Source organism: Triturus cristatus, chromosome 3_2 (assembly GCF_964204655.1).
Source record: "Triturus cristatus chromosome 3_2, aTriCri1.1, whole genome shotgun sequence".
NCBI classification, from domain to species: Eukaryota; Metazoa; Chordata; class Amphibia; order Caudata; family Salamandridae; genus Triturus; species Triturus cristatus.
Window position 1 is genome coordinate 583,299,655 of NC_140584.1, and position 72,089 is coordinate 583,371,743.

The 72,089-nt window shown below is 45.9% G+C and overlaps 1 protein-coding gene across 1 annotated transcript; it reads right to left on the minus strand.

Annotated features, from left to right (window-relative positions):
- Nucleotides 1–22,334: 22,334 nt before the first annotated feature.
- Nucleotides 22,335–32,642, minus strand: LOC146857750 (antizyme inhibitor 2-like). The gene is made up of 11 exons (XM_085648365.1): nt 32,511–32,642; nt 31,703–31,813; nt 30,891–31,066; nt 29,876–30,049; nt 27,756–27,928; nt 27,439–27,573; nt 26,197–26,362; nt 25,801–25,963; nt 25,117–25,229; nt 23,809–24,023; nt 22,335–22,757 (listed from the first exon to the last, which is right to left on the minus strand). Exons 3-11 carry the CDS (start codon nt 30,987–30,989, stop codon nt 22,613–22,615), a joined length of 1,383 nt encoding a protein of 460 aa, XP_085504491.1. The 5' UTR covers nt 30,990–31,066; nt 31,703–31,813; nt 32,511–32,642; the 3' UTR covers nt 22,335–22,612.
- Between the last annotated feature and the right edge of the window lie 39,447 nt (nt 32,643–72,089).

The following is a 72,089-nucleotide window of genomic DNA, read 5'->3' on the forward strand; positions in this document are numbered from 1 at the left end:
CCTTGTGCAATGAGCTCGTCAATGATTTGCAGTAAAGCCACAACAGCATCGGGTGGTAACTTGTATTGCCGTATTCGTGGTAGTGTTACTCCTGTTTTTAGTGTGACTCGATATGGTGTAATATTCATGCAACCAACATCGGTGGGGCCTTGTGCCCATAAATGTGTAGGTAAATTCTGCAGTCGGTGATCCATGTCTCTGGACACGTAGTGACCTTTGAAGTCACGTAGAAATAGTCGTACTCCTTCCGGAGAACAACATATTATAGCTCCTAGAGCTTTCAATGTTTTTATACCTAACAAGTTTTCTGGACATGATTTAGTAAGCAATAAATCTGTAGTACGTGTCAATGGACCAATCGTAAGTGGAAGAGGTTGTGTTACGTCATTTATTATAGGTTTTCCTGAGAATCCAAGGGAAATATTCTGTGAGCCTGAGAGGGGTGCCCCTGGAACTTCACTGCGTCGTATAGTTGTTCTGCTTGCCCCTGTATCAAGTAAAAACTTTCTGTCTTCCCCTAATAGTTCACTATGTACATAAGGTCCCTCTTGGTCTACAGGAACCTCAATAAGAGGTAAGCCAACTTCCCTCTCTAGACTATGTCATGTATATTGCTGATAATCGGGATAATCTGCTTGTGCATACTGATACATCTGTTGTGTTGTTGCTTGTGTTGCAGCAATAGGCTGCGTTTGTGGTGGTGCTATGGTCTGTTGTGGAGCTCCCTGTTGCGGAGCTAGTTGTTGCGGAGCTAACCTAGGTTGTGCATGCTGAGGAATTTGTTGTTGATTCTGATCCTGTCTAGGTGGACGTGGTCTCTCCTGGGTTCTACCTGTAGCAATATTATGTTTCAGGACTGGACAATCGTGTATATAATGACCTTGTTGTTTACAATAGTTGCATGTCCCTTTCGTAGGACCTGCGGAATTACCCTTTTGGTGACCATCAGCTGGAACTGACTGTGCAACAAGCATTTTCATTTTTGTATCTTTCATACGTCTTTGTTCGTGTTCTTGTTCTTCTCTAATTCTATTGTGATGATATTGTAACATCTGTAACATCTGTGATGGGGTATTACCTTGCCAGGTACTTTCGAATTTCAATACTCTATTTTTGACTTGTAGCAGAGAATTTTCAACTAATTTTGTCACAAACAGATGTGGATATGACTCACTACTGGCTTTTATACCACTATTTATACCAAAACATTTTTCAAATCGGGAATAGAAATCACTAGTGTCTTCATCTGGCTTTTGTTTACAGGCTGAGATTGCACCCCAGTCTTCCTTTTTCGTAGTTAATAAACGTGGCAGTACCTGCACTAGTAGTCCTGCTAGTGCTGTAGTCTTTTCCCCAAGTCCTGCTCCTGCAGCTCGGGCCCTTTCTTCGTTTTCTAATGCTGTCCAATCTATCTTTTGGTCTCCCACCTCCCATTCCTTTTCTCTGAGTTTCTCGTAAACACCGGCGGGTAATAGGACTTTTAATATTTTCATAATGTCGGGGTAGGTATACTCTCCCATGAGTAACATGTCTTTTATCTCGCGGTGGAAACCTGCTGGGTCCTTGTCATGGCTGGGTACTACTTTCTTCATTTCTAATAATTCCAGTTTAGTTATAGGCGTGTACACAAACACGCGTGTAAAGTTATTACCGTCACCTCTGATTGGGTGTACTTCGCGTAACGGGTTCTGTCTATCTATGTGATACATTTTTCTTCCTATGATGGGAACTGGAACGTGTTCTGGGCATACGAAATTTAAATATTGGTTTCGGAATTCTAGAATTTCTTTGATCAAATCAGTACCTGACCCTCTCCATATATTCGTGAGCAGTTCTGTCAATATGTCAGGTAAGGGTCCTGGATCGGAGTGTTGGCTTTTATATAATATAAGGAGGTGTTGAATCATGTATATACTAGCTAAACGCTGTTCGTATGGGTCAAGATTCAGAAACGTGTGTGCAAGTACATCATCATTGTAGTCGCTGGGACTGTCAGCCCATTGTACTGCTGACCTGGCTAATTCTTGTTCGTCCATGGAATCGAGCATATGGTACCCCCTTCGATCTCGGAGTAATTTATCAGCGGCTTGGAATAGATGTTCGGGGGACTTTGTATTTAACATAGGGTTTGGAAAATATCTATTATATTCTGGACGTAGTGGACGTATCTGATCATTAAAGCCTCTAGTATTATTATGGGGTCTTCCTCTACCTACATAAGCTATCGTTTCTATTTGTTCTGATTCTTGCTCCTCCTCCTCTTCTGATTCTACTCTGTCTGTTTCTCGTCTTTCTTTATGTATTCGTTCTACTTCCTTGCGGATCTTTCGACACATGGCGATTATACACGCCTGTCTATCATGTTTCTCTTCTGATATGTTCTGACCCCATTTGACAAGTCTTTGCATGGTATCGTGATCTGCCCCGGGCCTGTCTTGATTCCTAATTACACAATTTATGAAAAAACGTAGTAGTTGTCTTTGGACATCCACTTTCTGGTATTCCATAGCTTCGTTAATACTTTCTGGACCTCGCCCTGTTTGGACAAAGCGATATATTTCGTCTAGGTGTTCACCCATTCCTGGTATTGTCATTAAATATAATGTAGCTCGTCTTATACGTAGTGATGATATGAGCAATTTATCCTGTCTACCTGGTACTGGGTCGTATCTACAATCCACAAGCTGTTCTTTAAACATGTCGGATGTCGCTAGTTGGGGTGTACGTTGGAGTGCTAAATCTCTAAGGGTCTGTTTATTTCGCGGCGGGGTGGCAAACATGTCTGTCGTACCTCCTGTAGCACCATTTGAGGTGCTAGGCACGAAAGGATTCGTTGGACGTAGGATAGAGATTGTGGATGCGGGAAAAACTGTAGAAACGGACGGACCTGTGGGAACTTGTGTAGGAGTTTGTAGTTGCGGTGATACAGACGGATGCTCTTGGTGTTGAACACCATCGGCAAGCGGTATGTGTGGTATGGCATTAGCATACTCGGGAGCTACGTCATCTAAATAGGAGGAAAGGAAAACGTCCTTTGCTGTTTTGGGATGTGTTTTTATCGGGAGCAATGGAGGAGTTAAGTCTTTTGGTATTTCCGGGGTAGCCTTAGGTAACCCTTCGGCCAGAAGAGGATACATACCATTCATAAGAGTGTTTCTTTGTCTATCTATTTGTTCTGAGTTTACTCGGGTACCTTCCTCGAGTAATAGATTTTCTCGGGTTTTATTTGAATTCTCTCTACTTTTCTCTTCCTGTCTGAGCGCTTTTTCTGTACGTCTGTATGATTCTTTACGCCATAATTCAATGGCATCTTTCTGTGACTGTCTGGCTTTCTTTTTCCATAATTCTTCTTCTACTCTCATGATGCAATCTGCATCCCAGGTCCCCGCTGCGGGCCATCTCTGACTCTCTGGTAATTCTTTAGTGTAGTCCACCCATAAATCAAGAAATAATACGGCATCTAGGCCATGCTTATGATACATAAAGTATCCTGGAGTGTCCCTAGGTGGAATGGGAACAGCTTCTTCGAGTACCCCTTTTCTAGTTTTGATCTGTCTTAATTTCGAAAAGAGCGGCGTTTTTAGACCTTATTACTAGAACACACTTTATAAAACACAATAATGAACAGTCATTCACACCACAATGTATAGAACATATTAAAACATTTAACATTTAACAGTTTTAACGAACAATGATAACTAATAGAAAACTAGTTACTGACATAATACTGATACTAGATAATACTTATTTATATGCAAGACATACTATATATACTGCTAAACAGTACAGATACACTGCTGAAACAGTGCAGACCGGATTTGTGTACCCAAACCCGTCTTGACCGGCACAGACTATGTGCACGTAAAATGCCTCCCCGGTAATGGTACTCACCGGGTAGCTCGGAACGGAAGGCCTCGGAATGGAACTGAAACTGGACCGGACTGGACTCGACTCGACTGGACTCGGAACTTCGGAACCTGGTGGGCCTCTGTATACCTCGGATCTTGCTCTCTCAGCTAGGCTCTGGTCGGGATACTTCGCACTTCTCACCGCCTCGTCTGGGTGTTGATCGCAGCCTCAGTCGCCCCCGCTTGGCCGGAGGGAGATACAGGAAATCCTGCAGGTACGCGTTATTGTCCGTTCAGCTGTGGCAGGAGACCGGGCCTGCAACGCACCTCCGGCGCGTGAGATGAGAAAGTGTCCCTGTTCGGGCGCCAATTTATGTGGTAAATATTTAATTACCGGTACTATTTTTATGCGGTAAAGTCTATTAAGAATAACTCAGTAAATATAAGAGGCAGAATCCGTGGTATTAGAGGTTTTAAAAGGCTTTATTCCTGTACAAAGGAATACAATTCGAATTGTGGGCCTTCTATTCCATCACCACGAAAGTTCAGGAAGGAAGGGCATACATTATTGACAGATAAGCAGTTTTATAGAAAATACATTACAGTGAGACAGATGCAAGAGGCGTAACAGCTGATAGTACAGATAAAAGGTGCATACGTGACTAACAAAGGCGTATACATGGGTGTAACTAAAATACGTCATTAAACATGATGTCACAAGTGGGTGGATCCATAAAAGAATCCTGCAATGTCAGCAGAAATATCTGGCAGAGATGCGCGCGCAGCCGCATGACGTGTGATTGACGTGCAACGAGAGGGTGAAGGGGACTTGGCATTTAGCTCTACATGTGGAGACAGAAGTCTGGGGGTTATGTCAACCTAATCCCAAATCATATCTAATATCCTATGTTTAAAGAACTGGGTTATCCAAAAGGAAAGGTCTCTAGGATAGAATCTATTCTATACTGACTGTTAGTGCGTGTACAAGCGTCTAAGTGTCTACATGAAATGCGAGGGGGTAGGAATATTCCATGGTAACGGGGCTATGAATTACTTGCATGAGGACAGCGAGGCCTGGCCCCTTTGCACGGTAGCTGAAGGAATGTTTACCTAAACTGCTAGACAGGAATGCATCGGATGAGGAGCGGAGTAGATAATCTTGAAGGTGAAATACAGTTTTTGGCAGGCAGTATGCTGGATCAGGCACCGTTAGCCGCGCAGGGAGTAGGACAAAGTTCATGGATACAGATGCAGGCTCAGACTGGAGCTTTCAGAGGCAGAAGGCAGGAAAAGGCTTGATGACAGAATTCTGGGCCTACTCGCCTGAATCTGTAAAATGTGGAAAGTGAACCACATAAAGTCGGTGGCCTTTCATACTTAGGAATGGAATATCTGACCCATTCATGGCGGATCTGAAAGAGGACATGTTGACGGTGGACGCACATATATTTGCGTCTTCAAAACTGGAACTGGAGGGAACATACATGTACTTATAGCATGCACATGGAGCCGTTGGGGTCTACGATAGGGGACATAACTGATCACAAAATTCATATTTCCTCAGTCCAGGGGTTGAAGCTATCATGGATGTCGGTGATCTTGCGGTGGAAGAAGGTGGCGAGGGAGTCGCACAGGGCTTGCGACAGCGGGATGTCGTTGGCGTTGGAGCTGGGGTTGGAGAGTTCCTTCACGATGTTGAAGAGCTCCTTGCTGTTGTGTGCATTGTTGTCGAGGCGGTCTTTGAAGGAGGTCCTCTTGGCGGTCCTGATGAGGTGGTGGTGGTTGCGGATGGCGTCTTTGTGGGCTGCGTGGCTGTCCGGCAATTTCTCGCTGTGCTATATGTTCTCCAATTTTCAGCAGGTGCGCTTTGACGCTAGGAGTTCCGGGGTGAACCAGTTGGCTCTCTTGCTGGTGTCTTTGAGGGTTTGTTTTTTCAGTGGGGCTAAGGTGTTGGCGCAGTTGTCCATCCATCGTCTGAGGGTGCGCGCACCAATGTCGGGGTTGGAGGGGTTGGTCGGTGGGTTGAGTGCGAGGTTAGTCTGTAGTTGTACTTCGGTGATTTTGCCCCAACAGCGACGGGGGATCTGTAGGGTGCGGTGATGTGCGACGGGTTTCCGGAAGGTGAAGTGGATGCAGTGGTGGTCGGTCCAGGTGGGTGCGGACACGTGGCTGAAGGAGACGTGGGGGCTTGAGGAGAAGATGGCGTCAAGCGTGTGACTGGCGATGTAGGTCTGCGTTGTGACGAGCTGTTCCAGTCCGAGTTTGGCGAGGTTGTCTATTAGGGTGGAGGAGTTGCTGTCGTTGTTGTTCTCCACTTCACTTTCTGAATTCAAATCGCGTGACACATCCCCACCCCCAAAAACACAGTTCCATTACAGGCAGTGGCGATGTCCCATGTATTACGCAGAGTGGATCACCTACATCATGTCAAACATACAACTGAGAAAACACGCACAAAAACAAAAGCTTTAGGGAGGAGTTTGCTCATCACTAGATGATGATAAAGGGCGCTCCCTTAGAGAAGGCTCGCTCCGTCTTTGACCCAAGTGTGCACTGAAAGTAGATTCTAAACCAGTGACCTGCTCAGCCCATTCCACTCTCAGCAGTGACGGCTTCCCTCTCGCTCCACTGCTTTCATACCTCTTTGTGTAACATGTACCCCTTAAATCCTTGCTTATTCGTCAAAGTTTGGAAATGAACCATGTGCATAGCGTTTAGAAATGCATCCCATTGTCGCTAGCATGCCACATGAATGCCACCCCAGCTCAGCTCTGGAGGGAGATGCAGGGGTCCACCCTGTGAGTGAAGGGCCAGTGGTAGGCCTGGCACTATGAGGAGGGTAAATGTGAGCTAGGTGCCCTCTCCTGATGGTCACCTTGGGTGGGCCCCAACTTCCTGGGAATCATATGTGAGGTAGCTGCGAGGGTGTGCAGTCACCTCCAGTGAGGCAGGTGCCCTGGGGCCTACAGGTTGCGCTCCTGTTGAATGCCCTGGCCTGGGAATGGGCCACCAAGACAGGCCATGAGAAGTGTCCCAAGATTACTACTAGTGGGCACTAAACCTACCCTCCTCCTCTTGCACATAATTCCTCGGGACGGTCTGCTACACCAGCCCATGCAGCAGGACAGAATGACACCAGCCCTGACCATGGACACCGCGCCAAGGAGCCAGGCAAATAGAACTGTGAATGGGCCAATGGGCCCCCAAACCCACTGTAAGCGGGACTGGCACTGGGTCGGCCCGATTTGTCCTGGGTAGTGGCATCTCTTTTCGGGTGTCCGGCTGGGTGTGAGCTGCAAGCCTGGATCACCTCTGGTCAGACATCTAGGGTAGGAGTGTGAGAAAGTGGCTCTGTATATACTGTTCCCAAATAGGTACAGGGTGTACAGAGTCCACAGTCCCCAGAGGTTTGGCAGAGGCTAAAGTTAGATATAACCTTACTCTCTAAAGTGGTAGCTTGGTCGAGCAGTAAGGCAGTATCAGAGGACAGTGTAAAGCATTTGTTGCACACACTCAGCCAGCAAATGGTCACATACACTCAATAACTGAACTCTAGGCCAATGGTTTATATATAAAAAATATATGCTTGTTTTATTTTAGAACCAACAATAGGTATAAAGATATACTTTCTCAGAATGAGATGCTTTATATGAATGCTTTTGCAATATGCAATTGACTTTTGTAGAAAGTTACAAGTGGTTGCAATAGGCAACACAATTGTAAACACAATAATGCATTGAGTTCAATGGAAGTTTCAAGTTATTTGCCACAGATTACTTTTAGGATTACTTTTGGAATTCCAAGACTGGATCCTAGATTCAGTCCTGGGTCAGTACTTGGAATCAAGTGACAAAAGTCGACTAATTACTGTGATGATTTTTAGACAATATTTTGCTATTTTAAAAGTTGACACTTAGAAAATATTTCATAGAAAACAGACTGGGGCCGATTCACAGAACTAACTTAAGACAAAATCCTAAACTTACTACTTTTGGTATTCACAGAAGTTAGGATTTTGTCTTAAGTTTGTCTTAAGACAAACTTAAGACAGACTTAAGACAGTCTTAAGACAGACTTAAGACAGTCTTAAGACAGACTTAAGACAGACTTAAGACAGACTTAAGACAGACTTAAGACAGACTTAAGTTAGGATTTTGTCTTAAGTTTGTCTTAAGTCTGTCTTAAGTCTGTCTTAAGTTTGTCTTAAGTCTGTCTTAAGACTGTCTTAAGTCTGTCTTAAGACTGTCTTAAGTCTGTCTTAAGTTTGTCTTAAGACAAACTTAAGACAAAATCCTAACTTCTGTGAATACCAAAAGTAGTATGTTTAGGATCTTGTCTTAAGTTAGTTCTGTGAATCGGGCCCTCAATGATTCCCTATGGCAGAAAATTCAAGTTGCAGGTATAGTATGTTCTCGTTATTTTTGTAATCCAGTACTGGGTGCCTTGACTCAGTACTGGGACCATTATCCAAAACAGGTAAGTAATTACGTTTTCAGAAATTATACGATTTTTAAAGAATATTTAAAGATTGCAGAAATTGACAGAAAAAATTTCACAGACAAACAGTCAATGATTTCCTATGGGAGAAAATTGCGTTACTGGTAAGTACAGTTGTAAGTATTTTTCAGAGTCAGTGCTGGGCACCAAGATCCAGCACTGGGAGCTCACATAAGAGCAGGTGAGTATTTTCGTTTTAGTTACTCGGCTGATTTTTGGTGAATATTTTAAGTTTTGAAAAGTCCACACTAAGAAGAAATTTCAGGAAAAGCCAGTCAATGTTACCCTATGGAGAAAATTGAGTTATCAGTTTAAAGGTAAGTCCTCGACTGGCAGAGTTAAGGTTCTCGGCATAGACTCAGGGGTCTCCCAGGGTCAGGTAGGTAGAGTTGGTTCACCCTCAGCAGCACAAGGGCGGCCAGGTGCAGAGAGAGTTAGGCCCAATGTTATCCTATGAGAGGTAGGGGGGCCTTGGTTGGTGGCTGCTGACTAGCAGGCCACGCGGCTGTGGGAGCTGGGCTCCTGGTCACTTACTCAGGGCAAGTGGGGAAGTAGAAAGGTGTAGAGGTTGCACTGCCAGGGCCACTCGGGCAGCTGGGTGCAGGGTGCTTTTGAGCCTTTGGGCGCTCAATTAATTTCAATGGGAAATCTCCGGTTTAGAAAAAGACTGCAAACTCGGGGACGAAGATTCTTCAGGTGCCACCACCACTTCGAGAGGTAAGTTGGGTAGTTGGAGGACAGGTAGGTACCCCGGGATTGGGCACAGGGGACCGCGGGGCGCCGGGTGCAGGGGTGCCTTTTGGTGTCGGGAAATCTTACCCTCTCTTGATCGTGGTTGGGGGGGGCACCTTGTTCTGAGGCTACAGGCTTCTTCAGGAGTGTCGAGGGAGGTCCTTGGGTGTCGGACTCGGGGTCACAGTCGCCGTGGGGTCGTCCTCGTGGTCTTTGTTCACTCCGGCACAGGCCAGGCTTGGCGGGTGCAGAGTGTGCTGGGTTTGCGGTTCCGGGCTGCTGCCAGGGATTAGAAATGGATTTTGAGTAGAGCCTCTACTCATAGGAGTCCCAGGGGTTGAGAGTCAAAATGTAGCCAGGTCCTCCGGGGTTTGTGAGGTTGCTGGCCACAAGAGATGCCGGGTTGGAGCAGGAGCAGGTTCGAGGGTCGACAGGCCGGTAGGGCTGGGGCCAAAGCAGTTGGTGTCTTCCTCTTCTTAGCAGCTGCAGGGCAGGTCTTCTTTCTTCTAGCTCTTCTTCGGATTTTGGAATTTGGAATCTGGGGAAGGAAGGTTCAGGGTGCCCCTAAATACTAGATTTAGGGGCGTTACAGGTAGGTGAAGGGCAGGGACCAATGGGTCCCTGTCCTGGGGTGGGTACACCCCTATTCTGCCTCTCTCCTGTAGGAAGGGGGCAGTAGCCTAGTCCTGATTGGGCAGGGCTTCCCATCTTCAAGATGGCGAGAGCCCGGAGATGTGCTTCACCGCGCCTCCCCCACCTGAGGGGTGGGGTGGCAGGCTGGCACATCCCCTGTCCTTATTTGGGGTTTCCGGACAAACTTCCCGCCAGAGTGGGGGGTTGCAGTGGGCTGGGGAAGCTCACAGAGGCGGCATGCCTTTGAAGCTTCCCCCTGCCCATCCTGGGGGAGGAGATTTAGCACCTCGCACAGGATGTGCATTGGTGCAGACCCTGGAGAGCAGGGGCTCTCCTACCCAGGGGTCCAGCAACATGTCTGCTGTGTGGCAGCCTAGACAGCCTCAGAACAGACGTGGACTGTAGGTTAGGTTTCAGGGGGCATCTCTAAGATGCCCTCTGGGGTGCTTGGTACATTAAATCCCACACTGGCATCAGTGTGGGTTTAATGTGCTGAGAAGTTTGATACCAAACTTCTCAGTCTTCAGTGTTACCATTGTGGTGCTGTGGAGTTCGTGTTTGATGAGCTCCCAGCACCATATACTCTTAAATGGCAGCACTGCACTTACAGTGCCCAGGAATGGACCTGGGTACTGTAGGGGCACAGGGCTCCTGCTCCTGTGCCCATACCTTTGGCATAGGGCACCCAGCTAGAGGGGTGGCTGATGTATGCCATGGCAGTGTAGGTGGTGGGCATGGCACACAGGGATGTGTGCCATGTCGACTCTTTGTTTTGTCTTGCACCCAGACACTTAGCCTGCAAGGGCAGTGTGAGTGGGTAAGGGTACAGGGCATCTAAGGGTGGCATAATGAGTGCTGCAGCCCTTAGAGGCCTTCCCTGGTCACAGGGCCCTGGGTACCTAGGTACCATTTACCAGGGGCTGACATGTGGCCAGGGTTTGCCAATTTGGGTTTTGTGTTTTAGGGAAGGAGCATAGGCCCTGGGCACCTGATTGGCAGGAGTCCAGGGCACACTCAGTCAAAGTACATTCAGCAAATCAGCAACAAGTGGGGGCATTCCACGCAAGAAAGATGGCACTTTCTCACAAGGCGCACATAAGGAGAGCTCCCTCACTGCCTGACTGCAGGCTGTTAACACCCCCCTAGCTAGTGTTTGAGCCCCCAGACTATGGATGCCACATGGGGTAGGTGTGGATAGCCCTGGAAGTCCAGCGAGAAAAGACCCTCGGGAGTTAGATGTCATCTTGATCCCACAAACCGAATATCTCATGCATGTGAAAGTCAATAGGACTGAAAGGGTGGGTCTGGGATTGTCCCACAGGGCCCCTTGCATGCCACTAGTCACATGCTGAAACGTCTGGGAGGACCTACCCCTGATAAGACACCCTTTGCTGGGCTCACCTTTGTCACCACAGACCATGCCAACAGAAGTAAGCCCTGACAGAGGAGATACTTGCGCAGTTACTGGGCGAGTGGTTTTGGGAGCGGGAAGATAATCCATAACCAAACAGGAAGCAGTGTCTGCCAGGGTAAAGCAAAAAGAGCACAAGGGGGAAAACGTGAGCCAAGGAGAAAAGCATCACATCCCTGAGAAACCTCAAACTGCCCCATCGCAGCAGCGGAATGCAAAAGTATACTTCTGTGCTTCCAGAGTGTGGTAAAGGGCCCTTGAGATACCCATATTTCACTGGTCCTATAGTGCCGCCCTGGGCTACGCATTACCCAGGAGTTCACATGGGCCCCTGTCTGCCATGCGTTGCTCAGCCAGTCTTGTTTTGCTTTCTGTGCATTTTGGCAGTGGTGTTTATACAGTCCTGAATTTAAAATTGGAAAAGCAAAACTACAAGCACCAGAATGCAACAAAACTGGCAATAGGAGGGCACAACAGCCAAACACCAGCCTGCGAGCTCTGCCAGTGTTGGGTGCCAGCAGCTCGCTCACTCCCGGTTCATGCATCGCATCAATGGCAAGTCTCTGAATTGCAGGACTACAAATACCAGCATGCAGCGGAAACCGTCCACTGGAGGAGAACTTGACGAGTGAAACCTGTAGATTTTCAGATCCACAAATCTTGAAGTGCTCTCCTCTTACACACTGCACCACTTTGTGTGGCTGCCCGCCACTAGAAAACGCAGCCTTGCCCGCTTCTGCCCAATACACGACATTTCTCTGAGGAACAGCAGTCCAGTAATAATAATGCCATCCTGTGCCCTGCAGAAACCCACGGCTGAGTTCTCAACCGCTGCAAACTCGGAGCCCTGCACGGCGCTCCCGCTGCCAGCCCAGGGCACCAACGCGCTGAGGGCCAGGGAGGGAACTGTTTGCTTTACATCCACCGCAGAGCAGCAGGCGCTGCCGCCCTACTTCCAGAAACTTACCTGCTGTATGCAGACAGCGGTTTCCCAATGGAGCAGAGACACTTTGTTACTGCTCTGTCAAAAATAAAAATACATGCAAACAAACGTTCGGCTGCTTGCCAATGGAAAGAGGAAAGTCTTTTTTTTACATCAGGAACTGGGATTTGAAAAAGAAAGCTATGGATATATACTAATGAGAAAAAGTTGGCCCCGGTATTTACACCCGCGACGGCACGACCCCGCTGTAGTTGCTTTACTACTTCATGCTTGGAGGTGGACGCCTATAAGAAAAGTTGATGCCATTCACCAGCCAGATAAAACGCAGTCCAAGTAGTTGCAGGCTTTGCTTTGCTGAAGAGTGAGAGTGCCCTGCACCCCAAAACCACAAGCTGAGAGGCTGCACGCAGCGCCGCTGGCCTCTTACCGTGACCATCCCTCTGCTGAAGGGCACTGAATCCTGGCAGTACACGCGGCGCCCGCTTCAGTCCCCTTCAACGCGCTGCTCCCATGCCACTGACAGCCGTTCAGCCCCAGTCTTTCCTCCAGCTCCGCCTACCTTCAGAGGAGCGCCGCCCACTGGGCTTAAACAGGTGACCGACAGGGGGGAGGGCAACGGCCGTGCATGGAACCGGAGCAGCGCCCGGCTTTCAGGACATCATCTCAGCGCCCAAAATTCCTTTAGGAAAACGTTTAGACGTTTAACTATTAACGTGTGCTCTTAAAGCCAGGATGCCCCCCCCCAAAAAAAAACAGGACGATTTTCATTTTACTCGCTAAGCAACAACCTTTCCGATGTTTCACTGCGCTGGGATTAAAGATAAATAACCCCGGGCCGTAACTGAAGGACGCGCACACAACACCTTCAACCCAGGAGGTAAAGCAGCGAGGAATGCTCGGAACACAGGGGCCATTTTCTTTCCAGAGGGACTCTAAACATCGTGGATCTCAGTCAGAGGCCGCTTGGGGAGAATCGAATTTTCGAAGAAACCCAACGACCGCAATAGCTTACCATTTCTCCTTAGAATCGATCGCAGGCATTCGAGCTATTGGGGGCGAGGGGTCCATGCACACGCCCCCAACCTGTCCGCATCTGATTCTCTTCGCCCGCCTCCCGAAGAGGCACAGGCAATAGAGACAAGCACGCTCTGCTTTCACTTTCGTCCGTCGTGAAAGCTTTCTTGTCTTTATGGGGCCATGTGTTTTGAACCACATGGCCCCATAAAGAGAAGAAAGCTTTCACAGCAGAAGGAAGGCAGACGAGCCCGTCCAAATGGGACGGCTCAGAAAGCCGAACTAAAACATCACCAACACATCTTTTTCAATGGCTGGCCACCGTTTAGCATAAACGGTGACGCCGGCCAATGGAAAAGAGGGGCGGGGCTTAATGCCCTTTACAGAAAATACCCCAAATCATTAAATCTCGCCAGCGAGACTGCGCATGTGCGCAGCCTACGCCAGACGAGACCTAAAAAGCGCCCAGCAATGTGGTGCTAGCGCTCACCTTCATGTTTAAAAACATGTTTTCTTATTTTACTTCTTTACACTAATGTATTAAAAAAACACTGCATGGAGCTTGCGATATATTGTATTTTGCAAACTTTGCACAACATGTAGGTTATGTTTAGTGGCTGGCTCGGACTCTGCACACACAAGTACATTATTTCCAGCTGCTTTTAATGTTAACGCACTGTACTTTTTGTTTAATGATTTTATCCCTAATATCTGCTTAGCTTCGTGGCCCTGCACCACATACCAATGTTGTTGTGTTGTGGCTAAGCCAAACCTCTTTACTTTTTCAAGTAAGGTAAATACTGTAATAGCCCGGGATAAATATTGGTTGTGTTAAAAAAAAATTATACCTTTGTTAGGCTACTCTTAATTTTTGTAGATCTAAACACGTATAGGGGGCCCAAAAGCCACTGCACTCCAATCCAAAACACATTTTTTAATTGTCATTTACAACTAACGCCAATAGCTCTAACTCTGGCAAATGTGAGACCCGTTGCACTGAAACAGCTTGTTATTTTTGTTCCTGCTCCTACAACATGCCTACAAGCAGCTCTCACAGCCGGGTGCCAACAGCAACGAGCATCATGCACACGGCAGGGGTGCTGCGCATAGAAAGACCAAGATCGTGTTTTTTGGGGGGTTTTTCTTAATTACCATGGCTGCACCGTCTGCCATGGTCATAACATTTATATGCCCGGGCGCCATGCTTTATGTTTCAGCACCGCGTTTCCTTTCATCTTTACTACACGTCCGGCTTTATATTTCGACACAGCGCACGGTTTTCTGTTAAAACCAAATGCGAGACCTACTGCATTGCAAACAGTGCACGAGTCGGGGGTACACGCGGGTGGACGGCATTCACCCACTTTTTTCACAGGGTGGACGACATCCACCCTGCCAAGAAGTTGGGCCCAACTGATAAGATGCTGAATTTGTCCCGGTGTAATTTCCAAACACCGGGACACTTTCAGCAGTGCCTGCACATTGTTGTCTGCTTTCGATCCGCAACAACGTGCAGGCGGGGAAGGGATGGGGCTGTCTTTTTTCTGACTCCTGCTGGGCCCATAAAAAAGGCCAAATTTAAGGGGTCATTAGACCTCCTAGTGTTTGAGTGTCCTGGCTGGTGGCAGTCAGGAGCCTCACACGTAGAAGCAAATGCAGCAGAGGGGAAACAAAGGCTCACACCTTGGTAGCACTTTACCCATACTTAGGAGAGGCAGCTTTTCACTTTGTTCGGGCTCTGTTTAGGAGATATGCATGCACTGTATGAAGTCACGTGTTGTTCTCTCCCAGTATTTGCACAAAATGAATATCATTTATATAGCGCATACTACCCCTGAGGAGGCCTTGTAATAATTTAAATATCACTATTTTTTCTTTTAAAGCACTATGGGTAGAGGAAGCTTTACGTTGACAAAAGGCAACATTGGTTTATGTGAAGCTTACAAAAGTGTGAATCTTCTGCCTAAATTAGGAGGGTTTGCAAGTATACTCGAAATGTGTTCAAATGTACTCATGATAGACCTGCTAAACATATATGTGAGGGCTTAAGATCTGATGTCACTTCCTGCGATGCCACTTCCTGTGATGGCACTTCCTGTGATGGCACGTGCTGTGATGTCACGCGCCACAATGTCACGCACCGTGATGCCTCTTGCATACTGGTTAGTCCCCCCACTTCTGTTTTTTAGGACTTGTGCCCTGATTGCAAATGCCTGTTCGTTTTTAGGTCTCGCGTGCGTTGCAGGGCAGAGCCCTGCTCCGCGTCCACAAGAGATTTTGTAGGAGAGGATTTTCAGAAGAGGGCTTTAAGCCATTGGCTGGCGTCACCGTTTATGTTATACAGTGGCCTGCCATTGGAAATTAGGTGTTTGGGTTGCCTCCCTTTGGCTTTTTGGTGGACTGTCTCACCTGCTTCACGGCTGTTGTGAAGACTTTTCTTATCTGCTTGTTTATTTAACAACTTATCCTCTAACCCGTCTGCCTGCCCTGCACCTCATTCTCTGCACTGCCAAACTGCCCGACCTTGTCATTCAGTGTTTGCCCTGGGCTCTGTACTGTATCTATTTCCCGCCGCTGCTCCTTTCCTCAGCATCACCAGCTTGCCCTGCACTTTTCCCTTCACTCCAAATCTGCCTGCATATTGGCATCTACTTTATTACCAGCCTGCCATGTCCCCATTACTTTGCGGTGCCTATCTGCACTGTATCTCTTATCACGAGTGTATGTGTTGCTACCTCAATAGCCCCGCAATTCAATATTTTTCAGACGAGCGCCTAAATGTATCTACTCACGTGCTGCGTATTTGGTTTCCAACTTCCAAACCGCAGCGCTTCCCGCCAACCCCAGCCCTAATCTATCACTGCTCCTTGTAAAATCCAATGTACTTCTCACTACGTGCCGCTATGTCCATCAGCGATTTCTGCCTACCCGAACCGCTTCCTAAAATCCCCCAGCCGCTTCGTGTTTTCCTCCAAACGCTGCTTTGGAAGCTCGTCTGTGAGGGGTGTGACCTCACTTAATGTGCCTGCACATGTACTTACGCACCCACATTCACACCACTCATCATAAATGCATCCAAGCTATGTCTGTCCCACGCACAAGACCACCTACAGTTCCACCTCCTTGTACCACCTGGCCCCAATACCAGAATGATTTGCAGAAGAACAAACATTAGAGGTCGAAGTGAGAGGGAACTAATGGCCACTGCTTTTTACAGCCATTTGCACAGCTCCCATACTTTGCATTTTTCCAGACTAAGCCTGTCCTTTTCTGTTACAATGGTGATCAATCCTTTAACGCTGCTCCATGTGTGCTCCTGGTGAGCTGAGAAGCACCTGAAATGTTATCTCCTGAGACCAACCGACCCCCTTCCCTGCGTGAACCCCTCCGCGCTGCATCACTGTACCGCCACCTTTTCTTTTATTGCACTTCGACCTCTGGGTAAACATCACAAATCATTTATCGCGGTGTGTCAAAACAAGCATCTCCTTGCCCAATTCAATGAAAAACAAACCAGTAATATGCGCATTTCAAAGGTCCCCGATAAGAAACAATTTGCTTGCGGTTTGTTCTCAGGATGGCAGCGTCTGATTGTAATAAAAAGGATCACAAAAAACAGATTCTTTTGAAATATGGCTTCAAACCTAAGGTGAGGCCGAGAGATAGGTTGCCATACTCCGGAAGGTCGAATCCCTCTGTCCGGTGCTGGCACACCCAGGGCACCTTTGGGGGCTGGATGGGGACGAACAACTCCTGTGTAGCTGTTTGCCATTTCTAGTGCCTGTTTTGCCACCCTGCTCACGTAATCAGTCTAAGTTAGGGGTTTGATGGTCATAATGTCTTTAATATTTGCTACTTTGCGTAACTTTTTGATTTTAAGGAGAGTTTGTGGCCTAACGGCTAGAGCGGTCGACTTCGAAGCTGGGGAACAGGGTTGAGTCTCGGCAGGGACGCTCAACGTCATGTGATTCTGTGCAAATCATTCAACCTTCCGTGGCTAACAAAATGAATGTGTCCGTCTAGAACACAACTGGTGCTCATGTAAAGCGCTTAGATACCTTCGGGTCGAGTTCCAACTATATAACCCCACCCCCCCCCCCAAAAAAATTGTGTGATCTTAAGTTAAAATGGCACATTCTCTGGCCCAGAGGTCATTGCTGTCACTTCCTGTGTATCCAACAGGGTTCGATCGGCACGTGGTGCTGCTTCCGTAGATTGTATGTAAAAACAAAAAGTATAGTTACAAAATTAAAAGACGATAGGAAAAAAAGTACATAAAAGTAGTGGGTTTTCAGAGTGGAATACAAAAATATAGTGATGATTAATAAAACAAATTCTACCACCTCTAGTGCTGAACCGTTGTTTAACCCTTAACCAGGGCCACTGGCATGATGCGCTTTTGCGGCCACTGTGTTTCCCACATAATTATGGGTTTTCCACATTTGCCACATAATCCATCATCTGCTGCATAATCTGCAGATTTCAACACAAAAAACCTAATTTTGGAACAGCCTCTTATGCACCTTCATGAGCCCCCAGTTTTCCATCGAGCTGAGTCACACCGTCCTGTTTGTACACTCTGCTTCTTTCATGAAAGGCTGGCCAGTTCAGTGTCTCAGGGAAAACAAAAACAGCAGGCTCACGAACCCCTCCCCATTCAAAGCAAACAAATACTTGCTAATTAAGTTTGAGAATAAGATGCCATTCATTCATGACTCCTGCTCTGAACTTCCAGAAATGTAATTTGTTAGTGTGTTTATGTATATTTTTTGTCCAACCGGAATTATTCAAAATTCAGTAGTTTCAAAAATATATGCCATTGTTATAAAGAATTCTTTCAAAAGTTCTTCTTTAAATAACTGCTCACCCATTTATTTAAGGCGATTTGGAGGCAATATATGGCTTTTTTTGATTACTTTGTCCCCAATCACCCAAATCCTGTTTCGTTTCTTCCCTGTGCCAGTTTGTTGTCCCCCTCCCACACGCACTCCTGCCACTTTATTCACACCCTCCCAACTGTGAAGCATTGGCCGCTTCATAGCACTTGTTTTTTAGGTCTCGCTGAGTCAGCGCGCATGCGCTGCTCTGAGAGACATTTCGTAGGAGAGTTTTCAAAATGCTGCTGGCTGGCCTAGCGCTTGCGTTCATGCGAGCGTGCACGCGCGCAGCCGGCCGCCATCTGTCTTTCACGGGTCATTAGCACCGTGATGACTTTCACTTTCACATTAGTAAAGAAATAGATGTTTTTTTTCTATTTCTTTACTTTTGCTATAATCGCGGCACCCGCGCTTTACTTTGAACATTAAAAGTAAAGCGCGGATGCTGCAATTATAGCAAAAGTAAAGAAATAGAAAAAAAATCTATTTCTTTACTTTTACTATAATCGCGGCACCCACGCTTTACTTTTAATGTTAAAAGTAAAGCGCCGGTGCCGCGATGCTTGTTCTCTTGAAGTCATATGCTTTCATGTCAATGATACCAAATAAGCTGCTGGTGTCCATATTGCTCAGTACTCGGGCATCGAACAAGGCCTCACTCCTCACACCAAACATTCCTTTCTTTCCTTCTTTAAATGATGCTTCTGTTGGTCCAGAGACAGCAGTAAGAAAGAGGCTACTGTAGATTTTAATTATCTTTCTGTTTTCTCCAAAAGCAGATTCTGAAGCAGTTTTTCACGGTTCCTTACCTCACAGTCCGATGTCTTCCTGCTCCTTGACTTTTTTGGGGCAAACGGTCAAATATTCAACAATGTGACTAAGAATGCACTGAGCATGAGGATGTTTTTCCCAGATTTTTTTTATGTTAAAGAAAAGCACTTCAAACACTAAAGACATTCTGAGGAATAAACTACAGTACAATGCTCAAAACCAAAAAAAAGGACCTACAACTTCAGCTCTTAAAAGTGTTCAGTAGAGAGTCGTTGCTGGTCTCACCGGTCTGGTCACAATTTAAAGACGTATTTGCCGACAGAATGGTGAAAGCGAGTTCATTTAAGTGTTCACTGAGAACGATCCGTTATCCTTTGTTTTTGAGGTTGTGCTCGGCTTTTTTAGAGCTAGCTTTATCCAAGACCATTTGATTTTACTAAAGTTTTTAGGTATTATACTTATAGGGACTTTCGGTTAGTCCTTTTCATCCATGTTTATGTTACATTTTCATTCACATATGTCTTCTGTCCACTATAGCATACAGCGTGGGGCAGCGAACCAGCCCACTTTAGTCATTGGCTAACTCTTCTATGAGTGGCCACATTCTGTCTGTTCACAAGAAACACATCCACGCCAAAGTAATTCCCTTAAGTGCCTGGGACTACTGTGGCACTGTGTTCTTCTTGAGATCAAAGAAAATGTTTTCTTTTAACCAATGTTTAACTTTACTGAGAATGATTTCTACTGATGAAAGCTAGCGGTATGTACATTGTGTACGTCTTTATCTGCTAATGAACAACATGTCAGAGTTATGTGTATTTGTTTTCTTTCATGTGAGACTTGAAACTGTACAGAGATTGTGCAAGTGTCTCTTCCCTCCCTCCCCCCGTTCCTTTGCCATAATTGTAAAAGATGCTTGTGAGGTAATTATTACCCTTTCTTCTGTAGTTGCTTCTCTCTGTAGTCTGACGGACGATCGTGACACACAAACTTTAATAAGTGCTATATACCGCACTAAGCAGGTCTATTGAAATAAGACTCATTAATCGTTGCAGGAAGCAAAAGAAATTAAAGGCTTAACTTGACTGCCGAAATACTTATTATTCACGTTCCTTTTTCTGCTGGAAATATATTTTAGGAAGAGTAGAGAGCTGAAAACCCCTTCTGTGTCCATCCTGGTGGCGCAGAAATGATTTGCTTCAAGTGTAAATGACACTGGAAGTGCTGGGATATTACAAGCAGCATTGTCCCACCGAGAACTCGATACTGTAATGAGGAGATGGCTTTCTAGCAGTAAAACAATAGAGGTGGAAGCAGTTCAGCCCTCGGGTTAAAGGTTTCCATGGGAAAGCTTTGTCGCAGGCTGGCTCAAGCTTCTTGTGTCCACAAAATGGATTGATTGTACTACACAATCATGAACCCATGGACGTTAATCAATCGGGCTGTCGTCCATTGTAGTCTGCCTATTGTAAGGCATGTGAGATGGCAGTAGTAGGGTAGTATATCTCCTATGGGGTCCTTGCTTTTACTGTCTTCAGTAGGTTTTACTATTGCTCCCCTAGACCAGCAGTGGTGTCCTCACTGCTTAATGTCAGAACTCCTCTATCACATAATTAACAAGCATTGGCATAGCCAATAGGTCTCGCCTTTGGGACCTTATAAGTGTTTAACCATGCAACACTTGATGTTGTTGCAGGAAGGATATTGTGCTTCATAACTAAATACTTATAAGGTCCCAAAGGCGAGACCTATTGGCTATGCCAATGCTTGTTTGTATTCACAGACGGGTTCTGCTGAGGCGACGATGGAAGACGGCAACAGCAACCTCTGCAGAGTGGCACAAGAGAAAACTCTACACACACTAGTCTTAGGTCCCAGCGTCGCATTACAGTTTATGACTTGTTTTTGTGAGCTGCCTTCTCGTGGTCACAAGACTCCACACCACAGTGGGCACCTCGGGTCTGGGTGCTCAAACACATCGGAACGCTCTTCCTCCCAGCACAGTTGTCTACCGTGCTCACGTGCCTTGCGCAGTACCCACAGCTTGACAGGCTGCCTCTTCCAAGGGGCCTGCGAGGAGGAATCCTCCTGAAACAAGCGTTTGCAATGCAATAGGTCTCACATTTACGGAAGTGTAAACTATTGGCATTGTAAATGACAATGCCTCTTATTTATGTTTTGGTTTGTACAACATAAATTAAAGGCATTGTCATTTACAATGTCATTTACAATACCAGTAGCTCCAAAACTCGCAGCTGCGAGACCTATTGCATTGCAAATTCTTGTTTCTTCTATTGACGCTATATTCCTGGCTTCATAGTATTATTTATGAGTTTTTGTCTGTGAGTTGGAGACAGAAGATGCCCATAAAGAGCCCCACGCTCACTGTAGCTGCCGAAGTTGGGGTTCACCACGCCCCTGGTCCGACCGGAAGTTCGCTGGTTTGTAAGCTTGGCCTGTTGCAAGAGGTAACCCATGGCAGCAGGGCGTCATCTGGTCCCGGTCAGAAGAGATGGATCGGGGGAGGCCATGGTCTATAGTGTCTGAGGCAGTGATCAGATGCAGTGGGGTAGAGGAAAAAGACTGAAGTACTCTTTTATTTGTCCGTTTCAAGCAGGGCTCGAGTCGGGGTACCACGCGGGTGGACGGCGTCCCCCCACTTATTTTACCAGGTTTTAACGGGTGGATGCCGTCCCCCCTGCCCAAAAGCTGGACTTCACTCTTTGGCCTCTCTGGAGCGAGATCAGAGCTTATTCAGAACGTCTGTCTACCTGCATTCACTGGGGGGGGGGGATTAAACGCAGCCTCCGCGAGGTAGGGTGCAGACCACCTTTCATCTAAAGGCATATGAATACCCATGAGATTCCTGTTGTGACGTCACTTCCGGTGACAGCGTCCCCCCACTTCTCGTCACTTCCGGTGACAGCGTCCCCCCCACTTCTTTTTTTAGGACTTGTGCCCTGGTTTCAAGTGACTCTTCCTACATTTTCTTTTTTTTTAATGCCGATTTATATAGCGCCAACTCGACCCGAAGGCATTGGAGCGCTTCACGTGCGCCCCGGTTATGTTACACATTCAGACACGGGGAGATTAGGTGATTTGCCCACAATCACAGGAAGTGGACGTGACCCCGAGGCTCGAACTCTGGTTTCCAGCACCAAAGTCGGCAATCTAGCGTCCGTGCCAGGCTGAAGGAAATAAACAAGTGGGGGGGTGGAGCTCCAATCGCTATTTCATGCGCACCCTCCAAAAAATATATACGGTATATATATACTTTTAAGTATGTCACACCTCCTCCCTTTCCAAAGGAGGAGGGGGCTTGGTGAGGAAGAGTGAGAGCAGGATGGTGTTAATTTTAATGTGCAAAGGCTGGTCGTAGAACATTTCCTAGCCTCATGTCCGTCTTGTTTAAACCAAAGCCCTTGCCAAGGGGGTCTCTAAACGACAAACACCTCCCACCAAGATTCTGAGCTGCAAAGGCGGCTGGCAAGCGAGGCCAGTGTACATACAACATGTCTACTGACGCAGCCATCTTGGGGAGTCTGCATCAGCACATGCAATATTTACTTAAAGCACTACAAGATAAACAACTGCTGAGACACAAGAGGTCAAACATAAAATATTTATTTTACAATAGAAAAATAACCCACTCCCCCCTAAAACATACATATATACATACATGATTCTGAGAGTGGAAGAAAGACAAGTCCTGAGTAAACAAGTGCACGTTTATGTTGCATACTTAAAACCATAAATTGAACATCAGCATTAATTGGTCACAGCTTAAGGTAGAAGGCCAGAGGCGTGGCTCTGGTCGTGGAGGGAGGATGCTGCTTACACCTCCTTCCCAAAAGGCTACAGTATTGTTCTACATTGGGCTAGGGCCCTAGATGATTCCGGTGGTCGGTAAGAAGGGGGCTACGTGCAGGCACCTGCTGATCTCCGACCCGCAGGACAGCAGGGGGCGGAAGCTCTCGGGGTCCTCCGCTCCTGGTTGCAACAGTCCTTCCCGAAACAGCTGCACAACATCCCTAAAAACCAGAGAGAGCTCATTAGGCACGCGCCCACTAGTGCGAAGCTTTCGGCATCAGACTGCTGGGCGGCTTTATAGTGGAGGAACATTCGAGACCCCTGTTTAGTACATCATTTCTTTCTGGGTTTAAAATATTGCTCTGGGCAGAAGAAACCGCTCACCTGGGAGAATCAGAAAGGTGTTGTCTGCGGTTCTGATGTGCGCCCAAGATATGGCCCACTGTGTTAAGGGGACTTGAAGCTTTGGCTGGCACGGATTGGAGGTGGTGACCTCTGAAGTGCAATCCTAAGCAAGGGACACCAAATAAGGACCCCCCCCCCCCCCAACCCCCTTTGCATTTAAATCCCACCCTGCAGATGGAGGCCATAACTGGCCTAGAACAATGCAGCTTGCACAAAGATTTTTTTTGGGGGGGGCGGGGGGGGGGCGATTTGAGAATGCCACTAGTTTCCCAGGCATTGTATTAAATCTAATTTTAACTCACAAAAAATGGCAACGTGCTCTAACAGGTTCACCCCTTCACCCTGCTTTTAGAGTAACTAAGATTTTTAGGGAAATTAAAGCTTTTCTGTTGCAGGTTCTGGGGAACACTCCCGAAAATGTTATCCCATTCTTATTTCTCTCATACAAATACATGCCCTCGTGCATAGGTCAGAGTGCACGTTCACACATGGGGAAACAACTCGCATGAGTGCATTTCCGTCCCGTAGGGCGACACTACATTTGGTGGGGTTCATTCCCACCCCCACACATGGATACCAGTCATTAACAGCAATGAATCTCCAAAATTGTTATACACCTGCCCTTAACAAAAGTAAACATAATCTTTTCTAGGGTGTGAACGTGCTGAGATACTGTTTCTACGGAATGCCCACTCCCTTCTGAGAGAAAAAAAAGACTTTAAGCCGAGTTTATAACCGTGTTTTCGGAGTCATAAAAGCGATTTTACATTTGAAAAGGAAAAAGAAAGGCTATTTGCACTTTTAGGGTGGCCACGCCCAGATAGCTTTGTGAATCAGCCCCGCAGGCAATAGCGGTAGGTTCCTTACCAGTCCAGCCGGGGCATGGCGTAGTGAATCTGGGAATGTTGGAAGCCATTAAAGGTGGAGGCGGCTGCTACCGTGTAGGCGCCCATGTTGTCGAAGATGAGCCAGTCACCGACCTGCAGTTCCGGCAGCTCCAGGTGCTCGGCGATGAGATCCAGGCCGTCACAGGTGGGGCCCCAGAGGCTGCTGCTGTGCAGGGGCTGGTCTGGGGCGGGCTTCTGCAGTGAGGGAAACGGGATCAGAGATCAGAACTAGGCCACGGCAACAAGCATTAGAACAGGATAGGGACGCAGGCAGTGCAGTGGCTCCTCCATCATTACACACTCACTATTGTAGGTTACGTCACAAAATGGCGCTCGACAGAGCGGAGGAAAAGGGGGCAGCTCCCACGTTTGAATATCTAGCATCTTGAATTACGAAGGTGTGGGGACATAGGGCACGGGGGAGGGCATGAACCTGTATGACTGGACATGGTACTAATATTGCCGCTAACTGTCCAATCTACACGTATGCAGCCCACTGCAAAAATGAATAAGGGTAAAGTCGTGTTTAATTCTTCTAATTATTCAATAGGTTAAGTATCCTAAAATCTCTCCTGCTTTTCTCATTTCCTTCTCTGTCATGGTGTGGTCTGCATTATTCCAAAAAGCAATCCACCTGGCTCAGCATATAAGGAAACTGAAAGCATTGCCAATGCCTACTGAGAGGTGGTCATGAACAGGGCAGTCAGTCGTATATAATTTAATGTGAGGAGCCTCCCATTGGGAGCAGCGTGCCAGGGGCGAGCCAGAGCTACCATGGGATGTGTAGCACTAGCAGGCTCAGACTGGTCTGATGAATCGGTGTGTGAGCTGGCTTTTTGGAGGTTTGTGGGCCTGTTTCATTGTCTGGTGCTACTGATTTCCTGACAATACCACAAACATTGCTTGTAGCAAGCACAAATCCATGCAGTCTTCCATACCTTGCATAACAACTGTACAGTGTGTCTCTACAAGTTCATAGCTTCCCTAGTGGCAAATACAGGACCCTTTTTCTTTTTAGCTCTCTGATTCGCTAATGGGGGTCACTTTCGGATTGTTCCCATGCCTATTTTCTGTCCCAGCCCGACCTTGATGTGTAGTGTCAGCGAGTAAATTGGAATGAAAGAAAAAAAATGCAGAGGGCTCTATGTATACACTCCATAACTCTACAACTGCTATGTAAGCTTTCATTCACACGATAAGAGCAGTGACTGGTAATTAAAAGCCAATGAGATGAGACATACAGAGTTGTGCATTTATTGTAGGGGCACAAATCCAATGCCCGACTTGCCTTGTGCAGGATGGGTTTAGGCTGGGCGTGGTCAAAGAAGATGCAGTTGAAGGATCCATACACCCCATCGTTAAGGTAGTACATGAAGGTCTTTTTGCTACAATTCTCGTCATCTGGAGAGAGACAAAGACAGTTAGAGAAAAGTTCTCCTGCTCCCAAGCCCTACATAAGGAGGGGTGAAGGGCACAAGAACAAGCTGACATAGAAATCCACTAGCCCAGTTTCTACGACCGGAGGTGAGGTGGAGAGGCATTATGGGAGCAAGCACGGCTACAAGATGACACTTACACCAGGAAACGTAGGGTTGCCCAAAACAGACAACTCACGAACGTAAAGCAGAGGCACAAGTTGGCCTACCTGAAACCATGCAGACACACCCACACAGAGTCCAGCCAAAATGTGGACTTTCTACTTGGGGGTGAGGCAGGCGATTAGAGGGTCAGAGTCCTGTCTCAGTGATATCTCTTCCATACCACACTTGCACCCCTGTACTATCACTCAAGATGATCAGAGTCCTGTCTCAGTTATATCTCTTCCATAACACACTTGCACCCCTGCACTATCACTCAAGATGATCAGAGTCCTGTCTCAGTGATATCTCTTCCATACCACACTTGCAGCCCTGTACTATCACTCAAAGTAACGCTTGACTAAATCCCAGTCCAGACTACAATGCAAACTCACTTTCAGAGCCAGGCTGCTCCAGGGGTACTTCCTTCTTGGCTATAATACTGACAGCTAAGGTGAAGGCTGACGCCACATAGTACCGTCCGGGTTCTGCTATTATCTCCACCCCGCAGCCTTCTGGGAAATATGTGTCCAAGGCAGGGTTAATCACAGCTGCAATCTGATGGGAGAGGGGGGAATTAGATGAGACATCACATTTTCAACAATAATCAGCATTTATTTGATGCTGGACATATTCAGCCTGGGATCGAGACTACAAGATCCTGGCACCAGTTACCAGCAGGTGAAAAACTTCAAACAGTTCATAAAAAACACTGCATAAAAAAACCACACACACACATACCACCCCATACAGGCCCTCAAAGCACCATACATAATCTGAACAATTCATACCTCTTCAAAGCGGACTTTGGCATCCTCTGTCCCAGGGAATCCGCCACCAATATCTAGCAGATGCATCTTGAAGCCAAGTTCTTCTGCCATAGAGAAGACCAGTCGGGCGTCAGCGATGGCCTGTGAAAAGGTCTGGGGGACCGTGCAGCCGGTACCTACATGGAAGCTGAACAGTAAAAAGACCACCCTTTTAGTGTCATTGCTCATGCTACTGCCCTACTTTAGCATGCAGCACTGCAAAAAATGACAATGCGCAATAGCATACTCGGACTAAAAGGTACATTTGCAACTCTAGTTTATAAGTTTAAAAAAAAAGAAAGAAAAAGACGAATATAATGAAAAGAAACCACCTGAGGCACATGCTTATATAACTCCCTGGTAGCATCGGAAGCAGTACCCCTTCTAGTATGTTCTTGCTCTACAGATATTGCACATGCAGCATAGCAACCTTCACAATTGTTGTATAGCAGGCCTAGCCCAACATGGCAAGCAAAGGTCAGCAATATTCCGGGGAATGAGACCCAGCCCCAGAAGCACATCAGCTATAATGTCCTACATCACATGCAAAGGTCACAGGTAAAGTGAAGAACACGACACAGCCATGAAAGGGAAGACTGTCAACACAACACTAGCTCACAAGCAACACTCAAAGCCGCACCTTCTCGTGTTCTACCACCACAACCACTGAACATGCAGCACTGAATCAGGAGCAACTCCCCATAATTGCAAGGAATGAATGAGGTCTTTAGATAGTCCCCCTTTCACATTCCTTTTACATCACAAAAAGAAATCTGGTGAGCGCTTTGTTGCTATGCATTCCTCTGAGGGTGTGAAGGCCCCTATCTAGTCCTTGAGTAAAATTAAACAATAATTAGGTACATGGAGCGGTCTATTGCTGGTGTAATATAGTTACAAGCCCGAGTGTGCCTGGCACTGCCCTGTCAGTCAATACCCAGAAAAGTGATCCTTACAGTCCCGGGAGAAAGGCTCACATCATAGATGCTCCCAGTGATGGCAGGTGTAGGGAATATTGTACGCCTAAGTAAAATGTGCCAGCTGTGGCTTTAGTAGTGGATGCAAAAAAAGCCTTAGAAAATCACCACAAGCTATTTAACAATACTCTTTCTAAAAATCAAACAAAGACACATACAAAAGTAAAGTGCCCTGCATCCGACATTGTTCTGTATCCTGGTGTCGTGCAGCATGCTTGGTGAGACAGACCCCAAGAGACCTGGTCCTTACCTCACTCCAACGACCTCCACATTCAGACTCTTGGCCACTTCCAGGAGGTGCCTGCAGGCCTTGAGAGGAGCACCAAACTTCACACTCAGACGTCCAGACGCTTTGGAGTCATCAGTGGTTATACGGAGGACCATCCTAACAAAGTTAAAAAGGCAGCCTTTGAGTCTACCAACCAGCACTCTGAGCACAAGGCATCCTGGAAAGTGAACCAGAGTGCCTGGATTCAAAATTCACATTCACGAGTACAAACATACAACAGGCTGCTAGACCAACATGGGTACTGCGCTAGTACATCGCAACACAAAATCCAATGTTACCTGCTATTAGGATGTGTCCGGGCAACCTTTGCTAACTCAACTTCGTTGTCAAAGGTCATCAAGCGGACTCCGTTTCTGGCTGCGTACTTAATTTGATTGATCTGTTTGCAGGGGTTGGCATAGATGATCCGGTGAGCTGGAACGCCCAAGCTTTGAACCAGCTCGATTTCTGTCTGTGAATAGAGAGACGCACAATCAAACAGAGTGAGGTGTCTGTGCACGAAAGCAGAGGGCAAGCAGCTGGCTGGAGGGCGAGTGCTGTGTCTCTTGTGCAGAGAGTGGGTGCTGTGAAGTTTAAGGTCTGCTGAAGAGTAGAGTTGCTTCTAAAATGGTACTGTTTTCCTAGCAATAATGCACATGCACTGAAACTCAAAGGATAACTTGTGACATTGATCACTAACTAGTTTAGAGAGTCTGCTGGGTAAATACACAACAGTACAAGAGGAGTGCTCATAAAAGCAGTTGTGAGAGATATGAACAACGCTAAGTGAGCAGACACAGTTACAGGGAATAAATGTGCAAAAACTGAACTGCATGCCTTCAAATGAAGGAGGTTAAAGTAGTGAATATTCCACACAAAGGCTGAGCTGAGCCAGTAGAAGGCTCTGCAAAGACAGGAAATACACATTCTAGTGCAGGACTTGGGGTGCCACTTGCAGGAGATATGCAGCATGTAATGATAACTGTTCAGAAGGCGCCCAGCAGACATGGATTGTATAAATCAGGCCCTAAACAAAGATCAAATCAAGCTCTGCTGCATGTGACAGCAACCAAAGCACACCCGGACTAGCAAAACCCATCACTGGCCAACAAAGCCCAGCACCTTTGGATAGAGTGTTTGTAGTGGTCATGTTTAAAATGGGTGATGGAAATTTAGCACAAAACAGCAGTTTTATCAAGTGTATGTTGGTATAATGGTGACCTGCCACCACCGAACATTTCTAAAAACTGGGGTGCTTTCTTTAGTTATCGTGAAAGCCCCTCAGATTGTAGACATGCCAGCTTGGCAAGCTATAGCCCGCTCTAAACGCTCAATGACCCCTGCGAAAGCTCATAACATTATCGTTACCAATATGTGACCCACACCTCTGATCCTCTTTAGGGGTCATTTTCTGATATAATTAGGTCCCTAGTAAACAGATTACTTCCCTCTCTCCTTACTAGACTGCAGTTTTGCCTCTGTAGGCACACAAGTCTACATTTATAGAGACTTTGCGCCGGGTTTATGTTACGTTTCTAACGCAAACCTGATGTAAAGTGTTCAGGTGACATTTAGAATTTTACATAAATCACAATTTGCATTGGATCATAACCCAAACATGCACAAAGCGCTGCTTTCCCTTACTTCCTTCAAGGGTGCATTCCATGACCGATACATGGGTTTTGAAGCACATCTTTATCTACAAAAAACTGTAGACAGGGATTTGGCCAAAGTCCTGAGCCTCCGAGACAGGCATTACGAGGAGAATTGTCTTCATTTCTCTTTGTTTTCCCCACTTTGCATGTGTTCTAAATTGTACAGCACACATGCAAAGTGGGAAATGCCTTAAAGCTTAGTATTTGTATTGGAAGGGACGCCTTCCAGTATAAAAACTATACTTTAGACAATGCAGACACCCTTCAACCAGGGTGTCGGCACTGGCGCCTGCTGCCTAATGTTTGGCAGGGGTGAAGCAGACAAGTGCCACAACTTAGTAGATATGGCCCTGTTCTGCTTTTTCCCCTTTGCGCAACACAGTGCAACAACTTCACCTGCCGGCCTGAGTTGCGTGACTTCTATGTTAATCTGGGTCATAATGCTTAAAATTCTTCCATTATTTCCATTGAATACGTACTAGTGTTTCGTTTGGTGTACTACAGCTTGGCTTTTCTGTCAATGTACGCATATAATGTTGCAAAATCCCTAGGCAGATGTTCCCCTCTTCCAAAGAACGTCCTGCTTACTTGACATTCTGTTCCGATTTTCAACCCCTTAAACGGTCTACAGCTGTTTTTAGTACTGCAACATTGGCTTGTTAAAGCAAACCATTAAAAAACCAGATCCTGTCCCTGGGGCAGTACAGGTCTGACCCACCCATAAAGAGCCCTGAGAAGGACCTTCAAGTGTGCCCGGGCATTACCTTACTGGCACAGTCGAACCCGGCTCCTAGCTCTGCCAGGGTCTGCACAATCCCTCGACTGCTGTTACACTTAACAGCATAGAAAGGCTTCACACGGGGCAGGGCCTTCAAGAAGCGAAGGTGCTTCTTCACCACGTCTCCAAGGTCGGCCACAAAGAAGGCATCTGTATCATCCTGGAAAGTGGGAAAAACATATTTAAACAAGAAACACGTCAGTCAAATGCACAATACCCCGTCAGAGCACATATTCAAAGTCGCTGGTGATGTAGCATACCTCCCAGTGGTGGAGTAAAGAATGTGCACCAACCTGTGCTGGATCTTACTGGAATAATGAGAATGTCCTTACAGTTTACCCACTTGTGCACCCAAAGTATACCGTTACAGAAAGCAAGGCTGGGCACCACAGACCGACAATCTGCTAAGGGGTTGCTACTACTAAGCTGTCTCAACTCCTACTCACTCCATCCATCTTAGAATGACACCTAGGGGAAACCCAACACCCTCCTCACAACACTAGCTGTCAAGGCGCCATGTCGTGTAGACGCCTTCTTCCAGATGTTGCTTTAAAAAAAAAAAATGGTAATTTACATTCTGGGTCTTGAGGTCATGTAACTGACCTCCAAGTACGTGTAACAAAGCACTATAACAGAAAGAAATAATCTCACATAAGACTGGCTAAAAAAGTATTGTTGCAAAGGGCCACTTGTCAGGTGAGTACAAGACTATACCTAGGGGGATGGTACACAATGACAAGATCTGTTTCAGGGGACAAAGACACAAGTACTCTCTGGTGTACACAACCCCCACTTCAATCATGTTGAGATTTAGAGGAGATACAGACACAGGGAGAATTTCCTTGGGGTGCCAGTTAAGATATCAATATCATCAAACCCAAGCGCCAGGAAAAGGGAGCATTGGGGGGCAGACAGGCAAGAGGGTTTGAAGCAAAGTAAGCTGTTTGAACCCGAATTCCTCTCAATGAAACTCATAAGAAAGAGTGTCTGCAAACACTTACTGTGTCGGAGACTGCTTGAATCATGCGGTCTATCAGATCCCGGGCCACAAACCCCTCCTCCAGCATAATGAAGTCTGAGTCATGGATGTACGGAAACATGGTGGAACAGAGCTTGTGCCTCCGGCAGGACAATCAAAAATCTATCTCTAGTGTGGAGGTTCTAAGTATGCAACAAACTGCAAAACATAGAGAAGAAAGGTTTCAGAACAGACATTCATTCCTCATGAAGTCCCAACACCCATTCATAAGTACCTAAAGCTCTCGCTACCAGCCATGTTCCCTCCATTCAAGAGTATCTAATGTCCCCATGGTTACCCTCTGAGAATCCATCCCAGGCGCAGCTCCACAGGATCTACTCTCAGCTTTAGTTTCACACTGTGCTTGAGTAGCACTTCTGGCAGCCATGGGATAGGGGGACCCTGAGGGCAGACTTCACTAATTCACAGAGCTAAAGGCAATGCCAAAAGCCTTGAGCTTAGCAGAGTCGCACTGGAGTAGAGAGGACACATGCGGCTCCCAATTGTCTCCTGCCCAGAAGAGCTAGTACTTTACAACAGTGAAAGGAATTATGTATTTCACCAACCACCCTATTCTGCAGCAGAAAATGCAGAAATTAAGTTTATCAACATCAAATGGAGCTGGTAACTGGCTACATCATTGGTTTCACCGTCCTTTGCCGGGGTGTCTTCAGGTGACTAGAGTAGAAAAAACCTACTTGCGATATGGGAAGCCTTTCATGTGACTGTCAGTATCAAAATCCACAACATCAGTTGGCTATCACTCGTTCAATAAGGCCCCGAGGCCGCACTCACCGTGAGGAGCGTGAGTCAGCCCTGGCCCCAGGGGGGCTCAGCAGTGAACTCTGACACCTTGCCGCACCCAGGGGTGTGAATGCAGACACCACCGCTGGTGCGTTGTACTCCCTGCAGGAAAAAGAGAATGTCAGTAAAATACCATCAGGCGGGTGCTACCAAGTATCCACACGCTCAACAGGCGAGCTCCCTCTCTCACCGGAGTGACCAGTCCTGACATGTATGCGCTATCCAGCCGCGCCCCACCCCCCTCAGTCTACGCTAGGTGACCATATTAATTCGCCTGTACTACTGTGCATTGGAAACCCTTCAACCTGCTACATCAGAGTACGCACAGTTCGATCGTTCAAACACCCTCTTCAGAACACACCAACAAACTCCTCAAGTCTGCAGTGCGTCGGTCACAGTTGTGCCTCTAGAAGTCTCGCGCTGCATTCACCCCAAGTCAGTCAGACTGTCAGACACCGAATCGAGTTCAGAAATGTGCTTTTACAAGCCATCGTCCACCGGTGACACTGCTCTACATAGTTCATCTGAAGAGAGAGTGAAAGTCCTAGAAGGCACCAGTGTCCTAAAGTCTAACATGGGATAAAAAGTGCTCTTCCGACGTGAAGTAAAAGGCTACCATACAGTTGCCCTCTTACACACTCCACAATTCCATTCGCCGTCTCTTCACACCTCCTGTAGCCTTCTCACCAATGCCATACATATCAACTGTTGCTCCATCTTCATCCTAGTCCCATAACATGCCTACAATCCACTGTAGCCTCTTCGCATTTCACAGTCCTCTCTTTTATCTCGAGCTTACCTTAGACTGCATTGACTCGGTCTATCTGCCCCATGGGTGCCCTTCCCACTCCTTCACCAAACCAGATCTTGCTCAGCCGCTCCCGGCTTTCTGATTTCAGAGGATTTTGTCTGGCCATTATATACGATGCGCGACTCTGACTCACATGCGTCTCCAGGGCAACGGACCGCCCCTTCAAACGGCGCTGGGACATCCAATTGGGCAATCCAAATGACTGGGACACGCCTTTTCCTCAAGTGAAGTCTTTCGGCTGTTCTACCGGAACCGTGCACAAAACAGAAGTTGCGTCATCCTAAAGAGCACGAATGACAGCACGCGCCTCGTTTCTTCCGAGAATTCCATTGGCTTCTGCCGGCTGTCCACGCCCTTGTCCGCGGTCTAGTGACCAGCATATGTAAGAGGTCTAAAAAACATTAGTAAAGCCGATTGGTTTTTCCTTTGCCAGATCTATTGACTATGTCAAATTATTTTTGTTTAGCTCTGGGGTTTGTAATGTTGGTCTCGTGCTCCGTGAGCGTGCGATGCGTGTATTCCATCTTTACGTTACCCATGTTGTACTACATGGAATTACATTTATAAAAGCTAAAAGTTTGGTTGCTGATAGTGGGGAAATCAAGTATTAACATACTGGTGTAAATGCTGCTGAAATCTATGTTGTATGGTGAACGTATTTTTGGCAAAATAAAGAAGAATGGGCATTTCAGTCAAGATGTTTTTAGAAATGTTTTGTAAGTCGGCTGCTAGGTTTACTTTGAAAGGCGTTCGGATAGCAATTGCTGGTCAGTGACGTGATAAGCCGTGAGTGCTGTCTTGATTTGCCGTTTCTGTCAAGCTATCCCCCCCAAAAAATGCCATAGATACTGGAAGTAGTGTTGCGGGATGGAGGAAGGGGGGTCGGGGTTGCCAAAAAATAACCATGCTGGAGTTCATAAGGTGAGTGAGCCTTAAAGATACCTTTATATGTTGTTTTATCTTGTCACATTTCATGTATGTTCAAAGACAGAGGTCAAATATTAGGCTATGTTTTCTGACAAATTGCTGATTATGTTTTAAAAAAAAAAGTTTTGTTGAGGATTTTTTTAAACAATTAAGTACAGCGCTGGAGCACAGCATGACACATTCATATTTCCGGTGATGTTAACATCATGTTGATTGGAAGCATCGAATATTGCAAAACGGTGTCAAACTTCATAAGTGACTTTGTATACAAAAGGTCTGTTGTGAGAACAAGTTGCCCCGGCAAGCTTCCCAGCAACGGATATGAGCTCTGCTGCGGGGAACTGAGAAGAAAGCAGAAACTAGAGATAGGAAGTAAGAGTGAAGGAAGTGGAAAGGACAGAAACAATTATGATCTTTGTTAAGGATGATGTTGTCTGAACTTCTGAGGAAACATACCCAGACCCACCAAGTATGCTAAAATATAGATTTGTAGTCCTTCCAGTTACAGAGTATCATTTTGGCACCAAGTGTAAGTAGTATGTCCAGTAATAGGAGCTCCGTGTTATATAGTGTAAGAGGAGGGGTATTAATCCAGGGTTTTAGAGCAATGAAGACTGGGTTTAGGTTTATAGTACATTCAATCAATCAATCAATCAGGGTACTTGTAAAGCGTGCTACTTACCCGTGAGGGTCTCAAGGTGCTGAGGGGGGTGGGGTGGGGGGGATGCCGCTACTGCTCGAAGAGCCAGGTCTTGAGGAGTCTTCTGAAGGCGAGTAGGTCTTGGGTCTGTCGTAGGTGGGTTGGGAGGGTGTTCCAGGTCTTGGCGGCGAGGTAGGAGAAGGATCTGCCACCGGCGGTCGTACGTTGGATGCGGGGGACAGCTGCGAGGGCGAGGCTGGCGGAGCGGAGCTGGCGGGTGGGGGTGTAGAATCTGAGTCTGCTGTTCAGGTAGGCTGGTCCGGCGTTGTGGAGTGCTTTGTGTGCGTGGGTGAAGAGTTTGAAGGTGATCCTCTTGTCGATGGGGAGCCAGTGCAGGTCTCTCAGGAGGGGGTGATGTGGCTGCGGCGGGTGGCGTTGACGATCAGTCGGGCGGAGGCGTTTTGGATGCGTTGTAGCCGCCGTTGGTGTTTGTCTGGGATTCCTGCGTAGAGTGCGTTGCCGTAGTCCAGCCTGCTGTTGATGAGGGCCTGTGTCACTGTTCTTCATGTTTCAGTCGGGATCCACTTGTAGATCCGGCAGAGCGTGCGTAGGGTGTTGTAGCAAGAGGAGACGGCGTTGACCTGCTTGGACATGGAGAGGGAGGAGTCGAGGATGAATCCTAGGTTGCGTGCGAGGTCGGTGGGTGTCGGTGCTGTCCCCAGAGCGGACGGCCACCAGGAGTCGTCCCAGGCTGAGGGGGTGGGTCCGAGGATGAGGACCTCCGTCTTGTCCGAGTTCAGTTTTAGACGGCTGCTCCTCATCCAGTCAGCGATGGCCTTCATACCCTCGTGGATGTTGGTTTTGGCGTTGTGAGGGTCCTTGGTGAGGGAGAGGATGAGCTGGGTGTCGTCGGCGTAGGAGATGATGTTGAGGTTGTGGTGGCGGGCCACTTGTGCGAGGGGGGCCATGTAGATGTTGAACAGCGTCGGGCTGAGCCCTGGGGGATGCCGCAGATGATGTCGGTGGCTTCTGACCGGAAAGGTGGGAGGCGGGCGCTCTGGGTTCTGCCGGAGTGGAAGGACGTGGTGCAGTCAAGGGCCTTCTCTTGGATTCCGGCTTCTTGGAGGCGTGTCTTTAGGGTGCGGTGGCAGACCGTGTCGAATGCGGCTGACAGGTCCAGGAGGATGAGGGATGATGTTTCGCCGTTGTCCAGTTTGCGTCTGATGTCGTCTGTGGCGGCGATGAGGGCTGTCTCGGTACTGTGGTTTCGTCTGAATCCGGATTGGGATTCGAGGTGGCGGGTCAGTTGAATGTTGACGATTTTCTCGATGACCTTCGCCGGGAACGGGAGCAGGGAGATGGGTCGAAAGTTCCTGAGGTACTTGGGGTCCGCCTTGGGCTTTTTGAGGAGGGCGTTGATATCGGCGTGCTTCCAGCTTTCCGGGAATGTCGCTGTTTCGAAGGAGATGTTGATGACCTTCCGTAGTTGGGGTGCGATGGCCGCGTCTGCTTTGTTGAATACGTGGTGTGGGCATGGGTCTGACTGAGATCCTGAGTGGATGGAGTTCATGATCTTGCGTGTCTCGTCGTCGTTGGTGTTGGCCCAGGATGTCAGGCGGTTGGTGCTGTTGGTGACCGCGGGGGGGGGGGGGGGGGGGGGGGATGGAGTCGTGCATCGTTGGTGCGGTCGTGGTGTTGAAGCTGTCGTGGATGTCAGCGATCTTGCGGTGGAAGAAGATGGCCAGTGAGTCGCACAGTTCTTGTGAGGGCGGGATGTCGTTGGCGCTGGCGTTGGGATTGGAGAGTTCTTTTACGATGCGGAAGAGCTCTTAGCTGTCGTGTGTGTTGTTATCCAGGCGGTCTTTGAAGGAGGATCTCTTGGCTAGTCTGATGAGGTGGTGATGTCTGCGGGTGGCGTCCTTGTGGGCTGCGTGGTTTTCTGGCGTTCGTTTGTGGAGCCATTTCTTCTCCAGCTTACGGCAGGCGCATTTGGAGGTCAGGAGCTCGTTGGTGAACCTGGTGGCTCTCTTGCTCGCGTGGCTGTTGGATGGTCTCTTTAGTGGGGTGAGGGTGTTGACACAGTCGTCGATCCACTGTCTGAGGCTGCGGGCTGCGGCGTCAGGGCAGGTGGGGTTGATATGTGGGTTCTGGGCGAGGGTGGGGGTCAGCTGGTCTTCGGTGACTTTGTTCCAGCAGCGACGAGGCAGCTGTTGCGTGCGATGGTGCGTGGTTGGTTTTTTGAAGGTGAAGTGGATGCAGCGGTGGTTGGTCCAGTGGGGTTCAGAGGTGTGGTCGAAGGTGACGTGGGTGCTTGTGGAGAAGACGGCGTCCAGCGTGTGGCCTGCGGCGTGAGTGGGTGCGGTGACGAGTTGTCTGAGGCCGAGGTTGGCGAGGTTTTCGATCAGAGTGGCGGAGTTGGCGTTGTTGTTGTTCTCGAGGTGGAAATTCAGGTCCCCGAGAAGGATGTAGTCCGTGGAGGCGAGTGCGTGGGTGCTGGCGAGGTCGGCGATGGAGTCGCTGAACTGAGCCCAGGGTCCGGGGGGTCTGTAGATGAGTGTTCCTCTGAGGGTGGTGTTGGAGTCGGTGTGGATCCAGAAGTGCAGGTGTTCGGCGGTGTTGAGGGTGTCGTCTGCATGGGTGGTGACCTTGAGGGTGGACTTGTAGACGATGGCTATTCCTCCTCCGATTCCGTTGGCGCGGTCCCTGCGGGTGATCTTGTAGCCGTCCGGGTTGGCTATGGCGATGTCGGGTGCCGAGGAGTCGTTCCACCAGGTCTCGGTGAGGAAGGCCACGTCTGGGTCGGAGATGTCGAGCAGGTCCCAGAGCTCGACGGCGTGTTTGCGTGCGGAGCGGGTGTTGAGCAGGATGCAGCGGAGGTTGTTGGGTCTCGTCCTTGGAGGTTTGGTGGCTCTGTCGCAGGTGAAGCTGCAGGTGCGGCATGCGAAGGGACCGTCGATTCGTTTCGCGGCGGCCTGGAAGCAGGTGTTGTTTCGGCCGGTGTCGAGTGCGTGGAGGGAGTCGGCATCATACCTGAGTCTGGCGTCGCGGCGAGCGTGGGGTCCAGGGGTTCTGGTGCTGGGCGTGGACCGGGCGCGGACGGGCGCAGACGGGCTTGCCTTTGGCGCGCCAGCAGCGCGGCCTCCATAAGAGGGGTAGAGGGAGGGAGGAGCAGCTGGGAGGCGGTGGTGGGGTGGCCAACGGGATGTTCGGGGGGCGGGGCCGCTGGGGAGCAGCGGCGGGAAGCTGAGATGGGCGAGCGTGAGGCGGGCAGGCGAGGGGAGCGGGAACCAGGCAACAGGGAAGGAATCAGGGACAGGAAGCAGGAATCAGGGCATGAACAGGGCAGCAGGCAGGAAAAATGGAGCAAAAACGAACCAGGCGGCACACGGAGGGGCAGCGCAGTGGCTGGGGGGCGACCTAGCGAGGCAAGGTCCGCTCTCCTTGCTGCTGCGCGGCCTCCATAAGAGGGGTAGAGGGAGGGAGGAGCAGCTGGGAGGCGGGAGTGGGGTGGCCAATGGGATGTTCAGGGGGGCGGGCCGCAGGGGAGCAGCGGCGGAAAGCGGAGATGGGCGAGCGGGAGGCAGGCGGGCGAGGGTAGCGGGAACCAGGCAACAGGGAAGGAATCAGGGACAGGGAGCAGGAATCAGGGCATGAACTGGGCAGCAGGCAGGAAAAACTGTGCAAAAACGGAGCAAAAACGAACCAGGCGGCACACTGAGGGGCAGCGCAGTGGCTGGGGAGCGACCTAGCGAGGCAAGGTCCGCTCACCTTGCCGCTGCGCGGCCTCCATAAGAGGGGTAGAGGGAGGGAGGGGCAGCTTGGAGGCGGGAGTGGGGTGGCCAATGGGATGTTCGGGGGGCGGGGCCGCAGGGAAGCAGCGGCGGGAAGCTGAGATGGGCGAGCGGGAGGCGGGCGGGCGAGGGGAGCGGGAACCAGGCAACAGGGAAGGAATCAGGAACAGGAAGCAGGAATCAGGGCAGCAGGCAGGAAAAACAGAGCAAAAACGGAGCAAAAACTAACCAGGCGGCACACGGAGGGGCAGCGCAGTGGCTGGGGGGGGAAGATATCGTTGATGGTCTTGTTAATTCCTTTTCAAAAGGAATCAAAGAAATTTACTGGAGAAAAGCTTGTGTTTGAGATCTCCAGCTATGCTCAGTGGGAATGTCAAGAACTAAAGGCAAGATATGGACCATTTGCCCTGAGTTTTGAGGAGATATTTTGAATTTTTTTCCTGGAGATGGAGAATTTTCTACAGTTTTAAAGCTTGATGGTCTTGAAATGATTTTAATTTCAGCATGTCTATACGTTTAGATGATGTGGGTTCAAAAAAGCTTGATTTCAGTTAATGGACATTTTGAGTTTGAGGAAGTTGTAGAACTCCAAGCCGGAGATGTTAAACATTTGTTGTATTGACGCTAACAAGACAGAGTTGTCTCTGTTTATTAGATCCTGTATATAGAGTATGTTCTGATTTGTCCCTTTCTGAGGTTTTGCCAAAATGAGGAAAAAGAGAAGCTCTTTATTTTAATTATACGTTTATTGTCTAGTTTTTTTATGTCCTCTATTGTGTCTTTAATAATGTTTGAGAAGTGTAAGGCTTTGATCCGTTTCCATGGAGTTAATGGCTAGTGGCGTGAATGGTAACATAACATCTTTTTTTTATATCAGATCGTGTGGGGAGGGGGATTTCGGGCTGGTCTGTGGCCAGTGTGTGGATTGTTTGATTAAGTATGCCGGCTACCAAATCTTGTGGCGCTCGCGAACGGATGGGAAATCTCGTCGGCGATCACAGGCACCCAGTAATTTGCTCCCGCATTTTGGGCACGCAAACGAAAATAAAGCTCTGCTCCGGTGCGGAGCACGGAGATTTCGGCAACTCCGTGCTCTACGTGGACCACAGAGTTGCCAAAAGTCCACAAACTCCGTGAGCGAAGTAGAGTTTTACGCCCAGGGTCAATCAGCATGTTTCTAGACATGTCTAACTGCTTCATTTCACGTTCTTGTGGTTGATGACCCTTTTGCAGGTTTTATAAGATATGTTATTATTAACCCATTAGCAGTGAGATGCTGACATTTGTGTCTGGATGGCGATCTATGCCCTCTTACCCACCTGTGTTTACCTAACTCAAAAAAAGCAGAAAGTCAGGAACTACATTTTATTTTGTATTTCAAAACTCTGCGCTTTGATGCTAGGACTTATGGTATCATCCTGTTTCGTTCTGTTGCAGTGCATAGGGATTCTAGTTTTGCTTTGAACAGTTTCATTATGGGCTCAAACCCTCAGTATACAATGCACCCTTGGATAAAATACCAGAAATGGCCACTTGCCAGCTATGTTTTAATAAGTTGCCAGCTGCTTGTTCCACGCATTGATCCAAAAGTATACTCTGTGTACAGGTTTTGTGAGAGTTTACTCTTTCACTCACATCATTCATTTAAGCAAGTATTGGCAATGTGAGGTTTTTTTTTTTACATGAAGTAGAAAGTTTTATACCGAGATTAACAGTACAATATTGATCATTATAGATACAACATGCATAGCAGCAGTGCAAACTTCAATAACGCGAGTAATAGGTTAAAGACAGGTGGCAGTAGCTGAAGGAACAGAACATATTTCTTTAACATATATGATACAGGTAAGACATAGATAGCTAAGAAGAAGTACACAACTCCAGAAAGAAACAGCCTAACCTCTTATGGAAATGACATGCTTTCATGTACTCTTATAGGATGATTAACGCTTGCCTCTAGTGTGGTAGGGTTCATTAGCTAATGTGACACCCTGACCCTGCACTCTTCAAGGGGGCATTATTCTTTAAAATATCTTTTACATTTGTGAAAACCTGGAAAATTAAAAACAATTACATATTGCACATTGTTTTTATACTTCTTGGGTGTAGGAATGTGGGTTTCTGTTGCAGTAAACCCCCTCCGACACTTTGTGACCGTTTTCTGATGCACTTTGACTTGATGTGCCCTGGGTCCCTGTCAATCAGGTTCCCAGGGCCTATGTTCTTGCCCCAGATTGTAACTTTGCACCCCCAATTGGTACCCCTCTAGCCACATGTAAGTCCCTTCTAAAAGGTACCATGGTTACCAAGGGCACTGTGACCAGGGAAAGCCTCTAAGGGCTGCAGCACATATTTTGTCATCCTTAGAGGTCCTGTACCTTAACACACATACACTGCCATTGAAGGCTGCGTGTTTTGGTGCAGGGAAAAGTCGACAAGGCACACATAGCTGTGTGTGGTGCCTGCAATCCACTGCCACTGGTGAGGGTACAGTTGCATGAGCACTGTACCCCTACAGTGTCTAAGTCCATTCTTAGACATTGTAAGTGCAGTAAAGCTATAAAAAGTATATGGTCTGGGAGTTTGTCATTATGAACTACACAGCTTGGTAGCAAGTTTCTCAGCACGTTAAACCCACACGGATGCCAGTGTGGGATTTAATATAAAATGCACACAGAGGGCATCTTAGAAATGCCCCCTGAAAAGCGGCCAGCTCTGGTGGGGTTCCTGAATGGCTGCCTGCTATTTGCCACCACCAGACAGGCTTCTGGACCCCTGGGTAGAGAGCCTCCACTCTCTGGGTACAGAAACAATGCCCATCCTGGGCAGAGGTGTCATGCTTCCTCCCCCATGATGGGCTAAGTCCATGAAGCAGAAGCTTCAAAGGCCTGCTGCCTTTGTAAGCTGTCCCTGCATTTTGCTGCCCCAAGCAACTGTCTCCAACCGGTTCTGTCCCCCACTTTGGGTGGGAGAATCGGTGGGAAACCTAGTTAGGAGGAGAGGTGTGCTCACCTTTGCCAACCCCACCCCTCAGGTGGGGGAGATGAGGTGAAGCACAGATCTCAATCCCCTTTCCGTCTTGAAGATGAGGAGACCCAGCCAACTAGAGATAGGCTTGTGTCCCCCTCTTACTGGAGGCTGGCATAATAGGGGGTGTACCCACCCCAAGGAAGTGATCCATTGGCCCTGACCTGCACACCCCTGTAAACACCCCTACATTTAGTATTTAGGGGCAACCCTGAACCTTGCCTCCTCAGATTCCTGCAACATATGAAGAAGGACGGAAGAAGTTGCACAGTAGAGGAGACTACAGAGAAGTCTGATTTGGCCCCAGTCCTACTGGCCTGTCTGCAATTTCCGGAGATCCTTTGCCGAAGTCGGCTTGTCCTGCTGTCAGCGACCTCCAGAACCCCTTGGAGGACTGACTGCCTTCAACAAAGACCGGCTCTCCTGCGTACAGCAGTTCTGTTGGACAAAGAAACCCGATGCCTGGAACCGCCACTGCACTCATCGCCTACTGCCTGAGTCCAAGGAGCCCACTTTTCCCAGCGAAGTGCTCCAGAGTCCGAGTCCACCATGGGTTGACCCCTCCAGGACTCCCCGACATCGCCTGCAGTCTCTGCACGGAGACCCATCCCAACCCTGAGTCGCCCAGTAAGGTGAAATTCAACCTTAAAAGGCACCCCTGCATCCAGCCGTCCTGCGCTCTGGAGAAGAGGACCTGAGGTGCACCTACGTCTCGAGCCCTCCAACTTACTTGCCCAGCTGTTAGTTCCTCCTGGAAGACTTCCTGGATCGAGCCTGCAGCCAGAATCAAAAACCGACAACCTCCATAGGATTACATTGGGCTTTCAACGCCTCCTAAGCACCCTGCACCCGGCTGCCCCTGCACCTCTGGTGATGTGTACTTGGTGCTGACCTGGAACCCCTTTTGTCCTGACCTTAAGCCTAGGAGCTTGGCTCCCAAGTGGCCTGCCCGTGAGCAGCTCCAACCGAGGTGCCCCTAGCCCCATTGGTTAACATCCCGCACTCTGCACCCAGCCGTCCTGGAGCTGCTGGTGGTGCAACTTGAGTGCTAACCTGACCCTTGGGTAACCTCGATTCTAACCCCAAAAACTATTCTTATTGGTCGTCTACTTACTAGCGAATTGAAAACCTTCTTTTTCACATAGGCTAACCAATGTTACGAGTTGTGTTCCCAAAAAATGTTTTGTGTTCAACTGTTGTTTTGTGTGAAAAGAAAGTAACTGTGCTTTAACCTAAGAATTGATCTACTTATCTGTAAGTGGCCAACTCTAGTGTATGATGTCTCAGCATAACATCCCAAGTTCTGAAAGTAACTGAACACTTGAAAAAGGGCATTTGATCTCTTACATCTAGCCTTTATGGATCTGTCCACTGCTTTCGACATTGTAAACCGTCAGAAACTTTGGACTGCCCTGTCTGATATAGGTCTAGATCCCATACTGATATCCTTCTTAGCCGATATTCATAAAGACACTAGTGCTGCTGTGCGTTACAATGAGAATGGGAGCTTGACGGATGCCTGGCCAGTAAAGCGAGGGGTAAGGCAAGGATGTATCCTTGCTCCTCTGCTGTTCACACTTTATATAAACAAGTTGGGTGAAGCCTTAATCTCATCATGTAAGGACATCCCGAGAGTGGGCCATAAAAAGACTCCTGCGCTATTATACGCAGATGATGCTGTGTTGGTAGCCAGGACGGCAAGAGGTTTACAATCACTTTTAGATTGTTTTATTAGTTTTATGGACTCTTTGGATTTGAAAACTAATTTTAAAAAATCACACGCTATGACGTTAGGCAGCAGACGGGCGAAAAGGGCATCATTTGTCTGTAAAGGGCAGGAGCTAAGTAAAATACCTGCCTTCCCATACTTGGGTATTGTCTTTGACGATAGAAGATCGTGGGTAATGCAACGCTCATTGAAAAAAAAACACATTAGTGAAGGACACAGGGGCCCTGTTGGGCTTTGCTAAACGTTTAGGTTGTAAGCCATTACCGGCCATCATGAAAATCTATAACGCTAAATGTTTGCCCATGGTGTTGTATGGGAGTGAGGTGTGGGGCTATACTAAATCTAGCGAGATCCAAATGGCAGAAAATGTCTTTTTTAGAAAAGTCCTATCGCTCCCTCAATCTGCAGCATCTTTTAACATACATGAAGACTTGGGCGCTGGTTCTATTTCTGACCAGATTGCTGTGGCTCCGATATTAGGATGGCTTAGAATCTGGTCACAGCAAGCTCCGAATCTAAATCAACTAATTATTCAGGACTGTCTGTCCTTGGACAAGGCCATGGCTATACCATGGATCCATTATATTAAAACCCAAATGGAGTCAATGGGTAGCCGTGATTTGCTTACAAACCCTAGGGCCTTAAGTAAAATCGCGATTAAGGCAGTAAAATCTCAGTACTTAAACAGGCTGATGGTCCTAAGGGAAGAAGAGGAATTGGCAAAACCATTGGTTAGAAACTTTGTTATGTTAAGCACAGGAAGAGAGATTCAGCCGTACTTAACATACATAAATAAGCCTTTCCATTTGTTTGTTCTGCAAAGGTTCAAACACGGCATGCTCCCATGGTTGCTATCTTTCCCCCGGGGGTATGCCAAAAGTGGGACTCTAGGGTCTTGTCCGTGTGACAACAAATCAGAGCAAAATGTCCTGCATATGATCTTTTTCTGCAAGTTCTATGTACTGCAGCGAAAGAAATTTATCCTGCCACTGCTAAGATGTTGTAATTTTGAACAGGTCAGACCAGCTCTGGTTTATTTACAAATGCTTGGGTCTTCTGCAATATGTTTCGGGGTGGCGAGTTACATTATAGGGGCTGTGAGATGTCGTAAGAAAATGCTGCTACCCTAATCGCCCCCCTCTGCCTCTTCATGTCCGCAGTGTAACAGAAAGTTTTATTGTAATGACAATTTGATGCAATGATTTCTGAAATTTTTATAAAAAAATAATTAATTTTCCATTGGGTGACATACTTTTTATTGTGTTTTTGTACTCATCAATTGTATAGCACTTTTTATATTGTAATATATTTAGTTGTGTTAATTATGATACAGTAATGTGATTAATTGTGAAAGGAAATTTACTGTGTATGCTTTGATGGTTTTAAAATTTTTAACCGAATAAAGCTAACTTTTGACTGACTGACTGACTGCATTTGATCTCAATTTTAGTAATGACCTACCCCTGAAAGTTCGGGATCTGCTACCTGAGTTGTGGTCAGACCATTTCCTGATTCTCATGGTGCTAGGCACTACACGTCCGAACCCGCCCTTCTGGCTAGTCACTCTGACGAAACTAAGCAGCTAAAAATTTTAATCTGCCCTTTTTTTTCCAATGTATTTTTTATTAATTTTACTCATGACGTACACCGTTCACAGTAAGATATGGCAGTACAATTGTGTGGGTTAATCTGACCCAGACCTTCATTGTTACATGGAGCAGGACCAGCTGCACGGAAATATGCGGCAGTAAAAGCGTTACTGAAAAAGCCTAATCTTGACCCCCCTCTGCTTAGTGAACTATAGATCCATTTTGCTTCTCCTTGAAATTAGCATGGTACTGGAGAAGCATGTTAACCAGCATCTATCTGCGTTTATAGAAGCTAACAATGTCCTGCACCTGACCCAAACGGGGTTCCAATCCAAGCATAGCACGGAAAGCGCTCTCTTGGTGGTAGTGGAGGAGTCGAAGATGCTGTTAGATCAAGGAGGCATGGCCGCTATCGTACTCCTTGATCTCAGTGCAGTGTTTGATACAGTCAATCATGGAACTCTCATTGAATGAATTAATAATGAAGGAGTCACCAGAATTGCCTTCAATTGCTTACCTCATTTCTTAGAGACAGAACCTTTCAAGTGTTCAACAAATCCTGCTTTTAGGACACATTCTCATTGAAGTGTGGAGTGCTGCAGGGCTCCTCGCTGAGCCCTACGCTCTTAAATTTGTACATGCGCCAACTCGCAGAAATTCAGTTGTCTTTAGGAATATTGATAGTGTCATATGCTGATAACACACAATTGGTGTTTTCTCTTATCCTCGACACAGGCCCCAAACCTCAACTCTGGGGCCTTGTATGGAGAAGGTAGCAAGCTGGATGGTCAGCTCCTGCCTTAGGCGAAACGGGTACAAAACAGAACTGATGATTCTAGGAAATGACCACAACATTCATCCGATATTAGGCTGGCCTGATTGCCTATGTGTGTCCCCTACCCTCAAGACAGTTATACAAAGCCTGGTGGTATGGTTAGATAAATCCCTGTCAATGGATGCCCAGACAACACAACTATAGGCCAGCTGCTATGGTCTTCTAAGAATACTGCAGAAAACTCTATACTTGCTCCCTCTTTTATCCAGAAGGCTTGTATTCAAGGCATTAATCCTCTCTTCTGGATTACGGGAACTCGCACTATCTGGGAGTGCCTACACTTGTAACTATGAGACTTCAAGTTGTGCAGAACATGGCAGCCCGTCTTCTGCTCAATATCCCAAGACATCAATCAGCTCGGCAGGCCTTGGTCACTCTCCATTGGCTTCTGGTAGACTACAGGGTGAAATTTAAAAGCCCTATGCATGGCACACATGGCACTCCAAACAAAAGCCCCCCTCTATTACAATCTCTAATTTCACGTTACACCATGGGCAGAACCCTTTGATCAACCAAGGCTCAACTGGTTAGGGTTCCCCATATCCGTGGAGCGAGAAGTGAAGGGCGCTCCTTTGCCTACACTACAGCCAAACTGTGGAACTCTCTGTCCCACACAGTGCGGCTCGTTGATAATGAACTGGTATTTAGAAAGCACTTCAAAACCTGGCTGTTTGGCAATTAGCCTCTAGTTATGGGCTCCCTATATTGGGTGTGACTATGTCACATATGTCAACATTTAAGTTTTGCCTTTGTTAAATTCTTAGACCTATATTAAAATTGATAATCTGCTGAACTAAAATGTTGTTTACTTGTGTCATCCTACCATAGGATTAAAAACAGGAGGGCCAAGCAATGGACTCCATTTCTCTATTCCATCAATGTTTTGGTACTTGAATATTGCCCATGTGGGGTTAGGCGTTTTCCCTAAGACTATAGGTATCTCACATCAAATATTGTGAAAAAATCCCTGTGTTATAGGGTAAGTTCACCAGCCTTAAACAGTGGTGCAGGAGGCGACTGGGCACATTTCCTCTGGCCCCAGTCTTTGAAGAGGCCTTGCAATGTGTTTTTGGCAAAGCTGTCGGCAGATGCAGCATGTTTCACAGGGCGAGTCACTGTAATCATAACCTGGACTATGAGACAAGCCATGCCCACGCTGTCAAGTCACACTCACAGTAGTCTGGGTCTAGGAACCAGGAGTTCATAGGCCTTGAGACTGCAAACCACACGCATAACACCAAAGCATCTCAGAGCAGTTGTAATGAGGCAGTGATGGCTGGGCCACATCATTTAAAGTGGGCCCATCTTTGTTGTATCCTGTCTAGAAAGGCAGCACCGTGGAGGGCAAGGAGAACAGCTCTTAACTCATACTGAACCTACAGCCCTACTGCAAGTGTTGCTGACAGCCACTTTAAAACTGAGACACAAACTTTCACGTAAAAATTTTATTTTGTAGTTTTTTCACTTTAGCGCTTTAGACTATATCACTGTACTGCGTGGCCTTTATTACAATTAGTGAACCGTTAACTTGCTGCTGTGACAGTTTTATTAATGACTGAAAAAACTATTGCGATTCTCCTATTAACATGACTAGAGAATCTGTATTTCATTAAAGACATGGAGGCTAACATTATGCATATCACTTTTAATGCAGTCTCCAAGCAGCCGCATACATCATAAAGCAAAGGTTCCATAAAGAACGTTAAGAGTAAATAAAAGGCATGAGACCATAACATTCAGCCTCTTTTAAATAAGGCGTAAAACAGGATAAAGTTCCTCCAAGACTTGAAACGTTAATGTGTAGAAACTGAATAAGGTTCCTTAAAGAAATGCGAACATCTTGGATAAACCATCAGGCAAGGCAGGAAACCAAGGATGATGAAGGAAAGGAAGTCCGAGTCCTGAACTTATGAGAGATTATCTGAAACAGATAGAAAGAAATGCAAGTAAATTCTGTTTAAATAAAAGGATAAATTGGGTGAGCAAGCAATGTGATTAAAAGAAGCATACAAAAAGAAAAAACATTAATCAAATTCATTTATAATTAAATGTATATAACATTGTAATTGACACTTAGGTATGATTTGTTATACTGTAGGGATAAGGTTAAATGGGAAAAGAGGAGGGAGGGATAATGTTAGCCTCCATGTCTTTAATGAAATCCAGATTCTCTAGTCATGTTAATAGGAGAATCGCAATTTCATTACAAGACCGGAGGCTACCATTATGCATGTTGGTAGCTTTGTAAGACTACGTCGGACATATGAGAAATTGGTTTGCAATAATGTTGAGCAAAAGTTCTAGCATTAGACCAATCAGCAGCCTTAAGGATATCGTCCAACTTACCTCCAGACCAGAATGACTTACTGGCCATTGCACCTCTGATAGAGTGAGCTTTGAACATATTTAGATCAATACCAGCTAAATTCATAACAATTTTAACCCACCTAGAAATAGAACTAGAGGAGATAGCTCTGTGAGGTTTTACAAAGGAAATAAGTAACTGATTCACACCTAAAGGGCGAAGAGAATTCATTCTACAGTCGTATTCTTTCATACAATCAGCAACACAAAGTTTTGGGCAAGAATCAAAACGAGGGTAAAAGATGGAATCGGATATAGTCTTTGTTCTTCTAAAAAGATCAAAATTGACTCCGAACATGTTGTAGGATCTATTAGAGATTTCAAGAGCTTTAACGTCAGAGACTCTACAACAGGATATTAGGCAGAGTAAAGTAGCGAGTTTGATAGAAAGGTTTTTCCTGTTTAGAAGAGTATTAATAGGCCAGTTTGAAAAAAGGTCAAGAATCAAGTTGACATCCCAGAGGGATTGGTATCTAGGTCTAGGAGGTCTCCTGAGTCTGATTCTTTTGAGAACTCTGCAGATAATTGCATTTTTACCAATTGTCTTACCATTAACGAGGGAGTGACCTGCCGAGATGGCAGATCTATAACAATTAATAGATCTATAACTAAGGCCCCGTTCCAATTGTTCTACAAGGACATTGACTATGTCAACGATAGATGCTTCCACGGAATCCAGATTCCTTTCCAAGCACCAACGAACCCATGATTTCCATATGATGTTATACCGGTAGTGTGTGCCGGGGTCCCAAGACTCTCCGAGGAGAGTTGAAGCTGTTGACAAAAGTCTTGAGAGATCATTGGATGTCCTGACACTCTCCAGGCAAGAAGGTTGAGCTTCCCTGTTTGAACCATGGGGTGAAGACGTCCGTCTATGTCTGTAAGAAGATCCACTAGGGAAGGAATTAGGAAGGGGAGGTCGTAAGTCATTTCCAGGGTAGTTGGAAACCAAGCCTGAGAAGGCCAGAAGGGAGTGATCAGGACGATCGAGCATCGATGTTGTCTGACTTTCTGAAGGACCCTTTTGATCATTGAAAAGGGAGGGAAAGCATAACCGTTGGTGCCTTCCCAAGATTGAGGAAGGCATTCACTGCCAGAGCACCCGGATCTGGCATCCAACTGTAGTTACTCTGGAGTTGGAATGTCAACCTGCTGGCAAAGAGATCTATTCCCAGAGGACCCCATAAGTTGTTGAGAGAGTTGAATACAGAGAAGTTGAGTTTCCAGTCGCTGTAGTCTAAGAAGAACCTTGAGTTCCAATCTGCGGATACGTTTGTTTTTCCTGGGAGATATTCGGCTCTTAGAGAAATTTTGTGTTCCAGACAGAACATCCAAAGTTTCTTGGCTAGATTCGAGAGGTCTATAGATTTTGTTCCACCTAGGCAATTTATATACGCAACTGCGGACATGTCCATCTTTAGAATGACAGATCTGCCCTGAATGGATTGTTTGAAACTCATCAAGGCATAGAGGCCAGCTCTCAATTCCAAGAAATTTATGTGGTGTGAGGATTCTTCTAGAGACCAGACTCCGCCAGTGTTCTGGTCTTGGAAGCAAGCTCCCCAGCCATGAAGGCTCGCATCGGATTCTAATACAAATTCTGGTGCCGAACCAAAAATTGCTTTCCCATTCCAGGCTTCTAGGTTGTCTAACCACCAGTTCAGTTATAGTCTTGCTTCTTGGTCTAGTGAGATGAGATCCCCGTACCAGAGGTCCGATTGAAGGGCCCTGGCTTTTACTCTCTGAAGGGTACGATAATTTAAGGGGCCTGGAAAAATAGCTTGGATGGAAGATGAAAGGTGGCCTAGTAACCTGGCTAATTCCCTTAAGGAGAACCCCTGTAGTTTTAGAATGTGTCTTATCTCTTTCTTGATTTTTGATATTTTCTTTGGTGGGAGCAGAAGAAGGCATTTTATGGTATCTACGGTAAAACCCAAGAATTCTACGTTTCTGGAAGGAGAAAGAATTGACATTTCTCTGTTTATGATGAACCCCAGGTTTTCTAATAGGTCCATAACAGTTTCCAGGTCCTGAATGATTTGAGAGTGGTCTTGAGATAGAATGAGGATATCGTCCAGGTATAGTATCATACGAATACCTTTTTCCCTTAGGAAGGAGGCGATTGATCTCATGACTTTGGTGAAACACCAAAGGGCCGAGGAGAGACCGAAAGGGAGGGCTTTGAATTGAAAGAGATGGTTTTTCCACAAGAATTGAAGGAGAGGTTGGTGATCCTTGGCCATAGGGATGGTAAAGAAAGCGTCCTTCAGATCTAATTCGACAAGCCAATCTCCCTTTAGGAGTAAGTCCCTGAGGAGGTGAATACCCTCCATTTTGAAGTGTCTGTAAACAAGGTATTTGTTGAGATCCCTTAGATTTATGACAGGTCTCCAACCTTTCTCTTTTTTTTTGACGAGGAAGAGAGTGCTTATAAATCTTAGCATCTCTAGTGGGACTTCTACAATAGCGCCCTTCTGAAGCATGGAGGAGATTTCCTCCTCTATTACTTTTTTCCTGATCTAAAGTAAGAGGAATCTCTCTGGGGAAAGAAAACTGGTAAGGAGTTTCCGTAAAATCTATCATAAACCCTCTCACAGTATTCAGAACCCATGGGTCTTGGGTTATTAATTTCCAATTGTGGAAGAAAAGTTTGAGTCTGCCTCCTACTTTGGGGGGAAAAGCAGGAGGAGGAGGGAAGGTAGGAGTTGTACTCTCTTTGGGTGTTGTTGTCGTTGGATGCACCACGAGATCTGAAGTTTCTGAAGCGAAATCCTCTTCCTCTTTGTGGAAAGAATTGAGGGGTATTCGAGGGTTGGAATCCCCTTCCGCCATATCCTCTTTCTCTAGGGTAGGGCCTGCGGTTGAAGCGGCCGGAAGACATGCCCCGTCTACCGGCCCTCCCGAAAAGGTTATTGGAGTTAAAAACTCTTTTCATATTTTGGTGGGCTTTATCTAAAGCCGTAAAGGTCGAGACGTATTTGCCTAGGGTTTTAATTAGGTCTTCACCAAAGAGCAAGCCCTTAGGGTTGATGGAGGGTTCTTTGTCATCTAGATCGCTTAATTTGGGGCTAATTTTTGTGAGGACTACACTTCTCCTCTCTGAGTTGAGGCTGGTGTTAGCATTACCCAGTAGCACAAGAGCTCTCTGGCTAAGGCCTCTAATTACTTCTGTGTTTAGGGGGGTGCCATTAATGTGGCTAAATCAGTTATATCAATAATTCTGGCGAGAAAACCTAGGATATCCAGGACTCTATCTTGACAACCTTTAAGGGATCTCTCCATTCCCTTCCTCAGGTCTCTCCCGAGCTTAAAAAGGTATTTGAGTTTGGGATCAAGATTTGGAGTCTGGCAAGCTTTATCTCCGATGGAGGGTCTGGAGCATTCAGCTCTTAATAGATTCAGAGCATCTCTGTCTAGTGGGTTCCTTAGCCATTTGTTTATAAATTTGCTCACGTGGTTCCGAGGAATACATTCTGAGCTCCTGGGGTGTTTTATATTAAAAGGAGAGAACATTTTTTGACCTAAGGGGTCTAGAATGGTATCTTTAGAAGAGGGAGCAAGATCTTCATCAAGGAGTTGTGAGTTGAACTCATGGTCGTCTTCATCCAGATCTAAGACATATTCATCAGGAGAATCAGAGGCATCGTCATCTTCAAAATCATCATCTCTCTCATCGAGGTCGTCATTTTGAGCACTTCGATATTTTGTGCCGCTGAGGACACCATTATGCGTTATGCCGCTACGGACACCTTTATGCGTTGTGCCGCTAGGGACACCCAAAGTATTTGAGGTGCGGTGACCTCCCATGAAGGTAGAGGTACTAGGTACTCTTGGGGATAAAATCTAAATTCTTACTTTTTTAAAGTCTTTTTCCCCTTATATGAATGAGATCATCGTTAGGAAGTGTATGTTGTTCTAGAATATTATCATCCTCTTCGCATTGGAAGGATCTTTTGGATGTCATTACTTTAGCTAGAGTTTCCAACATACAAGAGCTCATTTCCTCGTGGATGATGTTTTTAAAAGCCTCATTATTCAGGTTAGGGGTGGGTATGCTTGACTCTGCCTCATCTGAATAAAGGTCAGACATGATAAGGGAGGTAAGGATTAAATAGGGATAATAAATCAAAATGTTCTCCTCTTTTTTTTTATATATTAGAAAGATGAAATATTTTGTAATAATTAGATTTCCCCCTTTTAAAAAAAAAATAGATTTATAAAGATTTGGGCGTTAGAAAGCGTTTCTGTCAAACTGCCAGCTGATCGTAGCCTCCAAGGACCGTAAATGCGCTCGAGCACGATCACGGGAGGTTGTTGATAGGCTGGTTGCTATGTGACCGGTATTGCGCGCATTGGAAGGCCTTTGTAAGCCGTGGTGGGTAATAGAAGCAACGAGGAATGTTCCTTGGCAAAGCAGCGACGTTAGAGGTGAGTTGCCAAGGTTCATTCCTCAAATATTCATCGGCCCACCGCGTAAGGCAGTTTGGATGATTTATACCTCAATCCCGGTCCGGGGGGATAGCGCGCGAACGGAGGAGTCTGGGGAGAGACCGGGTAAGCAAATAACTTGAAGAAATATCGCTTGGAATATTTGAAAAAAGCGATAAAAGGGGTAAAGCGAACACAGATAATAAAGAAAAGGCAATAGAGAAGGTCAAGTTGATGTGAGTAGGAAATACACAGGGTCAGAAGTCGACCTCTGTAAATTAGAGGCCGCAATGACGTGGAAAGAGAAGAGTGAAAGGTTGGGGGATAAGGGCCCAGAGAAAATTCGCAGAAGTTAGAGGGAAATAATGTCAGTAATGGCAAAGAAAAAACAGCTAAATAAAATCATCAACAAACATTGTTAATTCCATGCTAAAGAAGTAATGAAAAGAACTTATCTGCCTGGAGCTGCATTTAAAAGAGGCTGAATGTTATGGTCTCATGCCTTTTATTTACTCTTAACGTTCTTTATGGAACCTTTGCTTTATGATGTATGCGGCTGCTTGGAGACTGCATTAAAAGTGATATGCATAATGGTAGCCTCCGGTCTTGTAATGAAATTCAGTTGTCTTGTTTCTCCTATATAAGCCTTTATTTTTATAAATGGAACAACATTATGGTCTTTTACACCACACATGAGAAATTGTTGTACAGTGCACACACATCCTGAACTGGAATATTTGAAGGTTCTCTCAGATGTGATGATACTGGAAGTCAAGGGACAGGGAAGAAAAGTAACACTGTTCGGTCAAACTTGGAGGCCAGAATTGAAACCAAGTTTCCTGAATAGACATTGTGTAATTCCGATCTTGGATCTGTATCACATTTTTTCCCTCTTCTGCCCTGGAGACAATTTTATTAGTGACACAAGAGGCAAGTCATTTGTCTTGTATCACCTATAGAAGGCCTTTATTGCTTTTATTGATGAAGCAATGTTATTGTCAACTAAACCATATATAAGTGAAGAATTTTGCACAGTATACATACTGAAGTGAATTATTTTAAGGTCCTCTCAAATATGATGATAAGGGAAAAGGAAGCAGTGGGAAGAAAGGGAATTGTCCAGGATCACACAGTTTGTTCAGCTGGGAAGCTGTGATTAAAGCAGGTTCTCTAAATCAAGCTCCACTCAACTATTTTTTGCCCTTGGTCCAACAAAAGGTTCTGAATGACCTGGGCATGTTATGCAAGTGCATTCAAAATATCCTTTGTATTTTATAAGATGGGGTAACAGCATTTGTAACAACCCTCTTCATGGAACCGGTACACCTTAGGCAGAAACAGTGCTAGCTTCCCAACTTCAGGTCGGGTAAACGTAGGACAGCATCAGTACAAGCCTTTCCCATCAAAGGACAGGTACAAGTTGGGCAGCAGCAGAGCAAGCTTTACTTCTTCACAAAACAGGGGGCAATACTGCAAAAGCTAAGCAAGCTTTCTTCTCTCAAAGAAAGGCAATACATGCAGTCTTCCAGTTCCCGGAGAACAGAACAGCATGCTAATACTAGCTTTCATAGTTCATATAATATGTGCAGCTAAGGCATGAGTGAAATTATGGTTAAAGACAGAGCTCTGTGATGGGTGATTAATTCACTGAGGTGAATGTATATGTGGATGAGTTAGTGAATTTGTGCCTTCTGATGCCATTCTGACTTACGTATGTCAGCATCCTGAAGGTCCTGTTGCTGCCATTTGGAGACCTGTTTGTGTTGATTCTCTGGTGTTCTAAGTATTAAGAAGTAGCTATCACCTAGTAGGTCATTGTTATTTGGAGCTGCCTCACGACAACATAACTAACGATGCTCTAGATAGGCGCACATGTGGCAACCTCTACGAAAAGGTTTGGAGAGCACGAGCTGCAGGCGTTGAGCCAACCCAGGGTCGGCCTGCCCCTCTTCAAAATTTTGAGGGCCGCCGATGTCCAGGTCCAAATGCAGCACCCTGTTTCTGGCCTTGTGACCAGTGTAGTCATTTCATAAGGGCCCGGAAGTGATATCATCCATTTGCCGACCCATGATGCCCTCATTACAATGTGTGATAGACATCACGCAACCTTTAAAACACAATGGTGGGCTACTGTTTTTTGTTTTTTTAAACAAACCTCATTAAAAAATTGGGTATGCACCAGCTTAGTAAGAAGTTATTGATACTGGGCACAAAAACAGCCAGTAAAACCAGCAAAATCTCAACACACAAGCTAGTTTAAAATCGAATCAGTAGTCAAATAAATTGATTCAATCCAAATGAATGTAGCTGTATAGATAGTTTACAAGGGTTAGGCCATTGAACCCCATGTGAATCAAATCTGGACATTTGCCTTCTACCCCTAGGTTAAAGGCCTCTCTAATCGCAGTGAATATGTGAATTAATAAATGGATGAATGAAGGCCCCATTATACTTACAGTGTCGTAGCATTCGTTGATCATATGATCCATGAGACACCTCACTGTGTCACCCACCTCCAACTGTAGGATTTCTGATTCGTGAAGGCAGTGGCGCCTGCTATGCTTTAAAAGTGGTGGGGCACATAAAAATGTACATTAAAAAAATAATAAACTTACCTTGCTTGATGATCTTCTGCAGCACACGTGCACCTGAAGTTGCTCCTGCCTCGCACTGCTTTCTGGAGAATAGCATATACGAGCCAATCCAAGCAATGCTTTCTTGTTGCTTACAAAGCTAAACAGCATAAGGGCAGTACTAGGATTATTTGGAGCAAGCAATCCAGCTCTCCAACTGACACCTACGGGGCTGTATCTTTGCTTCTCAACTGCCTTTCAGGTCTTGAGTACAGAACAATGAACTGTGCGTGTCAGACAGGCCACAGTAAAAACACCTACTAAAATGACATGTGCAGGTCAGTTAAAACAGCCTCAGGTCGTCCCACTGAATTGCTGTGATGCAGTGGAGAGCTCAGGGGGTCAACACCCCCATGTCCCTTGGGAAAAGCTGCCCCTGGTGCAACATGCATATACTGCAGAAACTGCATGCACATTTGTACTTTAACGGCAGTACTGTGCTTCTTGTATAAGAAGTACTATGCTGCATATGAATATTGAAGGGAATTGTGTGCTTCCTTTGTACTTTAAAGGATGTACTGTACAGTATGCGTTCCTTCCTCCCAAAGTGGTACCATGGACCATAATGAAAGCAATAAAAAAGGCCCTCTAAAACTGTGAATATCTAGTATATTAGAGTGCAGTGACCCCTAGACCCTGAGTAGGGTGACCAACTGGCATTGGTGCAAATTCAGGACGGTGAGTGTAAAAATTCAGGACAAAGTGTCAAAATTCAGGACACAAATTCAGGACAGGAGGTCAAAATTCAGGACAAAACTTCAGGACAATAGATAAGTTTTACAGACACATCAGAGGAGGTCGTGCAATAGTATATAAGTAAGCCCACATATTCAACCATTTGCAAACCTATCCATCATGTATCCTTCCATCTATCATTTCACTCATCCATCCCTTCATCCATCCTTTCACTCATCCCTCCATCCACCCTTTCACCCTATCCATCTGTACACTCATCCATCCACTCTTCTACCCATCCATCCATTCACTCATCCATCCAGCCATTTACCCTTTCACCCATCCAGCCATCCTTTCACTTACTCATCCATCCACCCAGTCACTCATCCTTCCACCCATCCACCCTTTCAATCATCCATCCATCCTCCCTTTCTCTCTCCATCAACCCTTTTCACTTAGCCATCCTTCCTTCCATCCACCCACCCATCTACTCATCCACTCATGAATCCATCCATTGACCCTATCACTCATCCATCCTTTCTCTCATCATCTATCCTTTCACTCCTTCACTAATCTATTCATCCTTTTGTCCATCTACCCTCCCTTTCACTCACTCATCCATCCTTACATCCACCCTTTCACTCATCCGTCCATCCATTCACCCTTGCACTTATCAATTCATCAATCCATCCATCATTTCACTCATCCATCCACTTACTCATCATCCACCTTTTCACTCATCCATCCTTTCACTAATCCATCCTTTCACTCATCCATCCACCCTTTTACCCATCCAGCTACCCTTCCACCTATACATCCAGCTATTTACCTTTTCTCTCATCCATCCTTCCACTCACTCATCAATCCATCCATCTTCTCTCATTCTCCGTCTATTCAATCTTTCATTCATCCCTTCACCCTTACACTAATCCATCCAGCCATCCACCCATTCCTTCACTTACTCACTGGCCCACCTTTTCATATTAATTTTGAGCTGAGCCTTTTTGAGAAGAGGCCCATCAAGAACTTCACCCTTGCTGCAGGAGCCATTCCAGGACTGGGGCATAAGCCACCCAGGGCAGAGACAGGATCCACCACAGGGGGGACAGGAGCCATCACAGGCGGGGGTGGGGGGGGGACAGGACCGACCACATGGGGGTCAGGAGCCATCACTAGGGGGGGGGGGAAGGTCAGGAGCCATCACAGGAGGATCCACCAGGGTGGGCATGGGGGTGGGCATGCAGTATTCTAGTATCATCTTGGTCTCTTCCAGGGTGGGGTAGGGCTCCTCACCCCCTCCTGGACAAGACAACGAGACGACAGGCTCTCTTTCCAAAATATTAGTTTTGCCATCCCCCACTGTGATGTACAGTACTTAAAGGAGATACTCCAAGAGAATGGATTTAACTGATTGTCCTCCATAGTGTGGGTGCGATTGTGCCATTTCTTTATTTTATTACATTATAGACTGCATGTTTGCTTACAATTTAGTGACAGTAATTAAGCTCTGTGAAGCGAACCACGTGCTGCTTCGGTGTAATCAGGGCCAGTTCTAGGATGTTTGGGGCCCTGGGCAGAAAGGGAATGTGTGAGGCCCCTCTAAATTGCAGAGACATGCCGCATTCAGGGCTGTTTGCATCTGAATAGATGCCCCTGCGCCTGAAGCTGCAGCCCCTCCCTCTCAGTCACCTTCAAGCACCTCTTAACAGCTCATCAAGGTGTGAGGGTTGCCATCCCGCTGTGCCTCTCCAATGCTGCTGGGTATCTGAGCTTTGGTGCTGCATCGGAGTCTGTTACACCCGACTTCAACAGCATCGGAGTCAAGAAGGGAGGTGGGTGGAAGCTGTGCCGGTTTTAGGGTGGTGCGACCGGTGCCCGGTTAAAATTACGGACAAATGGCGTCCGTTAAAGAATCCTTCACGGACAACGGACAGACGGCCGAAATTACAGACTGTCCGTGAAATTTACGGATGGTTGGTCACCCTAACCCTGAGCCCCGTTGCCACTGTACATGCTGCAACGCTCATAGCTGTAATATCGCCAGCAGCCTTATACACAGACCCACTCATGTATTCTTAAGTCACTGGAAGATACGACAATGCATACTAAGAAAAGCAAAAGCATTGAAAAGTAGTTGAATGAAAAAAGTCCATTTACAGAAAATCAATTTCTAAATAGGAACTATGTGGCAGGTTTGTGTCGAACATTCAGTCTCCAAATATGGAGGAACTGGCAAATAAGGTGAAACGTTTAAAGAGACACATCATGGGGAGATAACTGGCTGTAGAAGGCATTGGGCATTTCCCCAGGAGGCTTGGATGGTGGGGACTGATTTTGCAGTGGTGGGGGACGATTTTGTTACTAAGGGCTGGTTTAGCAGCGGTGCTGCTATATCGGTCCCCGGTAACAAAAGCAGCAGGGGGGCAGATCCGTCATAACTGCCGGGGCTGCTTTGGGTTCCCAGTCCAGCCTTGGGTGAGAGAGAGAGTAATTATCAGTTATAAGTGCTCACTACCATTAGTAGTAGAGCAAACTCGCAAAAATCAATTAGTTCACTCCAGGATGTCTTGTAATTCTCATTTGGCAGTCCTAAAAGAGGCTGCTGCAGGTGCCCAAGAGCAATAAAGTGGTAGGTGCACATATAGAAGGATTGTGCATTTCCTCAAGTGGAGCTTCTCTTGGTAAACAAAAGTTTGTGAAAGCACAACAGAGGCGGCATCAGGGCTGTACAGTTCCATGACACATATCTTATGCCTGCAGTAAACAAGTGAGTGAAGACTAAAAAGGGCATCACTTGACCAGCCTACCCTTCAGCAAGCACGTGGATGGAAAATAGAAACAACAGTGGCATTGGGGCAAAGTAAGTTCTCATAATAAGTAGGAAGACAATAGGGGAGGTTGGTGAGAGGAGAGTTGGGGGAAAAGCAGAACACAGAGTACAGGTGAGAGAATGATGCAGATAAGGGAACGCAACATGAATTGAGAAGGAGAGAGAGAAGTATACAAGGGAGATAGAAAAAAGATGCACTCTTGTGGCGTGCTTAATCAAGAGACTGGAGTAGTTCCCTAAAAGTGAGCAGTAGAAGAACACAAGTAAATAGGCTACGTTCCAGGGGAGGTACACACACGAGATGGACAAGCCATTGAATAAGAAGAAAGAAAATGAGAGTGACAATAAGGCCAACCAATGGTTAGCAATAGGTGGGCTCTAAGCCCACTGTCAGTTCTTGGTAAGCTGACAATATGTCTTTTGCAACCAGACAGCTTGCAGTGTTAGGTAGACTTGACCTAAAAATGGCAACAGAACAAGAGCCCTGGATACAGGAGGCCATGAAGCATGGAACAAACTGAACACAGGCCTTTGACAGCAGCTAGAATGTTACAAGCTCTGTAGGGAGCATCCGTGCTTAATTTGTAAATGTATGAGTGCCGGTTCCCAGGGCTTGTTGCGGGGATTCTGCTCATACACAAAACTATGCACAAGAAAACAGGATCTCAGTAATTAGGAGTGTACCTCTTCCCACATTAGTACCCAAAATCCCAACTTACTAGGAATAGTGTCTCAGTCGGTCTCCTACAAATATCAAGGAGCTACGAATGTTTAGACAACCCAGAACACAAGCACTCCCGACTCACCTCAGAATCGCGGGAACAAGACAATCTTTCGTTCTCTCGTACTCTTCCACAATAAGAATAATCAGAGTCACTAAATAAGTTCAAAATGTTTATTTTGACTACAGCGAATTATAAAACAGTATGCGAACCACGACCAGCAGTAAAATGCATAAAGCTAGCATCATTATCATTGTTACAATACCATAGAACACAAAAGGAGTCGTCATTTTATAAAGACTGTGAAAGAGGCAAAATAACTAGGCCTGATCACCCTCCCCTTGGCAGTAAGAAGTTATTTTCTATAACAGAAGATCTCTAGGCGTTGTTTGCAGACCCCCTACCCGAAAGCCTAAATGCAAAGGTTTACATCATAGGAACAGCAGAGCTCAGCTCCATGGAACGGCTTTCTTCGAGTGTGTTTCACAAACATGCAACAACGGTTATATCGAAACACTATTCTTCCATATTGCAGCTGTTGCTAACAAGTTTTGTCTAGGTAATAGGGACTGACCAGAACAGAATAACAAGAGACATCGTTGATCGACCTTGCACATTATGTTCAGACAGTATCGAAGGGAAAGCTGAGAACGTGAAAAATAATCTGTTATCATGTACGGGGCAGAGGCAAAGTGTCGTGAAAACAAACTCTGTCAGAGGCGTGCGCAAAAGCAGCAGCATAGGGCAAACAAACTCATGCTAACTTAGCAATGTCAACAATGTATTTACGGGCCACATAACCCCATATAACACCCTCCCCCTGGTAAGTCAGTAGGACATAGATAGAAGAACAAAATCAGAGTTCAAAAGTCAGGCAGTGTTCAAAATGTTGGTGAGGAACTTTCTAAAAAAACAAATCGGAGAAAAAGGGAAAGCTCAAAGAAAAAAGCTAAAGGCACTTTGAGCTTGAAAAAAGAGTCTGTAATTGAGACAGCGGAGTTGTGACGACATAAGTAGTCAATCCATGAAGGATTGTGTGCAAAGAAATGCAATTCCCTCCAATAGTTCATCCTTGTCATTGGTAGAAAAAAGCGATGACATCCAATTAAGTAAGTCGAAGGAACAATCATGTTCCTCATAAGCAGGAGCATCCAAAAGTAGAAGTGGGAAACTTGCGTGATATTCAATGAAACTACGTTGTAGGAAAGTCTGCGCTGCCGCACAGATATCCCATTGAGCCAAGATTCCAAGTAAAGCTGCACACTTCATTTGACCATCCACAGAAGAAAGCCTCGTCATGCGCCTCTAAGGGACCCATCAACCGGCTGAAATCAGGGATTGGACACCACGTGTTCGATAAGCAAAGTTCCATCGCCCAAGAGAAAGGACATCTTTTGCAATGAATCGCTGGTTGCACGCAAGTATAGTAGGCAAAGCGAAAGGTGAAGTTGTAACTTACACCAATCATTGCTAAAGGCAATTATCCAAAAGCCTCATTCAGGCGATTATGGTACAGTTGCAGCTGGGCTGGCCTGTGCAGAGCCACAAAGTGAGCAGCCATTATGGAGCACAAAGAGGAGAAGCAGGACACCAGCTGCCAGCGCCAATATAAAAGGGGAACCCTCCGAAAATGCTGGTAAATATAGAATGAATAAAAGCCGGTACTACACCGAATATATTTTGAAAGGAAGAGACTAGCCCAGATCCCACACATTTAAAAAAATGTGCAAGGCCTGTCGTCTCAGATGCATTAAATATTTGGTGCATTAGTTCTCCAAAATGAAGCGGGAGGTTAGTATTAAAAAACAACTGTATCTCATTTGAGGTCCGAGTCACCTGAAATCTGAATGTTTCTCGGGTGGAAGTGAGGGCCACCTCCTGTTGGAATAAAAGGGCTTTGAGCCTGCTCAACTTGTTGAATTCTGCTTTCAAAGTCAGAATGGAAGGCCAAATGAAGAATCTAAACTCCCTTGCGGGGGTGGGAAAAGGACATTGCTACAGCAAGTTACGCGCTGGGAAACTGTTACCAAGTGAGGGACTCCCGCCCGCAAACCACAGCAGTCTTGATTGTTTAAAATGAGATAGCAGCCGTTAGTAAGCAATGTAAAAACAGGCGTGATGGATGGTACTGGGGTCCCTTTTAAAAAGCAAGCAAGATTCGGCGCTGACACATTACACTCGCCGTGCAATTTAACGTGTTTGCACACAAGAGAGTGACCCACTGTCGAATCACACTCCTCCCTTGTAAGGAAAACTTCTTTATCCTCCCTTAGACACCGATAAGCAAAGGGCAGGACGCATAATTCATGCAGAAAAGCTCTACCAAGCGGTTCAAAGCGGCCAACAGGAAAGTGTTGCATACGTGATTTAAATTGAAAAAGCGAAAAGGGCAAAGTGATAACCCCATGAATTAACCAAACAGTAGAGTCTGTTTCTGCCACTGAGAACGGCAAAGGCTCCAATTGTTCAATATGTAACAGTGTGTATACAGCATCCTTCATGGACATAAACCTCAGGTTAAAAGGCAAAAATAAAGCAGTGGCATTCAAATAATCCCAAGGCACTTCACCCATTTTCAGTGTTTGCAATGGATCACTGACATAATATAGAATGCCAAAATATCGACCTGCCAAAATATCGTTGACAAAATATAGAATGCAAAGATATCAAATTCCTATCTACAAACAGATAAGTACAAAAATATCGAATCAAAAATATCGCTGTAAAAAATATAGTCAAAATATCGAATTTTTTAAATGTCTTAAAAGTAATGTAAAAATAATGAAATAATAAATATAATTAACTAAAACATACTTAAAAATACTTAAATAACCTTAAAAATAATAAATAATTAATGTAAGTTGAAAAAAAAACGTACATTTTTATTTTTTCATGCATATATATATATTAACGTAATATTCATAAAAAATAATCAATATTTTTAGCACAGGATACCGGGAGGGTAAAATTGACTATTACCACTCCAGTGAGTGCAACAGTAGGGAAAGCGTTGGATAGCGTAGGGGCAAAAAATACTATTCCCACTCCAGAGAGTGCAACAGTAGGGAAAGTGTTGGATAGCGGGAGGGTAAAATTTACTATTCCCACTCCAGTGAGTGCAACAGTAGGGAAAGCTTTGGATAGCGTAGGGGTAAAAATTACTATTCCCACTCCAAAGAGTGCAACAGTAGGGAAAGCGTTGGATAGCGTAGGGGTAATAATTACTATTCCCACTCCAGTGAGTGCAATAGGAGGGAAAATAATAATTTAATATTTTAGTAAAAATAAATTAATTATTAATACCAATAAAACAGTATTAAAATTAATTACCAATCACACAATATTTAATAATTAATTAATTATAAATACCAATACATATTTTTTTTTTATTAATTACCTATTAATAATTAATTAACGACCAATTAATGTTCAATACCACAAATTGATAAATAATAAAAAAGACCAATTAATATTTAACAGTAAATTAATCAATACACAAAAATATTTTCAATAATTACTTAATTATAATTACATTACTTCCCACCCTGTTACCCTATAAATCCACAACCCGCTCCGAATAATAAATTAATACAATAAATATAATTAGCAATTCATCAATTCATTCAAATTAATTACCAATTAATAAAAAATAATTACCAATTGTTAAAAATTAATTACCAATTAATAATTAATTACAATAAATTAATAATAAATACCAATTAATAATTACTTAATAACAATTAAATTACTTCCCACCCTATTCCCTTATAAACCCACAGCCCGCTACAGAAGTCAAACGCAAAATTAAATAAAAAATAATTAATAATTCCTAAAAATTATTATTTAATGTACTATAATTAAATTACTTCCCACCCTAATCCCCTATAAACCCACAACCTGCTACGGAATTAAATTACACAAAAATTAAATAACATAAAATAATTACTTTAAAAATATTCAAACATACATTCCAAAATTAATACATACTTTTAACACATATACTAACACTTAAAACACTATAAAAAAATTGATATTTTTAACAACTATATTATGACTGTCGATATTACTTACTTCTATATTATGTAAATCGATATTTCTTACCTGATTTTCGATATTCTGCACCACTATATTTTGGCAATTCGATATTCTGTCCATTCTATATTAAAAACTTGATATTCTCTCCAGTCGATATTTTTTTTTCGATATTATGACTGTTTACCGTCTGCAATGTCCAAGCAAATTGCATGACGGACCTTAACTGATTTTGACCATGATATTACACAGAAACATCACTTTGCACAAGATCTATTACAGAAGAAACAATATTGTCAAAGGTGTAAATGCGTGAAGAATGTGTGTTAATGTTGTTTCCACTGCAGCAAGGACTTTTTCTAAATAAGCCTGATCAATTTGAAGCAGACGGAAGACTGCTTCCATCTGTGAAAGTTTCCAAATGTCATTATAAGCGACGTAAATAAATTGCTTGGCTCTTTGATCATGTGGGCCCAGGAGAAAATCAGCCAGATCAATATCGTTCGATAAGAGGGAAAGATGGTGTTTCACAGATTCCAGGGTAGAGTGTTCTAACCACTGCTGGAATAATTTACCTACCGAATACGTAGTCACAGAATGATGAGGTGGATAACGAGGGCAGGCTTAGTCTTAATGAAACCAGGTGTAACATTATAGAAAGGCAACTGGCATGCGTTTGTATTAGTTTGCCATACCAACCATCCCGATGAATCAATTTCAGAAACATTAAAAGAGGCATTTAGAAGCACAGCTTGCAAAGCCTCAATGGTGTAGTTATTATGTAACCGACATTTGTCATATTCAGCTAATGAAGGAATGGAGGGGGTATTCAGGTTTTCAACAGTTGCGAGGCCATAATAGGATGTTTGATAAATGGTATCCTTTAAAAATAAACAATTGAGTCGGGATCAGGCAGGCACGATGTAATGCCTCAGTGCCCTGAACCTGCCATGGCTTTGTACCCCAGAGTGATTTTTAATCTATAGTCTGTTTCCAGTGGTCATAACCGTGTGTAGCCAACTGTGTTGTAAACAAGTTGGCGTAAAGCAGTTTAGTGTGGGATAGCAGGAACTTGGATTCAGAGCTTTTTTGAAAGCCTAAAAAAATAGGATTCAGGATTAGTCAAATCATAACCTGAAAAATAGGTGAACTTATTTCTAAGAGCTTTAGAACTCCCCTCTAAGGGAGTTGAACAATGTTCCCATTGGGTGAAATTAAAAACAGGTCTTAACATGTTGGTTTTGTGTAAAAAATGATGCCCATAATGTTGATAACAAAAGAGATCACCAAAATTGGCAGGATTTAAATACAAATCTTCAGCATTAAATGCAGCATAATATTTCAAATCCGAAAACAATGCATGAACTGCTTGTACATCCCAATCATCCGAATGTATGTCCCGTGTCACCACATCTCCTAATGAGACGCGTAACACGAACGGAACTCAAAGGACCTCAGTCGAACCATGAATTTCGTTAGCTACTTTGTCCCAAATTATGCCATCAGGAACTGGGAAAGCCGAAATGTTCACAAGGGACTGGTCACGTTTCATGATATGGGACGATGTGTGAGGAGCCAAAGTTCTATCGACCATTTTTACTGCAGAGCGTTCAGGGAGATAATGGCCATTTATGAGTAAAAAGAACACTGTCACAAACCCAATTGACATAAAGAGGAAAAATAGGATAAGCACCAACCAAATATAGGTCCATGGGGTAACAAAGTATGTCTTTTTGAACCAGGAGTAAAAAATACGAAATTCAGATGGGGGTGCGTCAGACAAACTGGATGATGAGGACGAGCCAGAAGAAAGGTTTGCCAATTCTCCAACACAGGCACTCGCTGGGCTTGCAAACAAAGGTGAAAACGTTGAATCGTCCATTCATGCTCGTGGGCTAGATGGCATCACACTCAACGAATCCATAGCCAGAAAAGGGCACCCAATATCCATTGCAGAAGAGGTTTGTTGCAATGGTTGAAGATCAAATACAGAGCATAGAAAAACCACAGGAGTACAACCCATAAACCAGGCCGAGATCTGGGTGAACACAATGTAAATGCAACAATATCTCAGCTGGATTCATTGAAACTGATTAGATTTTGTATATACAAAATATTACAACGAGGAAAAAAACAAGAGGCTTTAAAATATTTATTGAATGTGCCCTTGAGCATCATATATTTCGAGAAGACACAAAACAATTCTATAGACAACAGTTATAACAGCACTGTTTTAGTCATAAATGCCAAGGCAACCCCAAAGAACAGTGTACATAGTGCTCATGATAAGAAAGTGATGGCGCATGTGACAACGTGAAAGAAAACCACAGCTTGTGGCGCAGAGAATAATACCAAATATATGTAGAAGATTAAAAGGTTCACACGAAAGTTACTTTCAATACATCAATTATTATTTGCAATATTTTAGAACCAAGACTCAAAAGGCGCCTAAAGCGTATGTAAGCTGATGGGTGAGGGTCGACGGCGTTTCGATCCTGTTAATTTCGGATCATCTTCAGGACCTGGGTGGCCTAGTTGTAAGAGTGCTGTGTCGTATGACGATTAGTATTAGCGCAGGAAGTCAGAGGAATCACTATCGTAGTAAGAGTGGTATTTAGTTTAGCGCCAAGGTTAAGCTTCTGAAGCAATCGCCTGACAGCCGTGCGAGGGCTTGAGTAGGTAACAAGGATTCGACCCTGAATAGTTCTCAGAGGCAAGGCGATATCTAATAACGCAGGAGAATTATTTAATTCTGGAATTAATCACAGGAAAAAAGCCGCCTTTTTTCCTGTGATTAATTCCAGAATTAAATAATTCTCCTAATACTAATCGTCATACGACACAGCACTCTTACAACTAGGCCACCAAGGTCCTGAAGATGATCTGAAATTAACAGGATCGAAACGCCGTCGACCCTCACCCATCTACTTACATACGCTTTAGGCGCCTTTTGAGTCTTGGTTCTAATATATTGCAAATAATAATTGATGTATTGAAAGTAACTTTTGTGTGAACCTTTTAATCTTGTACATATATTTGGTATTATTCTTTGCGCCACAAGCTGTGGTTTTCTTTCACGTTGTCACATGCGCCATCACTTTCTTATCACGAGCACTATATACACTGTTCTTTGGGGTTGCCTTGGCATTTATGCCTAAAACAGTGCTGTTATAACTGTTGTGTATAGAATTTTTTTGGTGTCTTCTTGAAATATATTATGCTCAAGGGCACATTCAATAAATATTTTGAAGCTCTAGTTTTTTTCCTCGTTGTAATATTTTGTATATACAAAATCTAATCAGTTTCAATGAATCCAGCTGAGATATTGTTGCATTTACATCATATGAGCAGACATCTGTGTGGCAGCAGATGACGACAAAGTCAATGATGCTAACGAAATTGCATTGCATGAAACTGCAGGTGTCACACTATTCAGAATCGGCCACACGTGTAACTTGACATTGCCCACTGGGATGTACCTGTTGTCTTTGCGACCTGGCAATGGTGGTAGAATGACGGTACGAGTACCCTTCAGTCCAAGTACTGAAACCGGAGCACGGTAAGAGGGACCAAATTCTTAATTGTTTTCGATCTTCACTCGCACCAGATCCCCAATTTTAGGAAGCCAACCGGTAACAGGAATCAGTAGTGCATCATCAACAGAGGAAGATGGTACATGCTCAGTTGCCAGAGTATCGCATGTCTTTTGTAGATCCTGTAACATAGCAGAATGATTATCTACTTCAAACTTAGAGGCAGCCACCACAATGTCCAGACCATCAAGGTCAGGAATAAACATGCCATAGAGCATTTTGTAAGGGGTCTGCCCCCCCAGAGATCTTCTAGGGAGATTATTTAGTGCACGTTGTACCCAATACAAGTGGGACAGCCAGTTCCTGCTAGTACTTAAGACTATAGCTGTCAAGGAGTGCTTTAAGTCACGGCTCATTCGTTTTACAACTGAATTGCCCTCAGGCATGTATGGAGACGAAAACTGCACCTATACCCCCAACTACTTCATCGCATCCTTGTAAGCCTTAGAGGAAAACGCTGGACCTTGGTCACAATGGAAGGTACCACAGGCAAACATCCCGACAAAGACAGGCAAATCCCTGATGACATTTCAAGCATCAGCACTACGTTGTAGCCAGACCCACAGGAATCGAGTGCACGAATCAACCGCAACCAAGATATACTTTTTTTTTTTTACTTGTATGCAGTATCAGAAGAAAGAGCACCGCAGTGATCAAGATAGACACAGCCAAAAGGTCTATTAGAAATTCTTAACTGAGGTTGTGGCGGACATGAAACTGTAGCAGGCTTGATTTGAATTGCAGCAAAGAACATAGTTACGAGTCTGTTTATATAGACCACGCCACCAGTAACATTGCTGAAGAATAGAGACTGTTGCCGACACACCAGCATTGGCCGAAGCAATACCTTTGTGTGCGGCCTTGATCAAAGCATGTCTGCGGTCTGAGTTGGGAATCAGCCGATCCCCAACCGAAGGAATGGTAGCATAAGGAACCTGTTCGGGAGTTACATGATAAGAGTACTTAGAAGGGAAGCCCGAAGGATTATTACCTCCCTTCCTAGTTGCAGCAACCGCTGCCAGAATCTCATTGTCTATTTTAGTCATAGATCTTGTAACTGCTGCTACGGAACACTTGGCCACTTCAGACTTGGCTGCTTCATCAGCCATAGAATTACTTAAAGCGTGCGTTTTGACACGCTCTTGGCCAAGAGTGTGAATAACGTGTGAGAGGCAGATGTTGTTTAAGATCTGCCTCTTGAACCCAAAGCGTTTTATGTTTAATTGCACTGCCTTTAGAATCGCGGTAATCATTTTGAGACCAAAAGAATAAGTTGTAACTGAACGACTGGACACGGGTACGAGGGAAATCACCCTGCTTGTCCTTGACTTCAAACTGTTGAGGTTGTTCACGAAGTTGTGACGCAGGTTGACTTCTACCCCGATCCTGGCGATCACCTTCACCGGCTTGTGAGCCTGATGTTTCCTGTAAAGAACGAGGAGAACGTTGATCAGGAACCTGAACTCTATCAGGAGACTTAAGTTTAGCGCGGTCGCGCAAGTCATAAGTACGTTCAGAAGCATCTGGGGTCGGTGAACTTGCACGCGAACCCTGCTTCTGCTGTTGGGAACCCTGTTTCTTATTTCTTTGCCGATTCTTTTTAGGAAAGAAAGGGCACCCATCCTTACCATGCTGGACTTTCTGTTGATTTAGAGACTGTGTTTGTGTTTGAGTCGTAGGCTTATTTCCCAGACTATTGCGGCCTATGGTTTTATAAATCTTCTCAATAATCTTAGGTAATTCTCGTGGTTTGTCAGCCTCTGCAACCATTTCTAAGCGGTTCGCCACTTGAAAGCTAATGGCATCGCCCTTGACATTCGCAAGGATCATATCAGCAACCACGTCGAACAACCCCCTCAGTCTCATCCCCAGCTTGACAGCCGCTTGGGCTCTGTGTTCATCTTGAACGCGCTTAATCACAGAGGGGAGTACGGTCATGGAGGGAGTGCTGAAACACATAGAATATACCGCTGCAAACATCCTGCCCCAGGTGTTACAATCAGCCAATTCGGGAATTAACTCTTTAGGCAAACAAATAGTTAAGATCCTATGTTTCTCCACAGGAGTGGTGTTGGACTTGGCCCTTTTTGCAGGGTCATCCCTAAACTTTTTGCCTTTCTCCTAGCCTTTTTTCTGACATGGTGTTGGTGGTTTTAGAGCTCTGGGCACTTTAGCACTGCTGTCCAGTGTAAAGTGCATGTGCTCTCTGTGATAAACATGGTAAGATTGTTTGGCCTATTTAATTTACTTGTCAGTCCCTTGTAAAGTGGTATCTCAAATACCCAGGGCTGGTAAATTAAATGCTACTGGTGGGCTTGCAGTGCTGATTGCGCTACTCACCAAAGTAGCCTTTCAAACCTATCCAAGGCCGCTGCCACTGCAGGGCCTGTGCGCGCAGTGTTACTGCCGCTGTGACGTGGCACCTAAAGTGTGTGCCATGTCTGTGACCCCCCTTTTAGTACATGTCAGTCCCCCCTAAGGTAGGCCCTAGCTAGCCCTATGGGCAGGGTGCATTGTAGGTAAAAGATAAGACATGTACCTTAAGTGTGTGACATATCCTGGTAGTGACAAGCACCTATTTTGGTTTCTCACTACTATGGGGCTTCTCTGCCATAGGAATGTATTGGGGATTCCCTGATAAGTGTTTCAGTGGTAATCCCTGATCTGAGAAGAGCAGCGTGGTCAAGTTTGGTATGTTTGGAATAGTGATAATAAATGCTACGCAATGGTGTGCGCAGATTTATTATAACTATTTTAGAAATGCCACTTTTAGAAGTTGGCATTTCTGTGTACTATGTGTCTGCCTGCCTTATGTGGATTGCATGTTTGGCTTTGGAGTGGCAGGGGCTGGAGAGGTGTTTGTGGCTCCAGGAGGGGTAGGGTGAGTCAGCACTAGGCTGAATGTGAAATCTGCTTTTGGATTAGTGGGGGCAGAATTCCCTGGTCCCTGAATAGGTCTGTGCCTAGCCTGTACAATGCTGGCTCTGCCCCGGTGGTGTGTCTGATCACCAAGCCCCCACCTGACAAAGGGGAAGAGGAGCCCGGTAAACAGAGTGCTCCAAAAAATACAGAAACAGTTGGGGCTGGTTCCCCCAAGCCCTGTGCCAGGGCAGACAAGAGAAAACTGAGTATAAATGTAGGGGCTGTGACCCCATGTTTGCTGTGCTGTTCCTGTGCTGAGGGGATCTGCTGCTGCTGGGCTCCAGGAGGACCTGCCACGAGGAACTGCCTCCCTGCTGGAGGGCCCTGTGTGCTGGCCTGCCTGGGTCCAGCTGTGCCCCCTGGCCTTTGGAGACTTTAGCACCTCGAAGAGCGCTTCTATTTTTAATTTGCAGCACTGGGCTGCGACCTGGAGATTCCCCTACTTTGCGTGGGAGTAGAGCGGGAGCCCACACCGCTTTGGTTGGTGTCTACTGGCGGGTGCCCATTGTGTTCTTCAGCGGGAGCCCACCTCGAGTTTTGCTGATCGAAGCGGGTGCCCACCCCGCGTTTGTGATTTTCAGCGGGAGCCCACACCGCTGTTTCCTGCCTCCGGAAGCGGGTGCCCACCCTGCTGTTGTGGTTATGTGAAAGCGGGTGCCCACCCCGCTGTTGTGGTTACGTGAAAGCGGGTGCCCAACCCGCATTGCCCCGCCGAGGAAGAAAGGAGCCACCGGAAGTCGCCGCTGCGACCCAGAAGCCTGGCGGCCTTGCCTGGTTGTGGGCAGGGCCTGCAGCCTCTTGGACGCCCGGAGACTGGCGGGCTCCACGTCGAAGTCCCAGTCCCAGGAAGGGGGACCGGGCAAAGTGTGGCCAGATCATTGCACGGGCCTCCCAGAAGTTGTAAAGAGCCCCCAGATGCCAGAAGCGGCACCAGAGGAGAGCGGAGGTGTCTCCAGAATAGCCTGGTGAGTGAGGGCTTTGCTTTGCACACTGTCGGTGCCTGGTTTCCGGAGCGGTCCCGCACGAGAGCGGGCCGCTCCAATGTTGGGGGCAATTTTTTCTAAGATTCCCGGAGTAGGGCTTAGATGGCACAATTAGTGCCAGGGCCCAGTTTTGCCCACAGCTGCACCGCAGGGCAGTGGGCAGCTGCCACACGGGCCATTGTCATGTCTTGAGGAGCAAGGAGGGGGTGAGACGCCCCCTGCACCCCAGTGCCCAAGGCACGTTTAGTGCCAGTTCATTTTGCCACAGCTGCCCCACCGGGCAGTGGGCAGCTGCAACAAGGGGGCGATTTTGTAGGAGTCCCAGAGGGGAGCTCCCAAGAGGCACAGTGGTGCCAGGGCTCATTTGCACAGCTGCCCCGCCGGACAGTGGGCAGCTGCAATGTTTGGGGGCATTTTGTTGGTAATGAGACAGGGGTTGAGTTGCACCCCATGTCCCAGCGCATTTGTGCAGTAGTTTCGCTGCAGAGGCAGCCAGGGGGACAGTTGGAAGGACCCCCTAGATGCCCTGACATTTCTGGATATAGGGCATTTGAGCCCCAGTGGAAGGCCAGTGGCCTGGGGTTATAGGTGTGATGGTGAAAGGGCGCAAGGCCCTAAGGTGATGTATGCACCTTGTAGTAGTTCCTGCCTCATATGTTTATGCACCATGACTGATGCGTAATGTGTTTATGCTTATGACGTGTTTGCATAATGTGTTAATGCCAGTGATACCTAATGCGTAATGTGTTTATGCTTATGAGGTTATTGCATAATGTGTTTGTGCTGGTGATACCCACTGCGTAATATGTTTATGCCAATGAGGTTTGGGCCTAATGTGTTTATGCCTAATGTCATGCTATGATATTTTAGGATGGTGTCTAATGCTAATGTGATAATGCTTAGGTCATTATGGTACCAGTAGTTACTGGTTGTGTTTTATATTTACTACCTGCATTCTGATGGTTCTGACCGTGGCCCTATTGGCCTGGTCCTGTATATAATCCCCTGTGAATATTGCCTAGTGCCAATTGGCACAGTGTATATGTGTGATTATTTTTCTAATGTGTTTGATAATACAAAGGCTATTTTTATATAACCTTGTGTGGAGTTTCTTTTGTAGTGTACCTAGTGTGTTGCTGCTATGTGAGTGTGTTACGCAAACGCTTTACACATTGCCTCTGGGATAAGCCTGGCTGCTCGTGCCAAGCTACCAAGGGGGTGAGCAGGGTTTATCTTCAGCGTGTAACTCCCTTGCCCTGACTAGAGTGGTGGTTTCTGCCTGGCTTAGGCACATGTCCTAGCCAACCAGAAATCTCATTTCTAACAAGTGGTATTAGGAAAGACAGCTTCAATCTGTCCAGATTTCTCGGCAAGCCGATGACAGAAATAATAATAACGGGACTGATTGTCACGCCACCAGGACCCGTAGGTTGTACAGCAGCACCAACCGGTCCCACCTGGACGGTGCGGGTTACATACTGTATTACAGCTCTATATACGCGTATTAACGATGTGTGGAATACGTGGATCTCTGCCAGACACGCAGATGTAAAAGCACGCGGATGTGGGGTAAACCCAGCCAAAACGGGCAATGTGGCCCCATCTGTAGATTAAGGGCCTAAACGGACTGCCGTCATTGGGTGAGGAAGGGCGCCATTAAATCAAATACGGTGTTGCCAAGCTGTAAGCAGAATCTCAAGAGCTCTATAAGGCTGATACTGCTGAGGAACGGCAGTGGGAGTATATGTGTGAAACATATAATCAGTTCCATCCACCGCCGGTAAGGTGACCTAAGAATAAAAAACTTCAAACTGGTGAGCCGGATCGGCTTCCACCACAAAAATAAG

Excerpts from the sequence above, each read along its gene's own strand:
- LOC146857750 (XM_085648365.1), bottom strand. The coding sequence starts at position 30,989 with ATGTTTCCGTACATCCATGACTCAGACTTCATTATGCTGGAGGAGGGG. Across the intron at positions 26,363-27,438 it reads GTGGAGGTCGTTGGAGTGAG|CTTCCATGTAGGTACCGGCT; the intron begins GTAAGGACCAGG and ends TTTACTGTTCAG. Across the intron at positions 24,024-25,116 it reads CTAAACCCATCCTGCACAAG|AAGCCCGCCCCAGACCAGCC; the intron begins GCAAGTCGGGCA and ends CCCTCACTGCAG.